This window comes from Lycium barbarum, chromosome 2 (assembly GCF_019175385.1).
Source record: "Lycium barbarum isolate Lr01 chromosome 2, ASM1917538v2, whole genome shotgun sequence".
NCBI lineage: Eukaryota > Viridiplantae > Streptophyta > Magnoliopsida > Solanales > Solanaceae > Lycium > Lycium barbarum.
The window spans coordinates 37,769,536-37,841,624 of NC_083338.1; positions in this window are offsets into that span (position 1 = coordinate 37,769,536).

Consider the following 72,089-nt stretch of genomic DNA (forward strand, 5'->3'; position numbering starts at 1 on the left):
CTTACAATCGGTATCGGGATAATTCTTCGGCTCAGCCGTATTGGCAACTTAGTCAAATCCTATCCTTACTATAGACACAACCTTTCAAAACATATTACAAACCTATATCTCATTCTCTCTGGGAAATTTGGGCAGAGTTTCCTCTGTACTTCTTACTATCCCAAAACCTGCACGCAGGAAATACCAACAATGCCTCACAGGGCCAACATATATACGCATATATTATATCGTATCATAGCCACACAGGGCTCCCAATTTCCAGAAAAAGTATAAAGGTGTCGGGACTTACCTCACATACCGCACCTCGAGACGTACCTGATCCTTTAACGGTCTGTTCTGTTATGCTTTCCTATCCACCTTCTCTTTCATCCTCCAACTTTACATTTCAATCATATTTCAATATTCTTACCTTATCTGACATGCCTCTTTCGCACCGTTACTTACCTGTGTACTTTTTAAATGCCAATATCATCGGTCGCTTTCTTCTGTCAATGTCGTTCTTCAGCTGAAATCAAAGGTTAGTATAAGAAATTTCATTTCCTATGGATGGGCTCTATCGCACGATCTTAGACATTAAAGAAAGGTAACATCCTAAATGTCCTGTAGCTTCCTGTTTATAGATGTGGTGCGCAACACACCGATAAACAAGACTCTACTAGACACGATCTGTAGACACTCCGAGGATGGACCGCTCTGATACCACTTTTGTCATGACCCAACCCCGTAGGCCATGACTAAGTACCCGAACTGGGCACTCGTATACACACCTGTTAGCTACATGTTCAATCCACAACAAACACCATATGGTACATATAACGACCAAACCATGGTCTCAGAACTGTCGCATAAATTTACATATAAAGGCAAGTCGACAAGGCTACTACCACAACATGATAATATCTGCAAGCCGGCGAGGCTACTACAACGATAGAATACGCATACTGATAATACACACACAACTGATCACGTCTGAATACGACCCACGCACATGTCCACAGACCTCTAAGAGTTTCGACAGTGAACTATGACGGGACAAGGCCCCGTCGTACCCTTAAACAACATATGCATATATTTAGATAAAAAAGGATCTATACCAAAGTCTGGGCTCCAGAACAACAGAACTCTCGAAGATAGCAGAAGGGAAGTCTTAAGCTGGCGGTTCCCCAAAACGTGTATCCGTACTTGCTGGCATGAAACGCAGCCCCCCGAAGAAAGGGGGTCAGTACGGAATATGTACTGAGCATGTAAAGCATGAAATACAGTAAACAGGATCATATCTGAAATGAGGAGTATAGAACACAAGTACAATATCTAGAATACCAAGATGCTTGCCTTTGAAACATAAATCATGCATGTCCGTATCATATATCATATTTAACCCGTTTTGAGACGTAGTAACATAATTAGATAATCACCTTGTACGTATGTATATAGAACATGTCCCGGCCTTATAGTGAGGGACTCGGTAAATAAAATCATATCATCATCATGCATATATATATATATGTATATAACGTGTCCCGGCCCTCTAGTGAGGGGCTCGGTGGATAAAGTCATCATATGCCATCCTGACCGCCATCACCGTATCATCATATCATCATATCATCATTTTATCATATCATCATATACATATACATATAACGTGTCCTGGCCCTCTAGTGAGGGACTCGGTGAACAATGCAGTGAAGCTGTGCACGAAAACATACCCGGCCCGGGACTCGGTGAAAGATATATTGAGGTATGCACGAGCAGAGTAGTGAGAAACTATATGCAATTCAAAACGTTTTTAAGGACTCTATAGAATAGTAAACACGAACCATCGTTCGAAATTTCAAATAATAGTCATATCATTTACCTTTTGAATGTCCCTGTGGATTATATCAAAATGGAACTCTGAAATCATATGTACATATCAAAATGTATATATAAAATGTAAGTTATGAGAATCAAGATCATTAGCCATCCTAGTGGCTCTAGGAATAGGAATTCCTTTGGAATCATATATATATATATCGTATATTCATTTCACAACGATCATGCCAAAAAGAAAGAAGGTTTATATTCACATACCTTTAGCGCTTATTTGTCACACAATATGTATACGCTGCCCAATAATACTTCAACCTATATTAAGACGCCAACAACTACGGTTAAGCTACGGGGAGAGTCAAAACGTATTCTAACATTAGTAACTTCTTTCTAGATGTTTAGACGACGTTTTCTCTTGTAGTCAAACCAACTACATACAGCCAATCCCACATCAATAATTATACATTCAATACCAATCCGGACAGCCCACTCAACATTCAAAACAACCCACATTCACAACATTCCATAACGATTCACATACGGCTACTACATTCTCAAGTTATTCCTAATAGTTCGTAGCCTTAATGTTTGCATGTAACAATTTTATAACAGCCCATCCAACATACAACACAATGCATAATCTTAATTATCATTAATCTTCCAAGCTCAATAAGAACAACAACAATGTGTCAAAACAGTCCGTATGCGATTTCAAATCAATCCATACCTTACAACATTCGATTATAGTTTACATGCAGTTATGACACCTCTATTTTATTCTCATTAGTCTATAGTCATAATACTTCATCAAAATGATTCTATAACAGCCCAATTACTATGACAACATGATGTATACTCTTAATTATAATTAGTTTTTCCAACTTAACAAAAACAACAACACGTCCAAAACAATCCTTTACAAACAACATAAAGATGCTAGGAATTCTTGCAAACGTTTACGAACATATTAAGAGAACTACATACGAGTCTTCCACCTTATTTCATGTCTTCTTTTCATATAATTTCAGTAAGTTACGACCAGCAACAGCATGACATGTACATCATCACTTCATACGCAACTAAGCTACCTTGTCATCACTATAATCCTTACAACAACCCACAAACGATTTTAGTTCCAACTCCAACCATTAGACTCCTTCATTTCCATCATAAAATTCATGACAACAACAATCAAAATATCAATTAAAATCAGTTCATTATCTTCCACACAAAACAGTCCCTACACGGTTTCAACATGCTTCAACATCTCACACAAGATTTCATGTATTCAATTATATTCATACTAACACAACTTCACCTTTAACCTTCCAATTATTTTCATTCTTTTTACGATGCAATCTATGATAGCATCATCCATAATTACTAAGGAAAATCAGTCCACCATGGCCACTAAAACAGTCCCTACAGCCACATTAACATTCCAACACCAACATTCATGATCTTATGCATGCAATTCATGTTCATCAAGTTAAAACCATACTTCAACATCAACATATATAAGTTCATGTCTACTATCATGTTCCAACATCAACTCAATTCATTTCATGCATGAAACTTATATTCACACATCTACATCACCCTTAACACATGTAAAAGAAAGTTAGATCTTACCTTGACAATCCGACTTCTAAACTTGGCTAGAGTTTGTGAATTGAAATGATAATGGTTCTTGTTGCTCCAATGACTATCTTCACGTTTATATTGACCTTCTAAAGGGTTGAAATACTTGAATAAATATTATTTTGATCAACACATAAAGAGCTCCAAATTCAGCCACTTGGCCGAGAGTTTTTCTTTCCTTCTCTAGTCTTTCTATTTTTGTGTTGTGAATTTGAAATGAGAAGATGAGCTCTATTAGTCATCCATTTGATTAAACTAAGATGACTACAAGTTGGACACAACACATGATCCACTCATGACATTGAGCACTCAATTAACTTTACACTAAAATTCAATTATTTTCTCTAAATTTTCGGCTGAACCTCCCTCTTTGTTTCCTTTCTTCTTCTTTCCATGTAATTGTTTACAAGACAATTGCATGTGTAGTGGATGATTCATACACTAACCTTGTCCATTGGAATCATACAAAGATGAATGGTCAATATTTAAATGTGCAATGACTCATCCAACTTGTATACCTGTCACGACCCAGCCCCGTGGGCCGCGACTGGCACCCTACCTGGGTACCCAGACCAAATCGCATATTCATTTCCGAATCCAAACTTACTTCATAATTTTCAAGAAGTTATATCAAACAGAATTTATATCGAAAATAGGTCTTAAGCGGTCATATCAAATCAAACTCAAACAAAGCGGCGGAATAGACATCGCCGGTCAAAATACAAATGTATACAAAAGGGCCATTTGGGCCATCATATCAAACAGACCGCTTTAAGGCCCGAAAGCAAAATCAGACAATAAACACATAGGACCCTCGCCCCACAAAGATGACTACAGGCCTCTATGAACTCAAAACATAACATAAGGCAAGACAGGGCCCCGCCATACCCAAACTGTCAAATATACAAAGTATATACAAAGCAAAAAGAGTCTGTACCAAAAGTGGACTCCGGATCAAATAGGAGAACTCCGGAATAGCAAGAAGTGAAGCCTACTGCGGAGGATCACCGATATCTGCACCTGCGGGCATAAAACGCAGCCCCCGAAGGAAGGGGGTCAGTACGGAATATGTACCGAGTATGTAAAGCACGGAGTACAGAATTATGGATCCAAAACCGAAAGCAAGTCAAATGTCAAAGTGGGGTACAAACTGGTATGTCAAAATCTGTATCGGAATCATATACATATATTTTATGCAAATAAAATCATGCAAACGCTTAAGAACGTGGTCGCCACTCCGACGCTGGCACCACACACAGCATAACACCAGAAGGTTTCAAATCTCCGTACATCCCCGAACATAATCATAATCATCGGTGAGCGTATCGCATCCCGAGCCATATCACAGCATAACTCCAAACGGAACCCGGCCCTATGGCGAAACCTTGGGAACCGTAACACAGCATACGGCCGAATTATCATAAAACGCACGAATCAAAATCGGCCCGGGAACCGGTGAACGAAGTCATAATAAGGCACGAGCGGAGTCGTGAGCAACCAAATGCAAATCGTATTTCAAAATAGTGTTTCAAAACAAAGTAAACTCATAAATCATATCCTATTACAAAATAGTCGAATACTTAGTCCACATAAGGTTTCATTTTGCAAAACGATTCCAAAATGGTCCATATAGTTCAAAACCTGGATTAGTGCATTGAATAGTCCAAACATACCCCGTGGAAGGATGTTCCAAAGATCAGAAGTGGTACGTTCAACTCTATTCTCAAAGATGGCCCGAAGGGCAAATCGGGCATTTTGGGGTAGCGGACCCACCTCGAGTCGAAGTGAGGTGGCGAACATATTCTTTTTCGAGCAGTAATATGCCAAAGGTCATACATAATCATTTCTAGGTTACCCGACCACATTTCGATAGGTTTCGGACGAATAATGACATTCTAGCCAAAAGGGAGCCTTTAGGCTTCAATCGAATTGAATGAATAGTAACTTTCCTGTGGATCGGGTTTCGAGGAGCAGAAATGCTCCGGAAGGTCTCATATTCAACTAACACACTAAAATATGCCAAATAAAGAATTGGGAAGCTTTACCTACCTCACAGACGTCGTAAGCCCTTCCAAAAGTCCCGCCCCGTTTCTTCAAAAATCTGCAAATGGTCAAAGTTACCAATTGAGATTCTTAGGCTCAAAAATGCCTTTAACTCCATATTTGCCTACCGAAATTTCGGCAGCATTTCCCCTATAAATCTAACATCCCCGAGGCGTAGCTCGGCTCAAAATACAACAACAACAACAGCCCACACATCAACAAACAACACAAACAACAATCAAGCCATTCTAGCTTCAAAATTCCACTTTGTTATCTAAGTTGGCAACTTCCATTCAAACTTTCAAAACTCCAATTCTACATCTACATAATTGTATTCATTTCCACATTCAAACTTATATAATCACAACCTAACTACAATACAAGCCATACCCGAAATTACACCAAAATCCATTATGTTCCATAATTCTTCAAAACAATCAAAAGTTCACGACGAACATTCTAACTCACGTCGTTTCATTCCGAATTCATTAACATCATTATAAGTTCATATCTAAAGTCTCTAGCACCCTAAATATACAATGATATACATAATGATACCAAGGGTATACACTTTCCGATAATATCCAAAATCACTTTTCAACGCCAATTCCATTTATCAATTAATCTTTTACGACATAAAGGTCACAACAACACATTATACCAACTTAACCAAGATCAATTCACATCAATTTCCTCTCTATGGCTCACGGCCAATACACACTATACACACACACCCACGGCTTTCTATTTATATCAAAATCACGGGATTCTCGTCTATTTCCAATCCTTAACACATTCATATCAATTCTATAACATTAGAGGGGAAAAATGCTTACCTTTTCTTGATTTTCCGACTTGTCGCAAACGTAGTTCTTGTGCCAAACTAATTATACCCCGTTGAAGAGGGTCTTGAGCACTTCACAACTATGAGAAGAACAAGATTTTTGGATCACAAGAAGCTTGGAATTTTTTTCTTTCTTTTCCTTTGCACTTCGGCCGAAACCCCCTTTTTGTGAGTTCTTTGATTTTTTTGTTCTTGAATTGCTAAGGCTCCCTAGTATATATCCATTTGGGGTCATGTGCATAGCACATGACCCTTTTAAAAATGGGCTTGGCCGGCCCCTTCTATTGCTTGGGCTTCAATTGTAATCTTTTTATTTCTTGGGCCCACTTCTTGAAAAATCCCGATTTGTAATTCCCGAAACTAATTTCCGAAATTCCAATTTATATCCTCGGCCTTCCCCGAGGTCTTAGCATTAAAGATTTCACAACCACATAGCCATATTCACAAAAATTAAATTTATGTCCTTATAACACACAAGTCGTAATTGTTTTTCTCGGTTTCCAATTATACGAAAACACGGGACATAACATTCTTCCCCCCTTAAGAACATTCGTCCCCGAATGTTAAATTAATCTTATAAGGTCTTATGATCAAGGCAGGAGTGTCCCTTTTTAATAATGACATACATAATTTATTTTATCAATCAACACAACAAACTGAAAAAAGAAAATTAGATTACCTGTGGATGTCGGGAACAAGTGGGGATATTTCTTCTTCATCTCGTCCTCCGCCTCCCAAGTCATCTCCTCCCGATTATTGTTGCGCCACAGGACTTTGACGGAGGGCACTTCTTTAGTGCGTAGTCTCCGCACCTGTCGATCCAGAATAGATACAGGCTGCTCGTCATAAGATAACTGCTCCGTCACCTGAATGTCGTCAACTGGGAATATCCTGGCAGGATCACCAATGCATTTCCGCAACATGGACACATGAAACACCGGGTGTACGTCCTCCAAGTCGGATGGTAAGTCTAGCTCATAGGCGACCTCGCCTATCTTTCGCACGATCTGATACGGTCCAATGTACCGGGGGCTCAACTTACCCTTTTTACCGAATCTCATGACACCCTTCATGGGCGACACCTTCAGGAATACCCAGTCGCCAATCCGGAACTCTAACGGTCGACATCGTCTATCTGCATAAGCTTTCTGTCGACTCTGAGCAGCTAATAATCGCTCTCGAATAAGCTTTACCTTATCTACAGCTTCCTGGATCACATCTGGCCCAATCAGCTTAGTTTCGCCCACGTCAAACCAACCAATAGGATATCTGCATTTCCTGCCATACAGGGCTTCATACGGTGCCATCTGGATGATAGAGTGATAACTGTTATTATAGGCAAACTCAATAAGCGGCAAATGATCATCCCAGCTGCCCCTGAAATCAATAACGCAGGCCCGCAACATATCTTCGAGCGTCTGAATAGTGCGCTCGGCCTGCCCGTCGGGCTGGGGGTGAAAAGCTGTACTGAGACTCACCTGAGTCCCTAATCCCTCCTGAAATGACTGTCACGACCCAGCCCCGTGGGCCGCGACTGGCACCCTACCTGGGTACCCAGACCAAATCGCATTTTCGTTTCCAAATCCAAACTGATTTCATAGTTTTACAAAAGTTATATCAAACATAATTTATATCGAAAATATGTCTTGAGCGGTCATATCAAATCAAACCCAAACAAAGCGGCGGAATAGGCATCGCCGGTCAATATACAACTATATACAGAAGGGCCATTTGGGGCCATCATATCAAACAGACCGCTTTAAGACCCGAAAGCAAAATCATACAGTATACACATAGGACCCTCGCCCCACACAGATGACTACAGGCCTCTACGAATTCAAAACATAACATATGGCGAGACAGGGCCCCGCCGTACCCAAACCGTCAAATGTACAAAGTATATACAAAGTGGAGGAGTCTGTACCAAGAGTGGACTCCGGATCTAGCAAGAGTACTCCGAGAAAGAAATAGGTGAAGCCTACTGCGGAAGATCACCGGAATCTGCACCTGCGGGCATAAAACGCAGCCCCCGGAGAGAGGGGGTCAGTACGGAATATGTACTGAGTATGTAAAGCACGGAGTACAGAAATATGAATCAAAATCGAAAGCAAATCAGATGTCAAAGTCTGTATCGAAATCATATACATATATATTATGCTAGTAAAATCATGCAAACGCTTAAGAACGTGGTCGCCACTCCGACGCTGGCGCCACACACAGCATAACACCAGAAGGTTTCAAATCTCCGTACATCCCCGAACATAATCATAATCATAGGTGAGCGTATCGCATCCCGAGCCATATCACAGCATAACTCCAAACGGAACCCGGCCCTATGGCGAAGCCTTGGGAACCGTAACACAGCATACGGCCGAATTATCATAAGGCGCACGAATCAAAACCGGCCCGGGAACCGGCGAACGAAGTCATAATAAGGCACGAACGGAGTCGTGAGCAAACAAATGCAAATCGTCTTTCAAAATAGTGTTTCAAAACAAAGTAAATTCATAAATCATATCATATTACAAAATAGTCGAATACTTAGTCGACATAAAGTTTCATTTCGCAACACGTTTCCAAAATGGTCCATATAATTCAAAACATAGGTTAGCGTATCGAATTGTCCAAACCTACCCCGTAGGAGGATGTTCCAAAGATCCGAAGTAGTATGTACAAATTTATTATCAAAGGTGGCCCGAAGGGCAAATCGGGCATTTTGGGGTAGCGGGCCCACCTCGAGTCGAAGTGAGGTGGCGAACGTGTTTCTACGAGCGTTTATATGCCAAAGGTCATACATTATCATTTCTAGGTTACCCGACCACATTTCGATAGGTTTCGGACGAATAGTGGCATTCTAGCCAAATTGGAGCCTTTAGGCTTCAATAGAATTGAATGAATAGTAACTTTTCTGTGGATCGGGTTTCGAGGAGCAGAAATGCTCCGAAAGGTCTCATATTCGACTGACACACTAAGATATGCCAAATGAAAGAGTGGGAGGCTTTACATACCTCACAGGCGTCGTAAGCTCTTCCAAATGTCTCGTCCCGTTTCGTCAAAAATCTGCAATTGGTCAAAGTTACCAAATGAGATTCTTAGGCTCAAAGAATGCCTTAAACTCCATAATTGCCTACCGAAATTTCGGCAGCATTTCCCCTATAAATCTAACGTCCCCGAGGCATAGCTCGGCTCAAATTAACCAATTACAACAGCCCACACGTCAACAACCAAACCAAACAACAATCAAACCATTCAAGCATTAAAATTCTACACGACTTCCAAAGTTGGCAACTTTCCGTTCAAACGTTCAAAATCCCGATTCTATATTCACATAATTTGTATTCATTTAACCATTCAACACTTAGTCAAACACATTCCAAATTCAATCTAAGCCATACTCGAAATTGCACCAAAATCAATTTATTTCCATAATTCTTCAAAACGCTAGAATTCACAACGAACATTCTACTAACGTCGTTTCATTCCAAATTCACCCATATCGTTAAAAAGTCATATCTAAAGTCTCTAGCACCAAAAATATACATTGATATACATAAAGATACCAAGGGTATACACTTTCCGATAACACCCGAATTCGTTTTCCACCGCCAATTTAATTCAACAATCAATCAATTACGATCTAAGGGTCACAACAACACATTATGCCAATTTAAACAAGATCAATTCACACCAATTTCCTTATCTATGGCTCACGGCCAAACACACTACAAACACACACCCACGACTTTCTATTTACGTCTAAATTACGGGATTCTCGTCTACTTCCAATCCTTAACGCATTCATAGCAATTCTATAACATTAGAGGGGCAAGATTCTTACCTTTTACTAACTTTCCGACTTGTCGAAAACGTCGTCCCCGTGCCAAACTATTTATACCACGTCGGAGAGCGTCTTGAGCACTTCTCAAATATGTAGAAACTAGGATTATTGAACCACCACACAAGCTTGGGATTTTGTTTTTTTCCTTTCTCCTTAGTCACGGCCGAAGCCCTTCTCTTGTGTGTTCTTGATTTTTTTTTTTGATTTAATGAAAATTCCAAGTGTAGAAGAGTTGTATATATCCAATACTAGTCATGTGCATAGCACATGACTTTAAATTGGTGGGTTTGGGCTTGGCAAGGGGCCGGCCACCCTCCAAATCTTGGGCTTCAATTTTTGTTTCAACTTTCTTGGCCCAATTCATAAAAGTCCCGGTTTGTAATTCCCGAAACTAATTTCCGAAATTCCAAATTTATCCTCGGCCCTCCCCGAGGTCTTAGCATTAAAGATTACACAACCAACATAGTCATATTCTCAAAAATTAATTTATGTCCTTCTAACACCCGAGTCATAGTTATTTCTAGATTTCCAATTGTACGAAAACACGGGGCCTAACATTCTCCCCCCCTTAGGAACATTCGTCCCCGAATGTTAAACAAATCTTATGAAGACCCACAAGCATAACGGGAAAACCATTTTATATATAAATAGCACACATGGTCCATCCGTTCATTGGTACAACAAATACAAAAATCTAGATTACAGGAGGCGTAGGGAATAAATGGGGGAATCTCTTCTTCATCTCATCCTCCGCCTCCCAAGTCATCTCTTCCCGGTTGTTATTGCGCCACAGAACCTTGACAGAAGGCACTTCCTTAGTGCGCAATCTCCTCACCTGACGATCCAGAATAGATACCGGCTGCTCGTCATAAGATAGCTGCTCCGTCACCTGAAGATCATCTACTGGGAATATCCTGGAAGGGTCACCAATGCATTTCCGCAACATAGACACATGAAACACTGGGTGTACGGCCTCCAAGTCGGATGGTAAGTCTAGCTCATAGGCGACCTCGCCTATCTTTCGCACGATCTGATACGGTCCAATGTACCGGGGGCTCAACTTACCCTTTTTACCGAATCTCATGACACCCTTCATGGGCGACACCTTCAGGAATACCCAGTCGCCAATCCGGAACTCTAACGGTCGACGTCGTCTATCTGCATAAGCTTTCTGTCGACTCTGAGCAGCCAATAATCGTTCTCGAATAAGCTTTACCTTATCTACAGCCTCCTGGATTACATCTGGCCCAATCAACTTAGTCTTGCCCACGTCAAACCAGCCAATAGGAGACCTGCATCTCCTGCCATAAAGGGCCTCGTACGGAGCCATCTGAATGCTGGAGTGATAACTGTTGTTATAGGCAAACTCAATAAGCGGCAAATGATCATCCCAGCTGCCCCTAAAATCAATAACGCAGGCCCGCAACATATCTTCGAGCGTCTGAATAGTGCGCTCGGCCTGCCCGTCGGACTGAGGGTGAAAAGCTGTACTGAGACTCACCTGAGTCCCTAATCCCTCCTGAAATGACCTCCAGAAATTTGCTGTAAACTGGGTACCTCGGTCAGTAATAATAGATATCGGGACTCCGTGAAGTCTGACTATCTCTCTGATATACAATCTGGCATAGTCCTCAGCCGAATAAGTAGTCCGGACCGGAAGGAAATGGGCTGATTTCGTCAGCCTGTCCACAATAACCCAAATGGAGTCATACCTGCGTAGAGTACGCGGCAACCCAACAATGAAGTCCATATTAATCATCTCCCATTTCCAGGCTGGAATCTCCATCTCCTGTAGCAACCCACCGGGCTTCTGATGTTCAACCTTGACTTGCTGACAGTTCGGGCATTGACTAACAAATTCAGCAATGTCTTTCTTCATGCCGTCCCACCAATACAAACACCGAAGATCCCGATACATCTTAGTGGAACCAGGATGAACAGAATACCGGGCACAATGTGCCTCGCCCATAATCTGCCGTCGTAAGCCCGCAACGTCCGGTACACAGAATCTGCCGTCGTACAATAGTACCCCTTCAGGCGAGATCTCAAACTGGGTCTTTGTCCTATTAAGGGCCGCATCCCGGTACTGAATCAAAAGAGGATCCTCAAACTGGCGCTGCTTTACCTCCTGAATAATAGATGACTCAGCAACTGGACGAATAGAAATCCCAGAATCTCTAGAATCCACCAAACGAACTCCGAGGCTGGCCAGCTGATGAATATCACGAACCAAATCTCTCTTATCAGGTGGAACATCAGCCAGACTGCCCACGGACTTGCGGCTAAGCGCATCAGCTACCACGTTGGCTTTCCCCGGATGGTACAAAATATCAACGTCGTAGTCCTTTAGTAACTCAAGCCATCTCCGCTGCCGCAAATTTAGTTCCTTCTGTCTGAAAATATACTGGAGACTTTTATGGTCCGTATAGATATCAACATGGACCCCATATAAATAATGCCGCCAAATCTTCAGAGCATGAATCACCGCGGCCAACTCAAGATCATGAGTGGGATAGTTTTTCTCGTGCGGTCTGAGCTGCCGGGAAGCATAGGCTATGACTCGACCGTGCTGCATCAATACACATCCTATCCCAATACCAGAGGCGTCACAATAGACAACATACCCGTCAGCTCCCTCTGGAAGAGCCAAAACTGGCGCTGTAATCAATCTCTCCTTCAGCATCTGAAAGCTGCGCTCGCACGCATCTGACCACTGGAATTTTACTGCTTTCTGGGTAAGCCTCGTCAGTGGTGCTGCAATAGAAGAGAAATCCTCCACAAACCTGCGATAATACCCAGCCAATCCCAGAAAACTGCGCACCTCCGTCGGAGTAGTAGGCCTGGGCCAATTCTGCACAGCCTCAATCTTCTGCGTGTCGACCCGAATACCGTCTGCGCCGACAATATGACCCAAGAATGCCACAGAAGTCAACCAGAACTCGCATTTAGAAAATTTAGCATATAACTTCTGCTGACGGAGAATGCCAAGTACCGTCCGCAAATGATCTGAATGCTCCTCGGCTGAGCGCGAGTAAATCAGGATATCATCAATAAATACAATAACAAACATGTCCAGAAAAGGCCGAAATACCCGGTTCATCAGATCCATAAACACCGCTGGAGCATTAGTCAGCCCGAAAGACATAACTCTGAACTCATAATGCCCGTACCGGGTCCTGAAAGCAGTCTTCGGGATATCAGACTCCCGTACTCGCACCTGGTGATAGCCTGAGCGCAGATCTATCTTGGAGAAGTGTCTAGCACCCTGCAGCTGATCAAACAAGTCATCAATCCGGGGAAGGGGATATTTATTCTTAATAGTCACCTTATTCAGTTGCCGGTAGTCAATACACATCCGCAACGACCCATCCTTCTTTCTGACAAATAATACCGGCGCTCCCCAGGGTGACGTGCTGGGCCTGATAAAACCCTTATCCAGCAAATCTTTCAGCTGCTCCTTCAACTCCTTCAACTCAGCTGGTGCCATCCTGTAGGGAGGAATAGATATAGGCTGCGTATCCGGCATCAACTCAATAGAAAAATCAATCTCCCGCTCCGGCGGAAGGCCAGGAAGCTCGTCAGGAAAAACATCTGGAAACTCACTGACGACCGGGACTGACTGAAGGGTAGGTACCTCCGCTGCAGTATCGTGCACACGGACCAAATGATAGATATAACCCTTCTGGATCATCTTCTTAGCCTTGAGGTATGAAATAAACTTACCCCTCGGCGATGCAGTAGATCCGAACCACTCTATAACTGGTTCCCCTGGAAACTGGAAACAGACTACCTTTTTCTGGCAGTCGACATTAGCATAACAGGAAGACAACCAGTCCATACCCATAATGACGTCAAACTCAAACATGTCTAGCTCTACCAAATCAGCCTTAGTGGTACGATCATAAATGGTCACAGAACAATCCCTATAGATCTGTCTCGCTACAATATAATCCCCAACTGGCGTAGCTACCTCGAATGGCTCTATAGGCTCAGACACGATCCCAATCTTACTAGCAACGAGCGGGGAAATATATGATAAAGTAGAGCCAGGGTCAATCAATGCATATACAGATCTGGAGAAAACCAGTAATGTACCTGTGACAACGTTTGGCGAAGCCTCCTGATCCTGGCGGCTGGCCAAAGCATATATGCGGTTCGAGGGACCGCTAGATCCTGAAGCGCCACCACGGCCTCGACCGCGTCCTGTCGGTGCTGGAATACCCCGCCCTCCAGGGCGTGCAACAGATGGAACAGAGGAAGAACCGGCGGCTGACCCTGTCTGCTGAGCCGCATTACCCGAACCACTGGCCAATGGGCAGTCTCTCATAAAGTGGCCCTGACCACCACAAGTAAAACAAGCTCCCGTCGCTCGGTAACACTCCCCGGGATGAGACTTCCCGCAATGTGGACAACGGGGTCTAGGTGGTCTGGCCTGACTGGGACCCCTGGATACCTGCGAACCTGCCACTCTGGAGCTCTGACCGGCCCCAGACGGTCCCGTACTGTCGAATCTCCGGCTGCCTGACTGAGTACCCCGGCCGGAAGAAGGAAGATATCTGTCAGACGGCTGCTGCTGCTGAGGCTGTCCGCCTCGAGAATCCCCTGAATAACCCGCGGATCTAGCCCTCTTGGGCGGCCTCCTGTCTCTATCTCTGCCAGCAGGATCAGATCTGCGACGGTCCTCCATACCCATCGCATAGGCCTGAAGCCGGGAAATATCCATGTCTGTCTGCAGTGACACGGCCATACAGCTGTCTACCAAATACCGGTCCAATCCCATAACATAGCGGTGCATCCGATCGGACATATCTGCTACCACGGCCGGTACATATCGGGCCAGAGAATCAAACTCAAGGCTATACTCGCGAACACTCCGACCCCGCTGCTGCAGACGTAAAAACCGATCAGCTCGTGCCCGCCGTAACTCTGGCGGCAAAAAGTGGCGGGTGAATGCTGTCACAAACAGATCCCAAGTGGCTGGAGGGGCACCCTCTCCCCTAGACAGCTCCCAAGTCTCATACCAATGAGTAGCCACATCTCGGAGCCTGTGTGAAGCCAGCTCAACTGACTCGGTCTCAGAAGCCCTGACCAAATCCAGCGAGCGTCGCATCCCCCGAATAAAGTCATGGGGGTCCTCATCGGGCTTAGACCCGAAGAACTCTGGAGGGCCACATAGCAGAAACTCCCGAACTCTCAGGCTGTCCCGCCTGTCATCGTCATCATCGTCCCTCCGCCCGCGTCTGCGAGCCTGCCCTGCTACCAACGTAGTCAGCAACTGTACAGCCTCCCTCAAGGTCCGATCCTCCGCCCCTGGCTGAGGAGCTGGAGTCTCAGGTGCGGGTACACGGACCTCTGGAGCTGCTGAAGGTCCTACTCCAGGCTGTACTGGTGGGGGTGTAGCAGACCCCTCAGACTGTGGCACATCCTCAGGCAAATCATAAACACGAGCCCGGGTAGCTCGCTGTGCCTGGCTAGTCTCTCCAATCCTCGCCTTACCCTTCTGGGCCGCCGTAGCCTTCTTCGGAGGCATCACTGCAAACACAAGGGCGAGTCAGACCAAAATAATCCTAATAGCTCAGCTCTATCGCACGATCTAAGATTACAAAGAAAGTAACGTCCTAAATGCCCTGTAGCTTCCCATTTATAGATGTGGTGCACAACACATCGATAAACAAGACTCTACGAGACACGGCCTGTAGACATTCCGAGGACAAACTGCTCTGATACCACTTTTGTCACGACCCAGCCCCGTGGGCCGCGACTGGCACCCTACCTGGGTACCCAGACCAAATCGCATTTTCGTTTCCAAATCCAAACTGATTTCATAGTTTTACAAAAGTTATATCAAACATAATTTATATCGAAAATATGTCTTGAGCGGTCATATCAAATCAAACCCAAACAAAGCGGCGGAATAGGCATCGCCGGTCAATATACAACTATATACAGAAGGGCCATTTGGGGCCATCATATCAAACAGACCGCTTTAAGACCCGAAAGCAAAATCATACAGTATACACATAGGACCCTCGCCCCACACAGATGACTACAGGCCTCTACGAATTCAAAACATAACATATGGCGAGACAGGGCCCCGCCGTACCCAAACCGTCAAATGTACAAAGTATATACAAAGTGGAGGAGTCTGTACCAAGAGTGGACTCCGGATCTAGCAAGAGTACTCCGAGAAAGAAATAGGTGAAGCCTACTGCGGAAGATCACCGGAATCTGCACCTGCGGGCATAAAACGCAGCCCCCGGAGAGAGGGGGTCAGTACGGAATATGTACTGAGTATGTAAAGCACGGAGTACAGAAATATGAATCAAAATCGAAAGCAAATCAGATGTCAAAGTCTGTATCGAAATCATATACATATATATTATGCTAGTAAAATCATGCAAACGCTTAAGAACGTGGTCGCCACTCCGACGCTGGCGCCACACACAGCATAACACCAGAAGGTTTCAAATCTCCGTACATCCCCGAACATAATCATAATCATCGGTGAGCGTATCGCATCCCGAGCCATATCACAGCATAACTCCAAACGGAACCCGGCCCTATGGCGAAGCCTTGGGAACCGTAACACAGCATACGACCGAATTATCATAAGGCGCACGAATCAAAACCGGCCCGGGAACCGGCGAACGAAGTCATAATAAGGCACGAACGGAGTCGTGAGCAAACAAATGCAAATCGTCTTTCAAAATAGTGTTTCAAAACAAAGTAAATTCATAAATCATATCATATTACAAAATAGTCGAATACTTAGTCGACATAAAGTTTCATTTCGCAACACGTTTCCAAAATGGTCCATATAATTCAAAACATAGGTTAGCGTATCGAATTGTCCAAACCTACCCCGTAGGAGGATGTTCCAAAGATCCGAAGTAGTATGTACAAATTTATTATCAAAGGTGGCCCGAAGGGCAAATCGGGCATTTTGGGGTAGCGGGCCCACCTCGAGTCGAAGTGAGGTGGCGAACGTGTTTCTACGAGCGTTTATATGCCAAAGGTCATACATTATCATTTCTAGGTTACCCGACCACATTTCGATAGGTTTCGGACGAATAGTGGCATTCTAGCCAAATTGGAGCCTTTAGGCTTCAATAGAATTGAATGAATAGTAACTTTTCTGTGGATCGGGTTTCGAGGAGCAGAAATGCTCCGAAAGGTCTCATATTCGACTGACACACTAAGATATGCCAAATGAAAGAGTGGGAGGCTTTACATACCTCACAGGCGTCGTAAGCTCTTCCAAATGTCTCGTCCCGTTTCGTCAAAAATCTGCAATTGGTCAAAGTTACCAAATGAGATTCTTAGGCTCAAAGAATGCCTTAAACTCCATAATTGCCTACCGAAATTTCGGCAGCATTTCCCCTATAAATCTAACGTCCCCGAGGCATAGCTCGGCTCAAATTAACCAATTACAACAGCCCACACGTCAACAACCAAACCAAACAACAATCAAACCATTCAAGCATTAAAATTCTACACGACTTCCAAAGTTGGCAACTTTCCGTTCAAACGTTCAAAATCCCGATTCTATATTCACATAATTTGTATTCATTTAACCATTCAACACTTAGTCAAACACATTCCAAATTCAATCTAAGCCATACTCGAAATTGCACCAAAATCAATTTATTTCCATAATTCTTCAAAACGCTAGAATTCACAACGAACATTCTACTAACGTCGTTTCATTCCAAATTCACCCATATCGTTAAAAAGTCATATCTAAAGTCTCTAGCACCAAAAATATACATTGATATACATAAAGATACCAAGGGTATACACTTTCCGATAACACCCGAATTCGTTTTCCACCGCCAATTTAATTCAACAATCAATCAATTACGATCTAAGGGTCACAACAACACATTATGCCAATTTAAACAAGATCAATTCACACCAATTTCCTTATCTATGGCTCACGGCCAAACACACTACAAACACACACCCACGACTTTCTATTTACGTCTAAATTACGGGATTCTCGTCTACTTCCAATCCTTAACGCATTCATAGCAATTCTATAACATTAGAGGGGCAAGATTCTTACCTTTTACTAACTTTCCGACTTGTCGAAAACGTCGTCCCCGTGCCAAACTATTTATACCACGTCGGAGAGCGTCTTGAGCACTTCTCAAATATGTAGAAACTAGGATTATTGAACCACCACACAAGCTTGGGATTTTTTTTTTCCTTTCTCCTTAGTCACGGCCGAAGCCCTTCTCTTGTGTGTTCTTGATTTTTTTTTTTGATTTAATGAAAATTCCAAGTGTAGAAGAGTTGTATATATCCAATACTAGTCATGTGCATAGCACATGACTTTAAATTGGTGGGTTTGGGCTTGGCAAGGGGCCGGCCACCCTCCAAATCTTGGGCTTCAATTTTTGTTTCAACTTTCTTGGCCCAATTCATAAAAGTCCCGGTTTGTAATTCCCGAAACTAATTTCCGAAATTCCAAATTTATCCTCGGCCCTCCCCGAGGTCTTAGCATTAAAGATTACACAACCAACATAGTCATATTCTCAAAAATTAATTTATGTCCTTCTAACACCCGAGTCATAGTTATTTCTAGATTTCCAATTGTACGAAAACACGGGGCCTAACAATGACCTCCAGAAATTTGCTGTAAACTGGGTACCTCGGTCAGTAATAATTGATATCGGGACTCCGTGAAGTCTGACTATCTCTCTGATATACAATCTGGCGTAGTCCTCAGCCGAATATGTAGTCCGAACCGGAAGGAAATGGGTTGATTTCGTCAGCCTATCAACAACAACCCAGATAGAGTCGTACCTGCGTGGAGTGCGCGGTAGTCCAACAACGAAGTCCATATTAATCATCTCCCATTTCCAGGCTGGAATTTCCATCTCCTGTAATAATCCACCGGGCTTCTGATGCTCGATCTTAACTTGCTGGCAGTTCGGGCACTGACTAACAAACTCAGCAATATCTTTCTTCATGCCGTCCCACCAATACAAACACCTGAGGTCCCGATACATTTTAGTGGAACCAGGATGGACAGAATATCGTGCATTATGGGCCTCGCCCATAATCTGCCGCCGTAAGCCTGCAACGTCCGGTACACAGAATCTGCCGTCATATAATAATACTCCGTCAGGCGAGATCTCAAACTGAGTCTTTGATTTACTAAGGGCCACATCTCTGTACTGAATCAAAAGGGGATCCTCAAACTGGCGCTGCTTTACCTCCTGAATAATAGATGACTCAGCAACTGGACGAACAGAAATCCCAGAATCTCCAGAATCCACCAAACGAACTCTGAGGCTGGCCAGCTGATGAATATCACGAACCAAATCTCTCTTATCAGATGGAACATCAGCCAGACTGCCCACGGACTTGCGGCTAAGCGCATCAGCTACCACATTGGCTTTCCCCGGATGGTACAAAATATCAACGTCGTAATCCTTTAGTAACTCAAGCCATCTCCGCTGCCGCAAATTTAGTTCCTTCTGCCTAAAAATATACTGGAGACTCTTATGGTCCGTATAGATATCAACATGGACCCCATATAAATAATGCCGCCAAATCTTCAGAGCATGAATCACCGCGGCCAACTCAAGATCATGAGTGGGATAGTTTTTCTCGTGCGGTCTGAGCTGCCGGGAAGCATAGGCTATGACTCGACCGTGCTGCATCAATACACATCCTATCCCAATACCAGAGGCATCACAATAAACAACATACCCGTCAGATCCCTCTGGAAGAGCCAAAACTGGTGCTGTAATCAATCTCTCCTTCAGCATCTGAAAGCTGCGCTCGCAAGCATCTGTCCACTGGAATTTTGCTGCTTTCTGGGTAAGCCTCGTCAGTGGTGCTGAAATAGAAGAGAAATCCTCCACGAACCTGCGGTAATACCTAGCCAATTCAAGAAAACTACGCACCTCTGTCGGTGTAGTAGGCCTGGGCCAATTCTGCACAGCCTCAATCTTCTGCGTGTCGACCCGAATACCATCTGCGCCGAAGAATGCCACAGAAGTCAACCAGAACTCACACTTAGAGAATTTAGCATATAACTTCTGCTGACGGAGGATGCCAAGTACCGTCCTCAAATGATCTGAATGCTCCTCGACTGATCGCGAGTAAATCAGGATATCATCAATAAACACAATAACAAACATATCCAGGAAAGGCCGAAATACCCGGTTCATCAGATCGATCCATAAATACTGCTGGAGCATTAGTCAGCCCGAAAGACATAACTCTGAACTCATAATGCCCGTACCGAGTCCTGAAAGCAGTCTTCGGGATATCTGACTCCCGTACTCGCACCTGATGATAACCAGAACGCAGATCTATCTTTGAAAAGTGTCTAGCACCCTGCAGCTGGTCAAACAAGTCATCAATCCGGGGGAGGGGATATTTATTCTTAACAGTCACCTTATTCAGCTGCCGGTAGTCGATACACATCCGCAACGACCCGTCTTTCTTTCTGACAAACAGCACCGGCGCTCCCCAAGGTGATGTGCTGGGTCTAATAAAGCCCTTATCCAGCAAATCTTTCAGCTGCTCCTTCAACTCCTTCAACTCAGCTGGTGCCATCCTGTACGGAGGAATAGATATAGGCTGCGTATCCGGCATCAACTCAATAGAAAAATCAATCTCCCGCTCAGGCGGAAGGCCAGGAAGCTCGTCAGGAAAAACATCTGGAAACTCGCTGACGACCGGAACAGACTGAAGGGTAGGTACCTCCGCGGCAGTATCGTGCACACGAACCAAATGATAGATATAACCCTTCTGGATCATCTTCTTAGCCTTGAGGTATGAAATAAACTTACCCCTCGGCGATGCTGTAGATCCGAACCACTCTATGACTGGTTCTCCTGGAAACTGAAAACGGACTACCTTTTTCTGGCAGTCGACATTAGCATAACAGGAAGACAACCAGTCCATGCCCATAATGACGTCAAACTCCAGCATGTCTAACTCTATCAAGTCAGCCTTAGTGCTACGATCATAAATGGTCACAGAACAATCCTTATAAATCTGTCTCGCTACAATAAAATCCCCAACTGGCGTAGCTACCTCAAATGGCTCTATAGGCTTAGACACTATCCCAATCTTACTAGCAACGAGCGGGGAAATATATGATAAAGTAGAGCCAGGGTCAATCAAAGCATATACAGATCTGGAGAAAACCAGCAATGTACCTGTGACGACGTTTGGCGAAGCCTCCTGATCCTGGCGGCTGGCCAAAGCATATATGCGGTTCGAGGGACCTCTAGAACCTGAAGTGCCACCGCGGCCTCGACCGCGTCCTGCCGGCGCTGAAATACCTCGCCCTCCAGGGCGTGCAACTGATGGAGCAGAAGAAGAACCGGCGGCTGACCCTGTCTGCTGAGCAGCACTACCCGAACCGCTAGCCAAAGGGCAGTCTCTCATAAAGTGGCCCTGACCGCCACAAGAAAAACAAGCTCCCGTCGCTCGGTAACACTCCCCGGGGTGAGACTTCCCGCAATGTGGACAACGGGGTCTAGGTGGTCTGGCCTGACTGGGACCCCTGGATACCTGTGAACCTGCCACTCTGGAGCTCTGACCGGCCCCAGACGGTCCTGTACTATCGAATCTCCGGCTACCTGACTGAGTACCCCGGCCGGAAGGAGGAAAATATCTGTCAGACTGCTGCTGCTGCTGAGGCTGTCCGCCTCGAGAATCCCCTGAATAACCCACGGATCTAGCCCTCTTGGGCGGCCTCCTGTCTCGATCTCTGCCAGCAGGATCAGATCTGCGACGGTCCTCCATACCCATCGCATAGGCCTGAAGCCGGGAAATGTCCATGTCTGCCTGCAATGACACTGCCATACAACTATCAACCAAATACCGGTCCAATCCCATAACATATCTGTGCATCCGATCGGACATATCTGCTACCACGGCCGGTGCATATCGGGCCAGAGAATCAAACTCAAGGTTATACTCGCGAACACTCCGACCCCTCTGCTGCAGACGTAAGAATCGATCAGCCCGTGCCCGCCGTAACTCTGGGGGAAAAAAGTGGCGGGTGAATGCTGTCACAAACTGATCCCAAGTGGCTGGAGGGGCACCCTCTCCTCTAGACAGCTCCCAAGTCTCGTACCAGTGGGTAGCCACATCTCGAAGCCGGTGCGAAGCCAGCTCAACTGACTCGGTCTCTGAAGCCCTGACCAAGTCCAGTGAGCGTCGCATCCCCCGAATAAAGTCGTGGGGGTCCTCGTCGGGCTTAGACCCGAAGAACTCTGGAGGGCCACATAGCAGAAACTCCCGAACTCTCAGGCTGTCCCGCCTGTCATCATCATCGTCGTCCCTCCGCCCGCGCCTGCGAGCCTGTCCTGCTACCAGTGTAGTCAACAGCTGTACAGCCTCCCTCAGGGTCCTATCCTCCGCCCCTGGCTGAGGAGCTGGAGTCTCAGGTGCGGGTACACGGACCTCTGGAACTGCTGAAGGTCCTGCTCCAGGCTGTACTAGTGGGGGTGTAGCAGACCCCTCAGAATGAGGCACATCCTCAGGCAAATCATAGACACGAGCCCGGGTAGCTCGCTGTGCCTGGCTAGTCTCTCCAATCCTTGCCTTGCCCTTCTGGGCCGCCGTTGCCTTCGTCGGAGGCATCACTGCAAACACAAAGGCGAGTCAGGTCAAAATCACCCTAATAGCACAGCTCTATCGCACGATCTAAGATTCCAAAGAAAGTGACATCCTAAATGCCCTGTAGCTTCCCGTTTATAGATGTGGTGCACAACACATCGATAAACAAGACTCTACGAGACACGGCCTGTAGACAATCCGAGGACAAACCGCTCTGATACCACTTTTGTCACGACCCAGCCCCGTGGGCCGCGACTGGCACCCTACCTGGGTACCCAGACCAAATCGCATATTCATTTCCGAATCCAAACTTACTTCATAATTTTCAAGAAGTTATATCAAACAGAATTTATATCGAAAATAGGTCTTAAGCGGTCATATCAAATCAAACTCAAACAAAGCGGCGGAATAGACATCGCCGGTCAAAATACAAATGTATACAAAAGGGCCATTTGGGCCATCATATCAAACAGATCGCTTTAAGGCCCGAAAGCAAAATCAGACAATAAACACATAGGACCCTCGCCCCACAAAGATGACTACAGGCCTCTACGAACTCAAAACATAACATAAGGCGAGACAGGGCCCCGCCATACCCAAACTGTCAAATATACAAAGTATATACAAAGCAAAAAGAGTCTGTACCAAAAGTGGACTCCGGATCAAATAGGAGAACTCCGGAATAGCAAGAAGTGAAGCCTACTGCGGAGGATCACCGATATCTGCACCTGCGGGCGTAAATCGCAGCCCCCGAAGGAAGGGGGTCAGTACGGAATATGTACCGAGTATGTAAAGCACGGAGTACAGAATTATGGATCCAAAATCGAAAGCAAGTCAAATGTCAAAGTGGGGTACAAACTGGTATGTCAAAATCTGTATCGGAATCATATACATATATTTTATGCAAATAAAATCATGCAAACGCTTAAGAACGTAGTCGCCACTCCGACGCTGGCACCACACACAGCATAACACCAGAAGGTTTCAAATCTCCGTACATCCCCGAACATAATCATAATCATCGGAGAGCGTATCGCATCCCGAGCCATATCACAGCATAACTCCAAACGGAACCCGGCCCTATGGCGAAGCCTTGGGAACCGTAACACAGCATACGGCCGAATTATCATAAAACGCACGAATCAAAACCGGCCCGGGAACCGGTGAACGAAGTCATAATAAGGCACGAGCGGAGTCGTGAGCAACCAAATGCAAATCGTATTTCAAAATAGTGTTTCAAAACAAAGTAAACTCATAAATCATATCCTATTACAAAATAGTCGAATACTTAGTCGACATAAGGTTTCATTTTGCAAAACGATTCCAAAATGGTCCATATAGTTCAAAACCTGGATTAGTGCATCGAATAGTCCAAACATACCCCGTGGAAGGATGTTCCAAAGATCAGAAGTGGTACGTTCAACTCTATTCTCAAAGATGGCCCGAAGGGCAAATCGGGCATTTTGGGGTAGCGGACCCACCTCGAGTCGAAGTGAGGTGGCGAACATATTCTTTTTCGAGCAGTAATATGCCAAAGGTCATACATAATCATTTCTAGGTTACCCGACCACATTTCGATAGGTTTCGGACGAATAATGGCATTCTAGCCAAAAGGGAGCCTTTAGGCTTCAATCGAATTGAATGAATAGTAACTTTCCTGTGGATCGGGTTTCGAGGAGCAGAAATGCTCCGGAAGGTCTCATATTCAACTAACACACTAAAATATGCCAAATAAAGAATTGGGAAGCTTTACCTACCTCACAGACGTCGTAAGCCCTTCCAAAAGTCCCGCCCCGTTTCTTCAAAAATCTGCAAATGGTCAAAGTTACCAATTGAGATTCTTAGGCTCAAAAATGCCTTTAACTCCATATTTGCCTACCGAAATTTCGGCAGCATTTCCCCTATAAATCTAACATCCCCGAGGCGTAGCTCGGCTCAAAATACAACAACAACAACAGCCCACACATCAACAAACAACACAAACAACAATCAAGCCATTCTAGCTTCAAAATTCCACTTTGTTATCTAAGTTGGCAACTTCCATTCAAACTTTCAAAACTCCAATTCTACATCTACATAATTGTATTCATTTCCACATTCAAACTTATATAATCACAACCTAACTACAATACAAGCCATACCCGAAATTACACCAAAATCCATTATGTTCCATAATTCTTCAAAACAATCAAAAGTTCACGACGAACATTCTAACTCACGTCGTTTCATTCTGAATTCATTAACATCATTATAAGTTCATATCTAAAGTCTCTAGCACCCTAAATATACAATGATATACATAATGATACCAAGGGTATACACTTTCCGATAATATCCAAAATCACTTTTCAACGTCAATTCCATTTATCAATTAATCTTTTACGACATAAAGGTCACAACAACACATTATACCAACTTAACCAAGATCAATTCACATCAATTTCCTCTCTATGGCTCACGACCAATACACACTATACACACACACCCACGGCTTTCTATTTATATCAAAATCACGGGATTCTCGTCTATTTCCAATCCTTAACACATTCATATCAATTCTATAACATTAGAGGGGCAAAATTCTTACCTTTTCTTGATTTTCCGACTTGTCGCAAACGTAGTTCTTGTGCCAAACTAATTATACCTCGTTGAAGAGGGTCTTGAGCACTTCACAACTATGAGAAGAACAAGATTTTTGGATCACAAGAAGCTTGGAATTGTTTTCTTTCTTTTCCTTTGCACTTCGGCCGAAACCCCCTTTTTGTGAGTTCTTTGATTTTTTTGTTCTTGAATTGCTAAGGCTCCCTAGTATATATCCATTTGGGGTCATGTGCATAGCACATGACCCTTTTAAAAATGGGCTTGGCCGGCCCCTTCTATTGCTTGGGCTTCAATTGTAATCTTTTTATTTCTTGGGCCCACTTCTTGAAAAATCCCGATTTGTAATTCCCGAAACTAATTTCCGAAATTCCAATTTTTATCCTCGGCCTTCCCCGAGGTCTTAGCATTAAAGATTTCACAACCACATAGCCATATTCACAAAAATTAAATTTATGTCCTTATAAGACACAAGTCGTAATTGTTTTTCTCGGTTTCCAATTATACGAAAACACGGGACATAACAATACCTTCATAAAATAATGCATGCCTTTATAAAATAATGGATACTTTCAATATTCAAATGCATGCCTCAACTTTTTCTCCTCTTATTTTCAGCCATCATGGCCGAATTTTACATCCCTTTTTCTTTCCATTTGGTTGTCAATAATATAATCAAAGTGTAGTGGAGGAATCAACATTTAAATGCATATTTGTATGTCTTCCATAATAGCCTTATTTTTGATGACTTTGAGTCATCTTTTGGACATGGCACGATAATGTTCATATTGGCTCCTTGTTGCCACTAATTTTTACTTAACACCACAATTAAGTAGTTCCTAATCTCCAACAACATTCTTATACTAAGTAAAATTTATAAACGATTACTTCTAGTTTAGAAATTAAAAATCCGAGGATTCTATGTCACGTCGATTCCTTCGCGAATAACTCGACGTATAAAATACGGGGTCTAACATTCTCCCCCCTCCCCCCCTTTAGAACATTCGTCCTCGAATGTTGAATTGGTCCCGTAAGGTCCTACAAATATTTTTGGAGAAGTTTCCCTTATCTTCACCGCCTCAAAAGACATCACCCTAAACTCATAGTGTCCGTATCGGCTCCTGAATGCAGTCTTCGGAATATCTGCCTCTCTTACCGGCACTGACTGAAAAGTCGGCGCCTCTGCCTTCAGGTCGTGTACCCGTACAAGATGATAAATATAACCCTTTCTTCCTTGGTGCAACGACTATATATGATCACCGAACAATCTCTATATACTTTTCTTGCTATAACAGAATCTCCAACTGGTGTAGCTACCTCAAATGGTTCTATCGATTCAGGTTTTATCCCAATTCTACTAGCAACAAGTGGGGAAATATACGATAATGTGGAGCCTGGGTCTATCAATGCATACACATGTCGAGAGAAAATCGATAGCATACCTATAACCACATTAGGTGACGCCTCCTGATCCTGTCTAGTAGCAAAAGCAGATATGCGGTTCGAAGGACCGCTAGAACTAGAAGCTCCGCCACGACCTTTAAGTAACCATTCCCTTAATCAAACTTATAGCACTTTAGGCGTATTATCTCGTCTCGTTTCTCTATCTTTAATTAAAACTCTTCTATTACCTCTTTACCCAGATTTTGCTGTAAATTTTCCTATCACGCATCTGAATATGCGATGCGTAAGTGCTTAAATGAGTCCAAGAGATATCTTAGTGTCGTCTCAGTAGTTCTCATGTTTTACCTTGCCTTCTCCTTTCTTATCTTACAATCGGTATCGGGATAATTCTTCGGCTTAGCCGTATTGGCAACTTAGTCAAATCCTATCCTTACTATTGACACAACCTTTCAAAACATATTACAAACCTATATCTCATTCTCTCTGGGAAAATTTGGGCAGAGTTTCGTCTGTACTTCTTACTATCCCAAAACCTGCACGCAGGAAATACCAACAATGCCTCACAGGGCCAACATATATACACATATATTATATCGTATCATAGCCACACAGGGCTCCCAATTTCCAGAAAAAGTATAAAGGTGTCTGGACTTACCTCACATACTGCACCTCGAGACGTACCTGATCCTTTAACGGTCTGTTCTGTTATGTTTTCCTATCCACCTTCTCTTTCATCCTCCAACATTACATTTCAATCATATTTCAATATTCTTACCGTATCTAACATGCCTCTTTCGCACCATTACTTACCTGTGTACTTTGTAACTGCCAATATCATCGGTCGCTTTCTTCTGTCAATGTATTTCTTCAGCTGAAATCAAAGGTTAGTATAAGAAATTTCATTTCCTATGGGTGGGATCTATCGCACGATCTTAGATATGAAAGAAAGGTAACATCCTAAATGTCCTGTAGCTTCCTGTTTATAGATGTGGTGCGCAACACACCGATAAACAAGACTCTACTAGACATGATCTGTAGACACTCCGAGGATGGACCGCTCTGATACCACTTTTGTCATGACCCAACCCCGTAGGCCGTGACTAAGTACCCGAACTGGGCACTCGTATACACACCTGTTAGCTACATGTTCAATCCACAATAAACACCATATGGTACTTATAACGACCAAACCATGGTCTCAGAACTGTCGCATAAATTTACATATAAAGGCAAGTGGACAAGGCTGCTGCCACAACATGATAATATCTGCAAGCCGGCGAGGCTGCTACAATGATAGAATACACATACTGATAATACACACACAACTGATCACGTCTGAATACGACCCACACACATGTCCACAGACCTCTAAGAGTTTCGACAGTGAACTATGACGGGACAGGGCCCCGTCGTACCCTTAAACAACATATGCATATATTTAGATCAAAAAGGATCTATACCAAATTCTGGGCTCCGGAACAACGGAACTCTCCAAGATAGCAGAAGGGAAGTCTTAAGCTGGCGGTTCACCAAAACGCGTATCCGTACCTGCGGGCATGAAACGCAGCCCCCCGAAGAAAGGGGGTCAGTACGGAATATGTACTGAGCATGTAAAGCATGAACTACAGTAAACAGGATCATATCTGAAATGAGGAGTACAGAACACAAGTACAATATCTAGAATACAAAGATGCTTGCCTTTGAAACATAAATCATGCATGTCCGTATCATATATCATATTCAACCCGTTTTGAGACGTAGTAACATAATTAGATAATCATCTTATACGTATGTATATAGAACATGTCCCGGCCCTATAGTGAGGGACTCGGTAAATAAAATCATATCATCATCATGCATATATATATATATATATGTATATAACGTGTCCCGGCCCTCTAGTGAGGGGCTCGGTGGATAAAGTCATCATATGCCATCCTGGCCGCCATCACCGTATCACCATATCATCATATCAACATTTCATCATTTCATCATATCATCATATACATATACATATAACGTGTCCTGGCCCTCTAGTGAGGGACTCGGTGAACAATGCAGTGAAGCTGTGCACGAAAACATACCCGGCCCGGGACTCGGTGAAAGATATATTGAGGTATGCACGAGTAGAGTAGTGAGAAACTATATGCAATTCAAAACGTTTTTAAGGACTCCATAGAATAGTCAACACGAACCATCGTTCGCAATTTCAAATAATAGTCATATCATTTACCTTTCGAATGTCCCTGTGGATTATATCAAAATGGAACTTTGAAATCATATGTACATATCAAAATGTATATATAAAATGTAAGTTACGAGAATCAAGATCATTAGCCCTCCTAGTGGCTCTAGGAATAGGAATTCCTTTGGAATCATATATATATATCGTATATTCATTTCACAACGATCATGCCAAAAAGAAAGAAGGTTTAGCTTCACATACCTTTAGCGCTTATTTGTCACACAATATGTATACGCTGCCCAATAATACTTCAACCTATATTAAGACGCCAACAACTACGGTTAAGCTACAGGGAGATTTAAAACGTATTCTAACGTTAGTAACTCCTTTCTAGATGTTTAGACGACGTTTTCTCTTGTAGTCAAACCAACGACATACAGCCAATCACACATCAATAATTATACATTCAATACCAATCCGGACAACCCACACAACATTCCAAACAACCCACATTTACAACATTCAATAACGATTCACATACGGCTACTATATTCTCAAGTTATTCCTAATAGTTCGTAGCCTTAATGTTTGCATGTAACAACTTTATAACATCCCATCCAACATACAACACAATGCATAATCTTAATTATCATTAATCTTCAAAGCTCAATAAGAACAACAACAACGTGTCAAAACAGCCCGTATGCGATTTCAAATCAATCAATACCTTACAACATTCGATAATAGTTTACATGCGGTTATGACACCTCTATTTTATTCTCATTAGTCTATAGTCGTAATACTTCATCAAAATGATTCTATAACAGCCCAATTACTATGACAACATGTTGTATACTCTTAATTATAATTAGTTTTTCCATCTTAACAAAAACAACAACACGTCCAAAACAATCCTTTACCAACAACATAAAGATGCTCGGAATTCTCGCAAACGTTTACGAACATATTAAGCGAACTACATACGATTCTTACACCTTATTTCATGTCTTCTTTTCATATAATTTCAGCAAGTTACGACCAGCAACCACACGACATGTACATCATCACTTCATACGCAACTAAGCTACCTTGTCATCACTGTAATCCTTACAACAACCCACAAACGATTTTAGTTCCAACTCAAACCATTAAACACCTTCATTTCCATCATAAAATTCATGAAAACGACAATCAAAATATCAAGTAAAATCAGTTTACTATCTTCCACACAAAACAGTCCCTACACGGTTTCAACATACTTCAACATCTCACACAAAATTTCATGGATTCAATTTATATTCATACTAACACACCTTCCCCTTTAACCTTCCAATTCTTTTCATTCATTTTACCATGCAATATATGATAGCATCATCCATAATTACTAAGGAAAATCAGTCCACCATGGCCACTAAAACAGTCCCTACGGCCACATTAACATTCCAACACCAACATTCATGATCTTATGCATGCAATTCATGTTCATCAAGTTACAACCATACTTCAACATCAACATATATAAGTTCATGTCTACTATCATGTTCCAACATCAACACACATCATTTCATGCATGAAACTTATATTCACACATCTACATCATCCTAACACATGTAAAAGAAAGTTAGATCTTACCTTGACAATCCGACTTCTCAACATGGCTAGAGTTTGTGAATTGAAATGATAATGGTCCTTGTTGCTCCAATGACTATCTTAACGTTTATAGGGACCTTCTAAAGGGTTGAAATACTTGAATAAATATTTTTTTGATCAACACATAAAGAGCTCCAAATTCAGCCACTTGGCCGAGAGTTTTTCTCTCCTTCTCTAGTCTTTCTATTTTTGTGTTGTGAAGTTGAAACGAGAAGATGAGCTCTCTTAGTCATCCATTTGATTAAACTAAGATGACTACAATTTGGACACAACACATGCTCCACTCATGACATTGAGCACTCAATTAACTTTACACTAAAATTCAATTCTTTTCTCTAAACTTTTGGCTGAACCTCCCTCTTTGTTTCCTTTCTTCTTCTTTCCATGTAACTGTTTACAAGACAATTGCATGTGTAATGGATGATTCATACACTAACCTTGTCCATTGGAATCATACAAAGATGAATGGTCAATATTTAAATGTGCAATGACTCATCCAACTTGTATACCTTCATAAAATAATGCATGCCTTCATAAAATAATGGATACTTTCAACATTCAAATGCATGCCTCAACTTTTTCTCCTCTAATTGTCAACCATCTTGGCCTAATTTTACATCCCTTTTTCTTTCCATTTGGTTGTCTATAATATAATGAAACTGTAGTGGACGAATCAATATTTAAATGCATATTTGTATGTCTTCCATAATAGCCTTATTTTTGATGACTTTGAGTCATCTTTTGGACATGGCACATTAATGTTCATATTGGCTCCTTGTTGCCACTAATTTTTACTTAACACCGCAATTAAGTAGTTCCTAATCTCCAACAACATTCTTATACTAAGTAAAATTTATAACCGATTAGTTCTAGTTTAGAAATTAAAAAATCCGAGGTTTCTATCTCATGTCGATTCCTTTGCGAATAACTCGACGTATAAAATACGGGGTTTAACATGATTAAAAGTATGATTTATGTTCATATGTTGTTGTTCGTGTTGTTGTCGTGTTGTTATTGATGTGGATTCTAAATTTGGAAGGAAGAAGTGTATAATGTATCGTATACAAAGCGAATGTTGGTTTGTTTATAATCATAAATGTTAATGATTTGGTTGGAAAAGGGGTAAGAAAGGTTATTGGGTTGTTCGAGTTGTTTGTGGGCTAGATTGTAAGGATTCTATATGAATATTTCTATTACCGTCATTGTTTGTATTGCTATGATAACAGGAGATTAATTGGAAGTTCGGGTTAGGCGAGTTATATAGGGGAAATGCTGCCCGATTTCCGTTAAGCTCTTAACTAATAAAAATCCTAATCAAGAAAGTATGAACTGAAGGATGATTCCTATAGGTAATTGGTTGTAGATTTATAAGATAGAAAGTATAGTTTACTAACGGTAGCGTTACTTCCATATCGAATAGGCTAAAGGGGAGGCAAAGCAAACTTGACTACGGTTAACCTATAACAGGTATGTAAAGCTAACCCTTCTTTCTTTTTGGTATGATCTTTATGAAACAAGCAGACGACGTGTATATGATTCCAAAGAAGTTCCTATTCTTAGAGCCACTAGGATGGCCAATGTTCTTGATTTCCAGAAGCTATTTCATTATGTCTTGATACGTGTATATGATTCCATAAGTTCTATTTTGATATAATCCATAGTGATATTCGAAAGGTACTTTATATGACTATTGTCTTGATTTTCGAGTGATAGCTCATTTTGATTAGTCTCAGATATGATTTAATTTGCATATGGTTGCTCACTACTCTGCTCGTGCATGCCTCAATATGTCTTTCACCGAGTCCCGGGCCAGGTATGTTTTCGTGCACAGTTTCACTGCATTGTTCACCGAGTCCCTCACTAGAGGGCCGGGTACGGTATATGTATATGATGATATGACGATATGATTATGGCACCGAGTCCCATAATGGGCTGGGTACGGTATACGTGTACACGACTGTATTCACCGAGTCCCATAATCGGCCGGGTATGGTATATGATAATGATATGCATGATTTTATTTCGTAAGGCACAGGTACAGTGTTTTCCTGATTATCATACTTGTCTCCTGGAATCTCTACTTCAGTTATAATCTTCCTTGATGTATTTCATGCTTTATATACTCAGTACATATCTCGTACTGACCCCCTTTCTTCGGGGGGCTGCGTTTCATGCCCGCAGGTACAGATAGTCGGTTTGGTGACCTTTCAGCATAGGACTTGTACTCAGCTATCTTGGAGAGCTCCATTGTTCCGGAGCCTAGACTTTTGGTACAGATCTTATGATGTATATATATATATATATATATATATATATATGTTTATCCAGGGGTACGGCGGGGCCCTGTCCCGTCATATTTCACTATCGATACTCTTAGAGGTCTGTAGAGATATGTGTGGTTTGTGTATAAGTTTGTTCAGCTGTGTCTATACGATGTGCTATGGATATACTTTTCTGTAATGGCAGCCTTGTCAGCTTGCGTATGGTGACGATATGTATTGGCAGCCTTGTCGGCTTGCGTATCGTGTTGATATATTGCGGCAGCCTTGTCGGCTTGCGTATCATATTTTGTTCTGATCAGTTGTGACTCCCCAAGAGACCTGTTATTTGGATATATGTATATATGATGATGTTATGAACCTTTGGAGTTCGTTTGCAAGTTTCCATATTGATTTTAGCTTCAGTTGACTATATCTAACAAGTATGTTTACGAGTGTCCAGGTCGGGTACTAGTCATGGCCCACGGGGTTGGGTCGTGACACTTATTTCATTCCCTAACTTCGAATCATTATTCCCGTTCACCAATAACCAAATCCAAGGGAGTGTTGTGGACAATTTCTAAAGAAGTGTTAGTGTTATGATCTTGGGGTAACTTCTTATGCCTTATTCTAGTATTTATCTTGCTTAATTAGTATTCTTGAAGGTTAATGAACTATGGGGAAGATTGGTTTATGGAAACCTAGAATATTGTTTTAAAACCTTTTTGATCTAATTTAGCATTGATTGGCTTGAACTCTATTTTCTACTATCTAATCATGGGGTAATTAGATTCTAGGCTTAAATCTTCCTTTGCTTCAAGAAGTCAAAGTATGAAATTATGGCTTCTCTGTAAATTGGGGATTTTGGTGTAATTGGTCAAATTAAAGGACTAATTGTTATTAGAATTCCATGAAATTATGGTTAATGACTATCTAGACTTTGAATAATGCAATTTCGCCCTTAATTCAATTTTGCACTTCGGGTTTGTAAGGGTATTTTGGGTAACTTTCGTACCCAATTCTTTTTTAAAGAGTTGCATATTCTATGGTCAGTTACTTACTTAGAATTGGTACTTGTTAGACTTTGATCGTTCGGATGAGCTTCGAAAAAAGGGAAGGTTCAGATGGAGTACATCATGGAACCAGTTCGTCATTTGAGGTAGCTTAAGGCTTACTTTACTTAGACTTTGAATAGTGAATCGTATGTATGCGTAGAATTGACGGAAGAAAGCATGTTAGGGCTCTGGACATGATGTTGGGATGGATATATTATTAGGCTTGTCATCGTTATTTTACACATTATTGACATGTGATGTATTTGTTTATGCGATTGAAGTGGTGTGATGTGATAGAATCATTATATTGATTGATACTCGGTGTTGGTTTCATTTCCATGCTTGTTGTGATTTATGTAAGTCTTGATGTGGCTTATGGTGTTTGTGAACTCCATATATTTTTCTTGGCATTAATTGCATTTGATTTAGTATTCTTGCATTCATACACTCATACATGGAAATGGCGTGGAAGTGATTTGATGGAAGAAATGTGGTACAAATGATGAAAGATTTATGGAAGCAATGAAAGAAAATGTGACACTTTGATGAAAACATTATGTGAATCCGTGGTCCGAGGTTGTTACCGGAGCGGAAGGTATGTGTGCTCGTGATCCGATGGGACATTCTAAAGCAAGCGGTACATGGATACCATAGGTTCCTTGTGGGTCATGACTGCCAAGACGTCAATATTCCATCCGGAGCATGTGCGTACAGAGTGGGTATTGACCATTGCATTGCATGACGTCTATTTAATTGAATTATATATATCATCATCACATTATACATCGGTTGACTGGATTATTGGTTTTATTCTTGTTATGGTTACTTTGAGAAAATATTGGAAACTTGACAGACTTATGTTTAGGAGCTTCACCTTAGGCGACAATTCAGTTGCGTGATATTCTATGACTTGCGTGGTTATTATGTGCCTTCTGTTTAACTTGTTGATTTTGTGCATATATGCGTAAACTAATCTTAGTCACCCTATGATGCTTACCGATATGTATGTGTACTGATACTACTCTGTTGCACTTTTCCTGAGTGCAAATTGAGGTTGGACCTTCATCGAGAACCCGTTTCTAGCCTTGAGGCTACACTGCCAAGATTCCAAGGGTGAGCCTCCTTCCAACCTGCAGTCCTAGATTCTCATCTCTATTGTCTACTATTCTATCCATTAGATAGTTTTTTATTATGTTCAGACTTGGGTTTGATTAGTTGTTCATGTACTAGTCACATTACGTCCTTAGGTTGCATTTGACTTAGTATTTCTGCACTTGCTATTTATATTATCACGTAGACTCTTAGGTTTATCTTGCTGATTCTTTTATTTTTGAAATTTGTTAAGTGATTGAAATGAGGGGATAGTACATCCACCGGGGGGTAGAGTGGGTGCCATCACAACTATGTTAGTTGGGTCGTGATAAGTTGGTATCAGAGCCCTATGCTTACCGAGCTCACCCGTACAAGAACATGTCTAGTAATGTTTTGCTGATCGGTACAGAGATGTCTGTACATATCTTCGAAAGACTATGGGACACTAGGAAAACTCCATTTTTTTCTTTCCCTTCGTGCTACTTGATTCTAATTGGTATCGTGTTAGTTCAAATTGGTATTTGATTTCTCCTTCTATTCTCTCACAGACAGTGAGGACTCGTGCTAAAGTAGTAGTTGATGAGGCACCAGTGCTGGCCGCTGGGGCAGTGGCACGTGGTACGGGCCAGGCTAGAGGTCGTGGATGTGGCAGAGGAGGGGCAGCACTGGCTAGGGGCAGGGCACCTGTGGCTGGTCAGGCCCGTGATAGATCCGTCTCTCCCTAGCCACCAGCGGGTCATCATAATAAGGAGGCGAAGTTGAAACTAGCACCAGCTCATCCTGACAATATAGTTCTAAAGTGTTTTTCAATGCAGGGGTTCGTGTGTAAAACCTGCTTGAGGGATTGAGAGAGGCGGGTGTGTTACCAACTACATTAGATGGTCAGGGTGTGAGATTAGCTGAGCAGATTCCATAGAGGTCTTGTGCTCTAGGGGTACAACCTACTGCGGGTGTGGCTCCACATATGGACGAGATTCTAGGACAAAACTTTTTTCCTAGGCTCGTGGAAAGTCCGGTGATGACCGGTAAGGAGCATGATTTTAGTTTGGAGGTTCACCAAGATGAAGCCTCCCATCTTCTGTGATGCCCAGTAGAAGAATGCCTATGAGTTTATCATCGACGGTCATGAAAGGCTCTATAAGATGGTGGGGCTAGAGAGCCACAGGGTTGAGTTTATGACCTTTAAGTTATTGGGTGATGCTAAGCTTTGGTGGAAAGCGTATGTTGAGTGCAGACCAGCTGGGTTGCCTCCGTTGACATGGACTCAGTTTTATCAGATATTTTTGGAGACGTACGTCCCGCAAACTTTAAGACATAATGATTTTAGTCACATTGAGCAGAGAAGTTCATCGGTTGCCGAGTATGAGGCTTATTTTCACTCCTTGTCCAGATATGCGCTTCAGTTGCTACCGACAGATGCAGAAAGACTGAGGATATTCTTCAAGGGGTTGAACACTGGTTCGAAGTTGTCTGCTCTTCAGTTAGTATCTATAGGGGTTTCGTTCTAGGATATAGTGGATCATCTCACTACAATTGAGTAAGTGAGAAAACACGATAGTGATCTATATCCACAATTATTTAATTGAGTCATGATTCTTGATATGGTGGTGCTATAAATGACATTTAGAACATGGGGTAAGTATTATATGTGAGAAAACACGATAGTGATCTATAACCAAAATTATGGAGGAATTGAAGTGAAATTGTAAACTACAGATAATGTAGATGAATGATGATTTTTGGGTATAATATTGTGAATGTTGTGATGGATGTTCGGAGTTGATAAGTAAAATGAGGAAAGTTGTATAAACAAAGGAAATGCTGTCCAATTTGCTCTAGCATTAGTAAGCACGTTTATACAATCAAGTAGCTAATGTTGAAACGAACTCCGTTGAAGATAAGGACGTGAGCATTGAAGGAGTACGATCAAGCGGTAGAATAGCTAAAGGAAAAGGTATGTAAGGCTGGTCCCTTCTTTCTATGGCATGAATCCTATGATATGATATTCCCTCCTTCTTCATGATTTTCCTATGTATCAAAAACTATGAGTCTACGATTATAAAGAGCATCACACAAGATAAAGAAAAGAGATACGTTACGAGCATGACTATACCAATGATGAATATAAGTCTAGAAGTCCTAAAGCTCAGGATACGACATTCTTACAAAACTAATGATCCTTATGTAACTTCTATGATATTATGTTGCCTACCTCTCCATGACTTTCTTATATTCCGGAACTAAGAGTCTATGTTCATAAATAGCCACGTGAGATAAAGATAAGAGGCACGTTATGAGCACGATAATGAAGATGATGAGCTTAAGTCTAAAGATTCTAGAGTTCATAGTATAATGTTTCTACAAAGCTAACGATATTAACTATGATCTATTGATGTTGCTTGTTGTATACACTCACCTTATATGCTAATTCCTTCAATGTGAGGCAAAATACTTATGAATGCTCCATAATGTAATCGGGGGTTCTCGACCTTTTGTCACCTTGATATTGTTATAGATTGTCTATAAGCTCTACTACATGTCTTATGACCAATGTTTCGAAAAATTACGAGTCTATCTTCATAGAGGATTTCATATGAGATAAAAGGTAAGAGATGCCATAGATGCGAGGATGATAGTGAAGAGCCTAAGTCTAGAGATTATAAAGTCTATCATACGATATTTATACGAAGTTCATGCTACGAATATGATATGATTTTCATAGATTTTCTTTAAATTCAAATGTATGCTTTAATGAAAGGTTACGATAAGCTTATAAGATATATGTGATGGCAATGATGATGATGAGATATACCGAGCCTTGTTATCGCACGGTACGGAAGACATATATGTGATATTGTCGAGTCACTACGTGGCCGAATAGGAATGTCATCGAGCCACTACATGGTCGAATAAGGATAACGTTGAGCCACTACGTGGCCGAATACCGATAATGCTTTATGGGTATGAGCAGATATGGTACTACGATGATGAATTATATGACACAATGATGCCTGCGCTATGATGATTCGTGTACTACAATTATGTATATATGATATATGTATGAAATGTATTCATCCTTAAAGGTCACGCAGGTCTTGCCTTCACCTTATGACTTATGATTTCTCTATCATGTTTATTTCATTCATGCCTTACATACTCAGTACAATATTCGTACAGACGTCTGTTTTCTTTGGATGGTGTGTTCATGCCCACAGGTAGACAGGGAGACGGCGCAGACCTATAGGAGCTATCAGCAGATTTACAGGAGCAATCCATTATTTCGGAGGTGCTAATTGGGTTTATCCTTTTGTGTGTATATATATATATATATGTATATGCATTTTAGGCATGACGGGGTCTTGTCCCGTCTATATGTCTAGTACTCTAGTAGAGGCTCGTAGATACGTATGTGTGGGTAGTATGGTCTCACGATGCTACTATGGTGTGTGTATTATTATTTTGATAGCCGAAGGGCTTATGTATATATATATATATATATATATATATATATATATATATATATATATATATAAAGTAATGATGTTTCCAATGAAAAATGATTTTTCTATGTTTTCAGTATGAATTTAAATAAAAGAACGCTTAATGAGTATGATGAGTAGGGGAATAAGCGGTTCTCGGTGGTTAGCCCCGGTTACCCGTCACGGCCCCTAGTTGGGTCGTGACACCTGTGCTTTTTGTATAGAAGAAAGATGGGTTGATGCGAATGTATATTGATTACCGCCAGTTGAACAAGGTCACTATTTAAAATAAGCATCCTATTCCCTGCATTGATGATTTATTTGACCAGCTTCAGGGAGCTTCCATGTTTTCCAAGATTGATTTGTGGTCGGGCTATCAACAGTTAAAGATCAGGGCTGTGGATATTCTCAAAACAGGCTTTAGGACTCGTCATCGTCATTACGAGTTCCTTGTTATTTATTTTTGGCTTACTAATGCCCTGGCAGCTTTTATGGACACGATGAATGACATTTTAAAGCCATACTTAGATTCCTTCGTCATAGTCTTCATTGATAACATTTTGGTGTATTCGTGAAACAAGGAAGATCATGAGAAGCACCTGAGGATTGTACTTGGATTGTTGAAGGAAAAGAAGCTTTATGCTAAGTTTTCTAAGTGTGAGTTTTTTCTCGATTCAGCAGCATTCCTGGGAAATGTTATGCCTAAGGAAGGGATTATGGTAGATTCCAAGAAGATTGAGGCAGTCCGAGATTGGGCTAGGCCCACTTCAATGACTGAGATCCGGCATTTTATGGGTCTCGCCAGTTATTACCGTAAGTTTTTAGGGATTTTCTTTGGTCCCATCCTACTTGACTCGTCTGACTTAGAAAAATCTGCCCTTTCAGTGGTCCGATGAGTGAGAAGAGAGCTTTCAAAAGCTCCAGACTTTGTTGACTTCGACTCCTATTCTACTCTACTAGTTGAGGGGAAATATTTCACAGTGTATTGTGATGCTTTGCGTATAGGTTTCGATTGTGTTCTGATGCAGGATGGTAAGGATATTGCCTAAGCTTTGAGGAAATTGAATGTTCATGAGAAAAATTACCCCACCCATTACTTGGAGTTGGGTGGTGAGATTTGATATTTCATATCTATGCAGAGTTTTGGCTTGTGTTGAGGCGAGGTCATCGCTTTTGGATCAGATTAAGGAATAATAGAGTAGTTCGAGAATACTAAGTTGTGTAAGATTCCTGATACATGTTGAATGGAAAGGCCAAGGAAGCAATTCTGGATAGTGAGGGGGTTTTAAGGATTAAGAGGCGTGTTTACGTTCCTCGGGTGAATGGCTTGATCAAGTTGATTTTTGAGGAGGCCCACAGTTCTAGATATCCTATTCACTCAGGTGCTAACAAGATGTTTCGTGATTTGAGACAACACTATTAGTGGGGAAGGATGAAGCGTGGTATAGTTGAGTTTATTTCTTAGTGTTTGAATTGCGAGCAGGTTAGGTATAAGCACCAATGACCGGGGGGACGCTTTAGAGGATGCCCATCCAGAGTGAAAGTGGGAGAGGATAGCCATGAATTTTGTGGTAGGTCTTCCGAACACCTTGGGCAAGATCGATTCGATTTGAGTTATTGTTGATAGGTTGACTGAGTCTGCGGACTTCATTCCAGTTCAGATGACCTACAATGCAGAGAAGTTTTCCAAGATCTATATCCACGAGATTATTCCATTGCATGGAGTGCCTATCTCTTTAATCTTTGACAGAGGCACTCAGTTCACGTCCCATTTTTGGAGGATTTTGCCGGCCGAGATGGGGACTTAGTTGAACCTTAGTATTTCTATTCACCCTCAGATGGATGGTAAATCTAAACCGACGATTCAAGTTTTAGAGTATATGCTTTGAGGGTGTGTTATCGACTTTGGTGGTCATTGGGACTAGTTCTTAAAATTAGCAGAGTTTGCGTACAACAATAGCTATCATTCGAGTATCAGAATGTCTCTATTCGAGACTTTATATGAGAGGAGATGACGATCTCTAATTAGCTGGTTTAATGCTTTTGAGGTGAGACCTTGTGGTATCGATCTTTTGATGGAGTCGTTGGATAAGATGAAGTTGATTCAAGAAAAACTTATAGTGGCTCAGAGTAGGCAGAAAGAGTATACAGACCGAAGAGTCCGAGATCTAAAGTTTATGGTTGGGGAGCAAGTTCTATTGAAGGTTTTTCCCACAAAAGGTATGATGAGATTTGGGACCGGTTCTTACCCTTGGCAGATTTTGCGTACAACAATAGCCATCATTCGAGTATTGACATGGCTCCATTCGAGGTTTTATATGGGCGGAGATGTCGATCTCTGATTAGTTGGTTTGATATTTTTGAGGTAAGACCTTAGGGTACCGATCTTTTAAAAGAGTCGTAAGATAAAGCAAAGTTGATTTAAGAAAAGCTTGTAGCGGCTCAGAGCAGGCAGAAGGAGTATGCGGACCGGAAGGTCCGAGATCTAGAGTTCACAGTTGGGAGAAGGTTCTGTTGAAGGTTTCTCCCATGAAGGGCGTGATGAGATTTGGGAAAAAAGGCATGCTTAGCCCTTGGTTTGTTGGCCTATTTGAACTCCTTTGTTATGTGGTAGAGGTAGCTTATGAGTTGGAATTACCTCCCGGTGTGTCGGGTGTTCACCTGGTGTTTCATTTTTCTATGCTGAAGAAATACCATTCAGACGGGTCTTATATCATTCAGTTCTATTTGATCAGAATTTATTTTTTGAGGTGGAGCCAATAGCCATCTTGCATAGGGAGGTTTGAAAGTTGAGGTCAAAGGAAATAGCTTTGGTGAAGGTTCACTGGAAGGCACGGTCCAGTTGAGGAGGCTACTTGGGAGACCGAGGCTGATATGTGTGGTAGATATCCCCAGCTTTTCACCCAGTCAAGTACCTTTCCTTCGTTTCATTACTTGTCCGCTCGAGGACGAACGGTTGTTTAATTGGCATCTGATATAATGATTTGTTCGGTTGTTATACATGTTTTGACCATATTACCCTCGTCAGCCCAGTTTCCGATGTATTCGGGCATTTCTAGTGAAAGTTGGAAGAATTGAACCTTCAGGTGAAAATGTTTGACCAATAGTTGACTTTTGGGTAACCGGGCTGTTTTTGAAATTTCGACGATTTCGTTGTTTCGGAGGGTCATTTATGACTTAGTAGGATGGCTGGTTCAGTTCTCAAGGCTTCTAAGGGTGTTTTAGGTACTTGGTTGGATACTTGATTTTAGTCATTTGGGGGTTGACAGATTCAAGAGGACCTTCGTTGGGAATTTTGAGGTCACGGATGGGTTCGTAGCATGTTTTTACTTGGGCCTGCATATTTCATTTGTATTCGGGAGTTCTCGGATGGATGTCGGGATTTAGATTGAAACTTGGAGAAACTAGAATTTTCTAGTTTCTGATGTCTCGCCCCGGCGGGAGAAGTTCATCCCTGCGAATCCGCCGAAGCGGGACTTGGCCCGCAGGAGTGGAACGTTGAGTTATTTAATGAAGTCCATCCCAGCGGACGAGTATCCGCTGAGGAGGGATCGAGAAAGTGACATCTTCGTTCACCCCAACGAAGGTCCCATAATCAGAAAGCTTATTTAATTCCCCAAGTTCGAATCATTATTCCCATTTAGCAAAAACCTAATCCGAGGGAGTGTTGTGGGCGATTTCTGAAAAAGTGTTGGTGCTATCATCTTGGGGTAAGTCCTTATGCCTTTTTCTAGTATTTATTGTGCTTAATTAGTATCCTTGAAAGTTAATGAACTGTGGGCAAGATGGGTTTATGGAAACCTAGAATATTGTTTTATAACGTATTTGATCTAATTGAGTATTGATTGGCTTGAACTCTGTTTTCTACTATCTAATCATTGGGTAATTAGATTGCAGGCTTAAATCTTCCTTTGCTTCAAGAACTCAAATTTTGAAATTAGGGCTTCTCTGTAAATTGGGGATTTTGATGTAATTGATGAAATTGAAGGACCAAATGTGAATAGAATTCCATGAAATTAAGGTTAATGACTTTTTAGACTTTTTAATAATGCAATTTCGCCCTTAACTTTCGCTTTTTCCCTTAGGGTTCATACGGGTATTTTGGGGATTTTGGGTAACTTTCGCACCCAATTCTTTTCCGTATAGTTTCATATTTTGTGGTCAATTACTTACTTAGAATTGGTAATTGTTAGACTTTGATTATTCTGAGGTGCTTCGGAAAGGGAAGGCTAAGATGGAGTAGTTCGTGGTACCTGTTAGACATTGGAGGTATGTTATGACTTACTTTAGTTAGACTTTGACTAGTGAATCGTATGTATGCATAGAATTGACAGGAGAAAGCATGTTAGGTCTTCGGAGATCATGTTAGGATGGATATACAATTAGGTTGGTATGAATTCTGATAATGTGGGCTTGTCGCCTTTATTTTACTCATTGTTGACATGTGGTATATTTGTTTATGCGGTCAGAGTGGTGTGATATGATAGATTCATTATGGTGATTGAAACTCGATATTGGTTCCATATCCATGGTTATTGTGATTTATGCAAGTCTTGATGTGGCTTATGGTGTCTGTGATCTCAATAGCATTTTCATTGGCGTTGATTGCAATTGATTGAGCATTCTTGCATTCATACACTCATACATGATGGAACTGGTGTGGGAGTGATTTGACAAAAGAAAGGTGGTACTGATGATGAATAATTTATGGCAACTATGAAAGAAAATGTAACACTATGATTAAAGCATTATGTGAATGAGTAATCCGAGGTTGTTACCGGAGTGGAAGGTATGTGTTTGCATGATCTGACGGGACATTTTGGAGCGAGCGGTACATGTACGCCATGGGTCACTTGTGGACCATGACTGCCGAGAGGTCGATAATCCGTCCGGAGCATGTGAATACAAAGTGGGTATTGACCATTGCATTGTATGATGTCTATTTCATTATATTGCATATATCATCATCACATTATACATCGATTGACTAGATTGTTGGTTGTATTCGTGTTGTGTTTACTTCAAGGAAATATTAGGAACATGACAGACTTTTGTTTAGGTGCTTCACCTTAGGCGACGATTCGGTTGCATGATATTTTGTGACTTGAGTCATTATTATATGCCAATCCATTTAACATGTTTATTTTGTGCTTATATGCGAAGACTAAACTTAGTCGTCCTATGATGCTTACCGGTACGTGTGTGTACTGATACTACTCTTGTTGAACTTTTCCTGAGTGCACATTTTGAGGCAGGACTTTCATTGAGACCCCATTCTAGCCTTGAGGTTGCACTTCCGAGATTCCGAGGGTGAGCCACTTTCTAGCTTGCAGCCCTGGATTCTCATCTCAATTGTCTACTATTCTATCCATTAGACAGTATTTTATTATGTTCAGACTGATGTACTATTCCTAGACTTGGTTTTGATTAGCTATTCTGTACTAGTGACTTTACGTCCTAGGGTTGTATTTGACTTAGTATTTCCGCACTTGCTATTTATATTATGACTTAGACTTTTATGATTTATCTTGTTGATTCTTTAATTTTATAAATTTATTAAGTGATTTAAATGAGGGGATGATACGCCCACCAGGGGGTAGAGTAGGTGCCATCACGACTATGTTAGTTGGGTCGTGATAAGTTGGTATCAGAGCCCTAGGCTCACCGACCTCACTAATAAAAAACATGTCTAGCCGAGTCTTGCAGATCGGTACGGAGGTGTCTGTACTTATCTTCGAAAGTCTATGGGACATTAGGAGAACTCCATTATTTCTTTCCTGTTAGACCCCGTATTTTATACGTCGAGTTATTCGCGAATGAATCGACGTGAGATAGCGACCTCGGATTTTTAATTTCTAAACTAGAACTAATCGGTTATAAATTTTACTTAGTATAAAAATGTTATTGGAGATTAGGAACTACTTAATTGTGGTGTTAAGTAAAAATTAGTGGCAACAATGAGCCAAGAATGCACATTAACGTGCAATGACCAAAAGATGACTCAAGTCATCTAAAATAAGGCTATTATGGAAGACATACAAATATGCATTTAAATGTTTATTCATCCACTATACTTTCATTATATTGTGGACAACCAAATTGAAAGAAAATAAGAGGTGAGGTTCGGCCAAGATGGCTGAAATTGGGGGAGAAAACGTTGAGGCATGCATTTGAATATTGAAGGTATCCAATATTTTATGAAGGCATGCATTATTTTATGAAGGCATACAAGTTGGATGAGTCATTGCACATTTAAATATGGACCATTCATCCTTGTATGATTGCAATGGACAAAGGTTAGTGAATTATTCATTCACTACACATGCAATTGTCTTGTAAACAATTAAAAGAAAAGGAAAAAGAAGAGACACTCGGCCAAGGCTAGCCGAAAGTAGTAGAAAGAAATAGAATTTTAGTTCAAAGTTAATTGAGTGCTCAATGTCATGAGTGGAGCATGTGTTGTGTCCAACTTGTAGGCATCTTAGTTTAATCAAATGGATGACAAAGATAGATCATCTTCTCATTTAAACTTCAAAACACAAAAATAGAAAACCTAGAGAGGGAGAGAAGAGGCTCTCGGCCAAGAGGGCTGATTTTGAGCTCTTTGAGTGTTGATCAAAAAATAATTTCTTCAAGCATTTCAACTCTTTATAAGGTCCCTAGAGACGTGAAGATAGTCATTGGAGCAACAAGAACCATTATCATTCCAATTCACAAACTCTAGCCAAGTTGAGAAGTCGAATTGTCAAGGTAAGATCTAACTTTATTTTACATGTGTTAAGGGTGATGTAGATGTGTAAATATAAGTTGTATGCATGAAATGATGTGAGTTGATGTTGGAACATGATAGTAGCCATGGAGTTATATATGTTGATGTTGAAGTATGGTTGTAACTTGATGAACATGAATTGCATGCATAAAGTCATGAATGTTGGTGTTGGAATGTTAATGTGGCCGTAGGGACTGTTTTAGTGGAAATGGTTGACTGATTTTCTTTATTAATTATGGTTGATGCTATCATAGATTTCATGGTAAAAAGAATGAAAAGAATTGGAAGGTTAAAGGTGAAGTTGTGTTAGTATGAATATAAATTGAATCCATGAGATTTCGTGTGTGATGTTGAAGCATGTTGAAACCGTGTAGGGACTGTTTTGTGTGGAAGATAATGAACTGATTTTACTTGATATTTTGATTGTTGTTGTCATGAATTTTATGATGGAAATGAAGGTGTTTGATGGTTGGAGTTGGAACAAAAATCGTTTGTGGGTTGTTGTAAGGATTATAGTGATGACGATGTAGCTTAGTTGCGTATGAATTGATGATGTACATGTCGTGTGGTTGCTGGTCATAATTCACTGAAATTATATGAAAAGAAGACATGAAATAATGTGTAAGAATCGTATGTGGTTTGCTTGATATGTTCGTAAACGTTTGCAAGAATTCTGAGCATCTTTATGTCGTTGGTTAGGGATTGTTTCGACACGTTGTTGTTGTTCTTATTGAGCTTGGAAGATTAATAATAATTAAGATTATGCATTGTGTTGTATGTTGGATGGGCTGTTATAAAGTTGTTACATGCAAACATTAAGGCTACAAACTATTAGGAATAACTTGAGAATGTAGTAGCCGTATGTGAATCGTTATTGAATGTTGTGAATGTGGGTTGTTTGGAATGCTGTGTGGGCTGTCCGGATTGGTATTGAATGTATAATTATTGATGTGGGATTGGTTGTATGTATTTGGTTTGGATACAAGAGAAAACGTCGTTTAAACATCTAGAAAGGAGTTACTAATGTTAGAATACGTTTTGAATCTCCCCGTAGCTTAACCGTAGTTGTTGGCGTCTTAATATAGGTTGAAGTATTATTGGGCAGCATATACATATTGTGTGACAAATAAGCGCTAAAGGTATGTGAAGCTAACCCTTCTTTCTTTTTGACATGATCCTTATGAAACGAATAGATGGTATGTATATGATTCCAAAGAAGTTCCTATTCTTAGAGCCACTAGGATGGCTAATGTTCTTGATTCTCAGAATTTGAATTATTATTGTTTTGATATGTACATATTGTCACGACCCAACCCCGTGGGCCGTGACTAGTGCCCAAGCTGGACACCCATACACTCACTTACCAAATCAGCATATCAACGACTTATCCATATCCAACATATATTAATCATTACAGATATTGAGAACAGACGTCGTCTAAAGCGGTCACCTATAACATACATATCATACAGGAGCCACCAAGGCTGTCGTGGAACATATCGTCCAAAACATATACATAAGTGTATATACATACAAGCCGTTTAGGCTATCATCGCAAATGGGACCGCTTAGACGCAAGCCACACAGACATATCTGAACCACAACGACCCATGACCCACATACATGTCTACAAGCCTCTAACAAAGATAACAAAATCATATGACGGGATAGGTGTTATATCCCGCATTTCGTGCATTCGCATAATTCAAGATGATTGCTATAAATTAAAGTCAAGACTATTTTTCCAAAATTATTTTAGTAAATGAGTTGTTTATGAAAATGTTTGATGTGGAAATATCAAGAAAGGCTAGGGGTAAAAAGGAAAATTCACAAGAGGATTCATGGTAATATTGTGGAAAGGCTAGGGGCAAAATGGGATTTTCAAAAAAATTGTTTTGAAGATTCTAGACCAAGCCAAGGCTTGGCTGTGTGATGTGTGTGTGTGTGGGTCCCACTCTTTTATGGCCATGTGATTTTATATATAAATGTGGGTCAAAGCTTGCATGGCAAGACTTAATTATTCATCTTATTTTAAGAAGTTTCAAGAAAAAGGGAGAAGACCCATGTGTCCATAACTTTTATTTGGGGGACTTAAATATAAATAAGGATAAATGGTGGAAAAAGAAGGATAAATAAGACATATTTCTCATCTTCCACCCCTTAGAAAATTCAAGAACTTTGGAGAGGAGACAAGAGAGGCCATTCGGCCATGGCCTTGGCCGAGCACCTCCATGGAGAAATTAACCAAGAAAAATTATTTTCTTTTAGCTTTTCTACTAATTGGAAGGTCCTTAACAACATGGAATTGTTGTTGGAGAAAGCCAAGCATCCATTTGGGTGATTTGCAAACCTTAGTCAAGTGAGAAGACAAGTGGAGGAAGGTAAGATTTAATCTCCTTTCATATGTGTTGGAGATGATTTGTGAATGTTGTGGTACGTAGAAATGGATGAAATTCATGAAATATGTATGTGTAGGGAGGTGGCCGTGTGAGTAGTCATTTGTGTAGCAATGATGAATTAATTTTACTTAGTATATTGATTGTTATAGTTGTGGATTCCATGATGTAAAATGAGAATTTAATGGCTTGAAATGAAGTTGTAATTGTTTGTGGATTATGGAAGAAATTAATGTGATATTAGTATGGTTCCTTATGATTAAAAGAGTGAATGATATTGCTAAAGTATAGATTGTTGATGTAGTCTATGAATTTGGAAGAAAGGAAATGTGTTGTAATTGTTCTTATTGAATTTGGAGGAATTCGGGTAGTGTATGTGTTGTTTGGGCCGTTTGAAATGTTGTGCGGGTTGTTGAAGTGCTCTCGCATATTGTTGAATGGTTTCGGATTAGTTTTTGAATATGTGAACAAGTATGAATTAAATGTAAAGGAAATGTTATTGAATTATGTAAAGGAGCTACTAATGTTGGAGTGTATTTTGAATTAATTGTTGAAGTTGGAAGATATGATTGTTGGTATTGTTATTGATAATTTGGCTGAGTTGTATTCTCAGGTTTGTTGTTGTTAAATTGGCCGAGTTAGATTCTCGGGGATGTTGTATTTACAGGGGAAATGCTGCTGAAATTTCGGTAGAATATAAGTGAATTCATTTGAAAGACTAAGGCAAGTGAATGACAATGCATCTAATGATTATGTGAATTCTTTTGTATGTAGACTAACAAGTTTGGACGAATACGCGTAGCTAATAAAGCGTGGCACAGGTATGTAAGGCTTACCCTTTCTTTCTTTGGCATGCCCTAGAGCCAAATAAGGTATGATATGCATTTTGGGGATTATTCTGTTCTGTGATTCTGAGTTTGTTTATGATTCGCATTCACCTTTTGATATGTTTCCGAGGTTGTCTACGATTCTGATTCACTTCTGATATAAGTAAGTATGATATGATCGAGCTTATTATATGATAGAACAGCGAGATAAGCAAAAAGAATTGTGTTTCTAAAAGAGATCTGTAAGTTTTAATGTCCCTAACTTTCGTAAAAGATCTTGGGTTTGCTTTGAAATGGTCGTAAAAGTTCTGTGGTAAAATTGTCCGTAGCTTTCACGTACATATGATTCCAAGAGTTAAATTTGATTTGATCCATAACGATGTCCGAAAGATACTTGATATGGTTATTTCTTTGATTTCCCAAAAATAACTCCTGAAACGCTTTTAGAAGGTTTTGTACTTCAAAAGCTCGTAACTTTCGTATACTAATTCCGATTGACCCGAAACTTGTATTTGAGCCTTCAGATGTCGATAAGTATACTTGTCTATCGGGTCTTGATTTACGTGTATATGGTTTCGCACTACTCTGTTCGTGCAAGCCTCAGTATGTCCTTCACTGAGCCCGGGCCAGGATATGTTATCGTGCGTATTCCTCTGCATTGTTCACTGAGTCCCTCGTTAGAGGGCTGGGTATGGTATATGTATATGATGATATGATTATGGCACCGAGTCCCATGATGGGTCGGGTACAATATATGTGCACATGATTTCATTTACAGAGACCCTTAATGGGCCGGGTACGATATGATTCTATTTACCGAGTCCCTTAATGGGCCGGGTACGGTATGATTTCATTCACCGAGTCCCTCACTAGAGGGCCGGGTACGGTATGTATATGTGTATGTATATGCATGCATGATGATATGAGCGCAGAATGATATGATTTTATCACCGAGTCCCTTAACGGGCCGGGTACGATATGTCTGATATATGATGTTCGCACGCATGATTTCATTCACCGAGTCCCATAACGGGCCGAGTACGGTATGTGATAATGGTATGCACGATTTATGTTCCAAAGGCAAGAGCTATGGTATTCTGGGCATTGTATATGTTTCTGTACTCTTTATGTCAGTTATGATTCTTTTACTGTGATTCCTGCCTTACATGCTCAGTTAATTTTCTGTACTGACCCCCTGTTCTTCGGGGGCTGCGTTTCATGCCACGCAGGTACATACAGATGAGTAGAAGATTTGTCAGAAGATGTTTCAGCAGGATTGACGAGCTTCATTCGCTTCTGGAGTGTTGCCGAGTCAGAGTATGTGTATGTTCCGATTTCTGGATTGATGTTAGAGACTTTGCAGACAGAGTCGTGGGTGTTGGTTGTCAGTTCTGTAAGCGGCTCCATCAGCCGATGTGTCATTTTGTATCATGATATAAGTTCTATATGATTACAGATTTGTCTGATTTGAAAGCTACGAGAAATAATATTTCTGAAGGTTTTACTATGTATCTCATCCTTATTTGATTTAAAAGTTTGACAACATTATGTGTGTACTAAGGGTCAGAGGGTTCGCTCGGCCCTAAGTAAGGCTCGGGTGCCCATCACATCCTAGTAAGGTTAGGGTGTGACAAAGTGGTATCAGAGCAGGTTTGTCCTAGGGGTTGTCTGCAAAGTCATTTCCAGTAGAGTCCTGTTTATGGTGTGAAGCGCGCCATATTTATAAACAGGAGGCTATAAGGCATCTAGGAATTGTTGACCTTCTTTCTGTAATAGATCGTGCGATAGAGCCAAGTCATTGGAAAATGAAACTCTTTATGTGAGCCTTACATACGACGGAAGAAGGCAAGTGATGATATGGATAGGTTAAAAGGGTAAGTCTGGATATATTTGTTTTGTTACCAGAAACAGAAAGCTCTGGATGGTTGGAATGTGATATATAGCCGTATGTTCTGTGAGATATTGTCGATATTTGCTATGTACAGATTCTGAATAGTAGGAATGGTAAAGGAGACCCGGTCAGAATGCTTTTCAAAATCAGGATATTTGTTCTGGAACACCTAACAGGAAGAGCGTGGAAAGGAAATAATGTAAATAGACGATAAGTGGGAAGTGATATTTTAGAAAAGCTATGAATTTGGGCATGGCGTGAAAAATGATTGTGAGAAAGATGAGTAGCAGTTTGAAGGATTAAAATGGATGACGTTCGAGGCTCAATAGGACCAAGATCCGTTAGAGGATTCAAGGAAAGTCGACTATTGGTTTTGTTGTAGATTATTATGTAAGGATGGTGAGTGGAAGTCCGAACTGGCTAATAATCGAGTACGCATAAGTAACGGCGACGAAGGTATGTTCGCTGCCATCGCAATTCCAGAAGTCCAGGACAGGAAACAATCATACACATAAGTGAAAAGTGAACATTCAGAATTGAAAAGGGTAAAATAGTAATTGTACAAAGAAGGACGGGCTACGAGAATGTCTCGGAATCTGTAAGACCTCGACTAGACCCATATCATGTAATAAAGTCCATATGAGAAAGCGGACGCGATTATATCAGCATTAAGGCACCGGATTCTATCGAAGTTTCGAGGTCAAGCGTGCTCAGGTGGGAAATTTTTTAGGATGGGTGACCCCCTGGGAAGTATGCAAGAAATCCTAAAGATTTAGCCATAAGAGACAAATGAAAAGCTAGAGTAACCTAAAGGGACATTAGAGTATACGGGATGGTTGGAGATTATTGTCACGCCCCAATTCCATGGGACGTGATGGGCACCCGACCCCACATCCGGAGCCGAGCGAACCCACAGAGTCCTTTCACGCAGATAATTTTTTTTTTTTTTCAAATCTTTAATCCGAATAATCATGAAATACATATTAAAGTTCGTAAGTTAGACAAAATCTGTAATTATACAAAATTTAATACATAACACAAATTAACATATCGGTTGATGGAACCGCTGACAGACTGACATATCATACCCACGACACTGTCTGCAAAGTCTCTAACATAGATCCAGAAAACATATCATACCAACTCTGACTCGGCAACACTCCAGGAGCAAATGGAGCTGCCAATCCAACTGGAGCATCTTCAATCATAGCTGCTAATCATCTGGGAGTACCTGCGCGGCATGAAACGCAGCCCTCGAAGAACAGGGGGTCAGTACGGAATGTGTACTGAGTATGTAAGGCATACAACATAAGTAACAGAGCTATAACTGGAACAGACAGAACTAGCAGATAAATGCCCTACTTCGAATACCAGACACTTACCTTTCAGACTCAGCTCATACCTACCTGTCTCGTATACCAAAAGAGTACAGAAAGTAAGTCAGTCGGCCAGAGTACCCAAAAATACCTGTTTTGTAACCGCAGATCGCGTGTCCGAAGAGGTACAGAGAATACAGAGCGCACCGGTGATGTCACACGTCAGACGGAGTACAGCACATACAGAATATTCAGGTAAGATCATATATCGGACGAAAGGCCGAACGTACAGAGTAATCAGACGTCATCATACATCGAGCGGGATACAGAACGTACAGAATGTTCAGATACTGACATATATCGGACAGAGTACAGAGCGTACAGAAGGTTCAGAAGATGACATGTGTCGGACAGAATACAGAATACATGTCAAAATCATAAACCTCATGTGTGTATGACGTGTCCCGGCCCTCCGATGAGGGACTCAGTGAATAGGATCATGTATAGCAGAATCAGATATCATATATGCAAATAGCGTGTCCTGGCCCTTTATTAAGGGACTCGGTAGATAAAATCATGCATCTCAGAATCATGTATACATAACGTGTCCCGGCCCTTTATTAAGGGACTCGGTAGATGAAATCATGCATCTCAGAATCATGTATACATAACGTGTCCCGGCCCTCTACTGCGGGTCTCGGTGAATAATAATCATGTGCCGTCCTGGCCACCATCCCCATATCATCACATCACAATCACATACAGATAACGTGTCCCGGCCCGCAAGTACGAGGGACTCGGTGAATAATGCAGAGAGGTTGCACGAGAACATGTCTTGGCCCGGGACTCAGTGAATCAGAATCGTATCGTGACGTACGCACGAGATCATAACGTGCCCTGGCCCGGGACTCAGTGAAAGATATATTGAGTCGCGCACGAGCAGAGTAGTGCAGAAACATATGCATGTGAAATCAGACTCGATGGATACATACGCTTACTATCCTCGGAAGATTCAGCACAAGTCTCGGATTCGTCCGAGTTAGTATTAGGAAGTCATGAACATTTAGAAAGCAGAAACCTCTTCGGACTTTTAAGCGATCCGAGATCGTACCGGAAGAACATTACTACTTACAGAACGTACTCATATCGGAATATTCGAATCAGAAAACACATATCCACACACTCATAGCAGAATGCTTATATCGGAATATTCGTATCAAAATACTTATATCAAACATTTATGTCAGAATGTTTATATCAAAATACTTATATTCGGGTACTTATTAGAATGCTTCCATCGAATTATTCAAACCAGATCATCCGTATCGGGTCACTTATATCGGACTAGTCAAATCAGAATACTCATATCGGGGTTACAGGATACTTATAGCAAACTCGAATAATTAGTCCAAAATTTCCATTGTTTAGCGAACGGAATTAATGCAAATAGTACTATACACTTAGGTCTTGAGGGATGCGGGCCCACCTCGGGTCGAGTCGGATAACGGACCTAAAAATGTGGTCATTATGTCCTAGTAGGTCATCCTTGAAGATTTCAAAACATTCTACTTTCGTTTTCAAAGGTTACGGACGCTTAACCATTTCTGGCACTAAAGTGTAACTAATTAGTTCAATTCTATTGAATGAATAGTAACTAAATCCGATCTCGGATTTCTAGATTTAGAGTGGCCCCCGAGGCACGTAATCAAGCCTAGTACATCTAAGACATGCCAAAGAAGGAAAAGGGAAGCCTTACATACCTTTTCTGCCGCTTACGCTACTCCAAATCCCCGTCCGAAGTTCGCCAAAATTTGTGATTTGGTCATGTTTACCAATTACTATTCATGAAGCTTTAAAACTCCAATCTTGAACTTGTTTTTGTCTGCCGAAATTTCGGCAGCACCTCCCCTGTAACTGCACCATCCCGAGAATATGGCTCGGCCCAAATCAACATCAACAACAATCCGGGAATTCAACCCGACCAAACTATCATAAATAATGCCAATAACCAACCCAAATACATTCTAATATTCTCAATCTTTTTCTTACCTTTCAATGACATATCATTTACATTCAATTCTATTCCAATGCTTATATATTCAATTTCTAATCCGCAACCATTCACACGTGATTTAGGAACTTTTCAAGTAACCCATACAATATTCAAAATAATCTATCCAATGTACAACACCACCCGACATCATCCAGTTTTCATAGAAACATAATAGTATATTTCTTTCTTCCAAATTCACATACTACATCAATAATTCCATACGTTGATAACATTATTTTCATCAAAACAAAGAACTATATTCAAATTATGTTGGCTCCCAAAACAGCCCATAACCATTACAACTTCAACACGAATCCTTAAATATTCATTCTCATCATAGAATCTACAACGACAACCAACCAAAATGCTATATAATTTAGTTTACCATATTCTACCAAAACAGTCCCTACACACGGCCAACATCAACCTGTGTAATTTCCTAAATTTCATTCATTTTCTACACATCACAACAACACACAAACATGTTACATTCAATTAATTCTCCATTCCTACACAACCACACACACTCACACGGCCACACATACACACACCATATTTTACGAACTTCATTCACTTACACATTCCACAACATCCACAAAACATGCAAAACACCTATAAAATAAGGTGGAATCATACCTTTTCCTTCCACTTCTCCACACGGCTAGCATTGTTTCTTGCCAAACAATTAGTTTTCTTCTTCCAACAATCACTCCACGTCGACGAGGGCCTTCTAATTAGTAAGAAAACATGAAGCAACCAATTTTTCAAGATCAAATTGGAGGGGCTGGTTTCGGCCAGCCCCCTTGGCCGTCCCTCTCCTCTTTCTTTTCTTCACTTCTTTCTTTCTTTCTTTCCTCCCCTTTCTTAAAAGATGACAAGTATATATATATATATATATGTAGCAAGCATGTGAGGGGCACATGCCCCTCTCTAGAATTTTCCTTTTCTTTTTCTTTATTTTTTTTTCTAGAATTCTCTTGATTTCCTCCTTTCATAACTTTTTCTAGAGTTTTGTAAAATTACCAATTTGCCCCTCATCTTTCCACAAAATTACCATAATGCCATTTTGCAAATTTCCCTTTTTGCCCTCAGTCTTTCTCAATATTTCCACACTACCAATGTCCATAAATATTATTCATAACCTACTTACACATTAAAATAATTGTGAAGATGGTCTCGCCCTTAACTTTCCGCAACGACCTCGAAATATCCGAAGGTATGAAATACGGGATATAACAATTATAAGAAGCCACACAGCACGCGACAGGCTAGACTAGAGAAGAGACAGAAAGTACGCCCCAGCTTTGGAATTAGGATAGGCTTGAATGATGTTTGGAAGTATTTTGTGGGCTAGTTGATAATAATTATATATATATATATATATGAATACGTACGATATCTCATATGTGATTATATCGGTGGACATGTGGGTCCCAGCAACCAGCGCTACGGTAAAGGAGGCATTAATTAGGTAAGGGTACTGAAGTTCGAGTGACAACAAAAATAAATGGTACGAGTGTTATAAGATGAACTGCTATTATTTCTACCACAGGATAAGATTGGAAATTTTCATACAACAATGTTTGGAAAAGAAAAAGTGTGAGTAACTGGAAGGCAAGGAGATCAGATGTCGGGAAAAGATGAAAGTTAAGAAAACCTTAGTGAGTGAAACTCTCGAGAGAAATTACTGGTAAGAGTATGAGATTATTTGAAAAAAAAAAGAAAAAAATTCAAAGGAAGGCACGTGAAAAGGATAAAGTATGGTAACATGAAACAAAAGAGAAGTGTGTGAGGTTCAAAAACCGATTTAAATAAGTGGGGCTAAAGGAATAGTGACCACGACAAGGAACGTGAGGTAAGAGGAAGAATTCTTAGGTCTTGCGACGATGTTAAGAGACTTAGGCCCTTGAAAGGAAAATAAAGGGACAAAATGGGCAACTATATTAATGTGGTTGCCTCGGACATGGGAATGCATTCCTAAAAAGATGACTTAAGAATAAGATGGGTTTGCACGTTTAAGGCAAAAAAAAAAAATTCACGAACTTCAAAGTCGATGCCACAAGTGGCAAAAGGAAAAGAAAAGTGCTCGAGTAGGAAGAAACCCAAGAAGGGTTAAGGATGAAAGTAAAAACGGTATACTAACGGATTAGTCGAAGTAAGAGTAGAACCTTTGGAAATTAAAAGTGTGGAGCGAGAATTCGTGTGAGGCCTGAAGGTTTTGATCTTAGAGGAGATAGAAATGAAATGCAGGGGATGTGCCTGGAAGGCCGCTCGGTCATAGTGCCATAAGTATAGTTAAAGGTCCGATGAGCAAGGATAAAGAGAGCGTAAGCGGTAAGAATTCTATGCTAAGAGCAAAAGCAATTGGGCACTCGAAAAACATGGATGCGCAGCTGTGATACGAGCGCATAGTTAAGAAGAAGTACGAGTAAGTAAGCTAAATAAGTGAAAGGACTAATAGTGGATGAAAAGAATGCAGTACCTATGAGTAAGACGGAAGAGTTCGTCGGATACTAGAAAATGGTTCATGTACCATTAATTATACGGGACATGAGAATATACGCTATGAATTTATATGAATCATCGATGTGAAGCGATGCTCGATCACATTTGTAAGGAATCCCCACCGGAGGGATAACAAGAAATAACAAAGGACGAACTGAGCGCCAATACAAAGAAGTCAAAGGAAAGTATACTTGTGTCGAAATATGTAAGGGAAGGAAATAAAGAAAAAGTTGTAGTAAGAACTCAAAGGTGTTGCGAACTAAGAAGTTAGGCGAATTCAAATCATAAGCTACCATAAGGATTACTGGACTGCGAAGGGATAATAAATAAGGAAACATTTCGTACATACGTTTTTGGATGAATATTTAGAATGAAAAATTAAAAAGGGGATAGCGACAAAGGTATAAAGAAGCAGGGAGCGGGCTCAGGTATAAACATTTCGTACATATCCTGGCCCGGACTCAGTGAAGGACATACTGAGGCTTGCACGAACAGAGTAGTGCGAAACCATATGCACGTAAATCAAGATTTGATAGACAAGTATACTTATCGACCTCTGAAGGCTCAGAAACAAGTTTCGGGTCAATCGGAATTGGTATACGAAAGTTACGAGCTTTTGAAGTACAGAACGTTCCATAAGCGTTTCAGAAGCCAGTTTTGGAAAATCAAAACCATAATCATGTCAAAATCTTTTGGATATCGTTATGGATCAAATCAAATAGAACTTTTGGAATCTTATGTGCATATCAAAACACATCAAAGGCTCGATGGAACAATCGAATGTGTTAACATTGGAAGGTCGAAACTAGAGTCATATCATTTGTTTCTCAAATGTTTTTCGGGACATATTGGCCAAACTTCGGACATCATAGATACACATCATCGAACATCATGGATACATATCAAAACCATACAGAACAGCTTATGGGAAATCAAAAGCGTTAGCCATCCTAGTGGCTCTAAGAATAAGAATCTTTCTGAAGTCATACGTATACGTCATATATTTATTTCATAAGGATCATGCCAAAGAAATAAAGGTAAGACTTACATACGTTGCTCGCTTTCTATGCTAGTCCGAACTTAGGTCTTTCGCTTCGCAAGATCTACAACAATATTCATATATACCAAACATTAGCCATAACACTTAAGAGTCCAATTCTAAACCAACACTTTATCTATAAAAATTTCGGCAGCATTTCCCCTGTAAATGCAACATCCCCAAGAATTTAACTCGGCCAAACATACAACAACAAATCCAAGAATTTAACTCGGCCAAAATATCAACTACAATACCAACAGTTGTTGTAACAATATCCACAATCGTTTCAAAACGCATTCCAACATCAACAACTTCTTTCTACAAACTTCGACGGCGTTCCATTTATGTTCAATTCACAATTGCTCACGTATTCAAGTATTAGTCCAAAACCATTCAAACAATATTCAAGAATGCTTCAAACAATCCGTACAATATTCACAATAATCCAACCCATATGCTATGCCACCCGAAATCTTCCAAATGGAATAAGAACAATAACAACACATTTTCTTCCTTTCAAATTCATGAATTATACTAACAATTCACACATTAACAACACTACCTTCCATAAATACAAAAGTGACATTAAAATCACATTAGCTTCTAAAACAACTCTCCACCACTTACAACTTTACTAGAATCATTAAACTTTCATTTCCATCATGGATTCCATTACAACAACAACCAAAATACTTAAGAAAAATTGATTCATTCTTTTCCATATTATACCACAACCACACGGCCACAACACATAATGCATATTTTCATGAATTTCACTCATTTCTACACACTACAACATACACAACCATCCATAACATATAAAAAGAAGATTAAATCTTACCTTTTTCCTTCAACGTCTCTCTTGGCTAGGGTTGTGAATTTGCAACAAAGACTAGTTTTCTTGCTCCAACAATTATACCACGTTAAAGAGGACCCTTGAATTAGTAGGAATACTAGAAGAAATAATTTTTTCGGATCAAGATTTCCAGTGGTCAATTTTGGCTATGCTTGGCCGAATAGGCCTCTCTTGCCTTTCTCCGAATTTCTTGAATGTTCTTAAGTGTGGAAAAGATGAAAATTGATATGTGGTCATCTTTTTTATTCACTTATACTATACTTCCATGTGGGCTTTTGGCCCACCCAACATTGGATGACCACATGGCCTTTATTTCAAGCCCAACTCTTTTTTTTTTGTCTTAGTTCATGAAAATTTATTTTCCAAATTCCAAATTTGCTCCTAGGCTTCCGCAATATTTCTATGAGCCATCTTGCGAATTTTCCTTTTTACCCCTAGCCATTCTTAGTATTTCCACTTCAAAGATTTTTATAAGCAACTTGTGTGCTAAACAAAATCAAAATATAATCTTGTCCTTAACTTCCCCCGATTATCTTGAATTATCCGAATGTACAAAATGTGGGATATAACACATATGGTTTCAAAGTTACATTTTGATATAATCCACAGGGACATCCGAAAGGTAAATGATATGACTATTATTTAAATTGCGAACGATGGTTCGTGTTGACTATTCTATTGAGTCCTTAAAAACGTTTTGAATTGCATATAGTTTCTCACTACTCTGCTCGTGCATATCTCAATATATCTTTCACCGAGTCCCGGGCCGGGTATGTTATCGTGCACAGTTTCACTGCATTATTCACCGAGTCCCTCACTAGAGGGCCGGGTACGGTATTTATGTATATGATGATATGATGATATGATGATATGGTGACATGATGATATGACGATATGATGATATGATGATATAATGATATGATGACATGTCATGGTGGCCAGGAGGGCATATGATGATCTTATTCACCGAGTCCCTCATTAAAGGGTCGGGTACGATATATACATATACATACGATATATGATATTGACAAGTATGATTATGTTACAAAGGCAAGTGTTTTGGTATTCTAGATATTGTACACACTTAATGTACTCCATATTTCAGTTATAATCCTTTTACTGTATTTCACACTTTACATACTCGGTACATATTCCGTACTAACCCCCTTTCTTCGGGGGGCTGCGTTTCATGCCCGCAGGTGGAGATACTCGCTTTGGTGATCCGCCAGCTTAAGACTTCCCTTCTGCTATCTTGAAGAGTTCCGTTGTTCCGGAGCCAGACTTTGGTATAGATCCTTTTTTATCTAAAAATATACATATGTTGTTTAATGGTACGATGGGGCCCTGTCCCGTCATATTTAACTATTGAAACTCCTAGAGGTCTGTGGACATGTGTGTGGGTCGTATTCAGACGTGATCAGTTGTGTGTGTATTATTAGTATGAGTATTCTATCGTTGTAGCAACATCGCCGGTTTGCTGATATTATCATGTTGTGGTAGCAGCCTTGTTGGCTTGCAGTTGTATGTATATTTATGCGACAGTTCCGAGACCATGGTTTGGTCGTTATAAGTTCCATATTGTGTTTGTTGTGAACTGAACATATAGCCAAAGAGTGTGTATACGAGTGCCCAGTTCGGGTACATAGTCACGGCCTACGGGGTTGGGTCGTGACATTTCCCTTCGTGCTACTTGATTCTAATTGGTATCTATTGGCTCAAATTGGTATATGATTTTGTTGAGGACTCGTGCTAGAGCAGCAATTGATAAGGCACCAGTACAGGCTGCTGGGGCTGCGGCACATGGTAGGCGCTAGGCTAGAGGTCCTAGACGCGGTAGAGGCAGAGGGTCAGCACCGGCTAGCGGTAATGTCACGACCCAGCTAGGGGCCGCGACGGGTACCCGGGGCTAACCACCGAGCACCACTCATTCTATCGCCTATCATGCTCGTTAGACGTTCCTCTATCGAATTCATAAAAAATTTATAAGAAAATCATTATACATTTCAAAACATATAACTTTATATACATAAGCCTTTGGACTATCAAAATAATAATATATGTATATAGATGCATGTACAAAATGGGAACTTCGTAAGATCACATAATCCGCACTGTGTATCTACGAGCCTCTACTAGAGTACGAAACACATGGACGGGACAAGACCCCGTCATTCCCAGAAATATATACATGGCTATATACACAAAAGAATAATCAAGCACCTCCGGGACAAAGGAGTGCTTTCAATCAGCTGACAGCTACTATGAATCTGGACCTAGCTCTCCTCCCTGTCTACCTGTGGGCATGAACACAACGTCCAATGAAAACGGACGTCAGTACGAATATTGCACTGAGTATGTAAGGCAAGAATGAAATAAATATAATAGAAGGATCATGAGTTATGAAAGAAGAATATAACCTGCATAAGTGTCATAGGCAATCACATTTCTTACATATATCACATTTTTACATAATCATAGTATACATATCATCACATCATATAAATTATCTCATCATAATCCTCATCGTTAACCCGCGTCCGGGTAACCATCATGTGCCGCCCACTGGTGGTGATCATGCCCGGCTGTTATGTCCCGTGTTTTCGCATAAGTGGAAATCTTGAAAATAATTGAGACTTGTATGTTATAAGGCCATATCTTTGATTTTAGTTAATATGTCTATGTTGTTTATGAAAATATTGGTGTGGAAATGTGGAGGAAGTCTAAGGACAAAATTGGAATTCCGGAAATTGGTTTCGGGAATTACAAAACGAGATTTCAATGAATTGGGCCAAGAAACATTTGAAGGAAAATTGAAGCCCAAGACCATGGGGTGGCCGGCCATGAGGCCTTGGCCCAAGACCCATTTAATGGTCATGTGCTTTCCATCTGCCTACTAATCAATTATGTATATAGGTATGCTTATCCTTAGAGAAATCTAGAAACAAAATTAAAAACTCATCCTTGAGTTCTTGAACCCCATTCGGGCGAACCCCTTGTTCCAAAAAAAAAATCTCTAGCCTTGGATTGTGGTCTAAAAATCTTGTTCTTCTCATATTTGTAGCAAGTACAAGACGCTCTCCGACGTGATACAATTTGTTTGGCGAAAGAATCACGTTTGCGGCAAGTCGGAATTTCAAGATAAGGTAAGGATTTTGTCACTTTTGTGTTATGGAATTCCTAAGAATATTATAAGGATTGAGAATAGACGAGAATTCCTTAGTTTTGGTGTGTGTGTGAAACCGTGGGTGTGTGTGTGTGTGGTGAAGTGGCCGTGAGCCATGTCATGATGAAGGCAAGGTGAATTTTTATTTTGTTTAGTTTGTTAGTTACGTCGTTGTGGCATTTATGACGTAAATGAATGTTTAACGAGTTGAATTGGCATTGAAAATGGTTGGGGGTCCTTATGGGAAATTATATGATTTTTGTATATTCGTATATAATTGTGAAAGTAAGACTTTAAATGTGAATTATGGTTGTAGTTAATGAATTTGGAATGAAACAATGCAAGTTAGTATGTTCGTCGTAGTTGTGGACGTTTTGAATAGAATATGGAAAGTAGCGGATTGCTTAAATTCATGTATATCGTTTGGAATATTATTGGAATGTGTTTGAATAAATTTGAATGAGTAAATGAATATGATAATGTAGATGTGGTGAAGTTTGGATGAAAGTTGTTGATTTATGTAGAAAGAAAGAATATTGACGGTAGAGTGATTTTGTTATGACTTGTGATGATTGTGATACTGTGGGTTGTTGTTGTTGTTGTATATGGAGCCGAGCTAAGTCTCGGGGTGATATATATATATGGGGGAAATGCTGCCGAAATTTCGGTAGACAAAAATGAGGTTAAGTGAATTCTTAAGCCTTGAAATCCCTAATTGGTAACTTTGACCATTTGCAGATCCTGAGCGAAACGGGACTTGAGTTTCGGGAAAGCGTAAGACGCATATAAGGTATGTAAGGCTACCCATTCCATCTTTTGGCATGTCTTAGGTATACTAGGTCGATATTGGAGCCCCGAGGGCAATTCTGTTCCTAGAAATCCGAATTGGAAATTTAGTATTATTCATTCAATTGAATTGAATTATAAAACTCATATTATATTGAAAAGTGATCTAATGTCCGAAACTTTTGTAAATGTAATCAAGTTGCCTCGAGACTTCCATGTATGATTCCATAGACCCCAAATGTCTGTGATTCATGTCCGCCACCTCGACTTGACCCGCGGTGGGCCCGCTAGCATCGAGACTTCTTTGTTTGCTCTATTATGCCCATCCTTGTCTAATGTCGGCAAAACACTTTTGGTTATGAATTTGGCTATCATAAAATAATGTTTGACTGCCACGATATTCTAAACTATATTTTGAACCATAAATACTATGTTGGAAATACTGTTGTGAAACGAACCCCGTATTGACTAGTTATTCGAACTATTTGATTAATGAGTTAGCATATGATATTATCAAGTTTCAAAAGGTGTTTTGACTTATAAGTTGCATTGTTTTCTCACGACTCCGCTCGTGCCCTTATTATGACTTCGTTCACCGGTTCCCGGGCCGGTTATGATTCGTGCGCGCTATGATAAATTCGGCCGTATGCTGTGTTACGGTTCCCGAGACCTCGCCATAGGGCCGGGTTTCGTTTGGAGTTATGCTGTGATATGGCTGGTGATATGCTATGCTGATATGTGTGCTCGGGGATGTACGGAGATTTGAACCTTCCGGTGTTATGCTGTGTGTGGCACCAGCGTCGGAGTGGTGACCACGTTCCTGAGCTTTGCATGATTTTGTTTGCATTACGTATATATGGTTTTGATACAGATTTTGATATACTGTTCGGTATTTCCCCTTTGTATCCTGTTTGTTTTCAGTTATGGCTCATATTTCTGTACTCTATGCTTTACATACTCAGTACATCTTTCGTACTGACCCCCTTTCTTCGGGGGCTGCGTTTCATGCCCGCAGGTACAGACACAGGTGATCCATCACTGTAGGCTCCACTTTCTACTATTTCGGAGTACTCCCTTTTGATCCGGAGTCCACTTTTGGTACATACATCTTTTATTATGTATATATTTCTGTATATCTGACTATTTGGGTACGGCGGGGCCCTGTCCCGTCATATGATTCTGTCGGTCTGTTTAGAGGTCTGTGGACATGTTTGTGGGTTGGGTCTTTCTGTACGGATGTGTGTATATGATGTGTTTGGGCGATCCCATTCGCCGCGGCGGCCAGTCCGCATATGTTTACATGTTGCCTTGTTGGCCGGTGTGGCGTTTTTTGGTATTTTCTGTGCGCAGGGTTATTTTGGATACTCTGTAAAACAAAGGAAACTCTGCCGAATTTTTTCTGGAAATTATCTAAATTTAGAATATAGCCTTGACGGCTTCTGCTATATACTTGAATGCATTTGATAGATGGGTTTGGGTGCCCAGATCGGGCACTAGTCACGGCCTACGGGGATGGGTCGTGACAAAAGTGGTATCAGAGCGGTTTGTCCTCGGAATGTCTACAGGCCGTGTCTCGTAGAGTCTTGTTTATCGGTGTGTTGTGCACCACGTCTATAAACAGGAGGCTACAGGGCATTTAAGGTGTTACTTTTCTTTGGAATCTTAGATCGTGCGTTAGAGCTGTGCTATTAGGACGGTTTTGATCTGATCTGTTATTGTGTTTGCAGTGATGCCTCCGAAGAAGGCAACAGCGGCCCAGAAGGGCAAGGCAGGGATGGCAGGCACTAGTCAGGCACAGCGAGTTACCCGGGCTCGTGTTTATGATTTGCCCGAGGTTGTGCCCCATTCAGAGGGATCCGCTACACCACCACCGGCGGAGCCTGGAGCAGGTCCATCAGCAGCTCCAAGGGCCCGAGTACCCACACCCGAGCCTCCAGCTCCTCAGCCAGTGGCGGAGGACAAGACACTGAGAGAGGCTGTGAAGTTATTGACCACACTGGTAGCGGGGCAGGCTCGTAGACGCGGGCGGGGAGATGATGACGATGACAACAGGCATGACAGCCTGAGGGTTCGAGAGTTCCTATTATGTGGCCCTCCAGAGTTTTTCGGGTCTAAGCCCGATGAGGACCCCCATGACTTTATTCGGGGGATGCGGCGCTCACTAGATTTGGTCAGGGCTTCAGAGACTGAGTCTGTTGAGTTGGCTTCGCATAGACTACGGGATGTTGCTGCTCACTGGTATGAGTCCTGGGAGCTATCCAGGGGTTAGGGTGCTACCCCAGCTACTTGGGATGAGTTCGTGACTGCTTTCACTCACCACCTTTTGCCCCCAGAGTTACGGCGGGCGCGGGTTGACCGAATTTTGCATCTGCAGCAGAGGGGTCGGAGCGTCCGTGAGTATAATATGGAGTTTGATTCTTTGGCCCGATATGCACCTGCTATAGTAGCAGATATGGCTGATAGGATGCACAGATACGTAATGGGGTTAGACCGCTATTTGATTGATGGCTGTATGGCGGTGGCATTGCAGACAGACATGGAAATTGCCCGACTACAGGCTTATGCCCGGGGTATGGAGGACCGACATAGAGCTGATTATTCCAGCAGAGATCGGGACAGGAGGCCGCCCAAGAGGGCCTGATCCGCAGGTTATTCTGGAGATTCTCGAGGCGGACAGCCTCAGCAGCAGCAGTCAGGCAGACATCCTCCTCCGTCAGGCCGGGGTACACAGCCAGCCGGTAGGAAATTTGACAGTGCAGGATAGTCTGGGGCCGGTCAGAGCTCCAGAGCATCAGGGTCACAGATAGCCAGAGGTCCCAGCCAGCCCAGACCACCCAGGCCCCGTTGTTCCTATTGCGAGAAATCGCTCCCGGGAGAGTGTTATCGACTTACTGGAGCCTGTTTTTCATGCGGCGGTCAGGGCCATATTATGCGAGATTGTCCATTGGCGAGCGGTTCTGGTAGTGTAGCTCAGCCGACGGGATCAGCCGCTGGTTCATCATCTGCTCCATCAGTTTCATGCCCTGCGGGGCGAGTTATGCCTGCACCGGTGGGACACAGTCGAGGTCGTGGCAGTGCTTCAGGTTCTAGCGGTCCCTCGAACCGCATATATGCATTAGCCAGTCGCCAGGACCAGGAGGCTTCACCAAATGTCGTCACAGGTACATTACTGGTTTTCTCCAGATCTGTATATGCACTGATTGATCCTGTTTCTACTTTATCATAAATTTCCCCACTCGTTGCTAGTAAGATTGGGATAGTGTCTTAGCCTATAGAGCCATTTGAGGTAGCTACCCCGGTCGGGGATTGTATTATAGCGAGGCAGGTATACAGGGATTGTTCTGTGACTATATATGATCGCTGCACTAAAGCTGATTTGATAGAATTAGATATGCTGGAATTTGATGTCATTATGGGTATGGACTGGTTGGCTTCTTGTTATGCTAATGTTGACTGCCACAAAAAGGTAGTCCGTTTTCAGTTTCCAGGGGAACCAGTTATAGAGCGGTTCGGGTCTATAGCATCGCCGAGGGGTAAGTTTATTTCGTACCTCAAGGCTAAGAAGATGATTCAGAAAGGTTACATCTATCATTTGGTTCGTGGGCACGATACTACAGCCGAGACACCTACTCTTCAGTCTGTCCCGGTTGTTAGTGAGTTCCCAGATGTGTTTCCAGATGAGCTTCCTGGTCTTCCGTCTGAACGGGAGATAGATTTCACTATAGACTTGTTGCCGACTGAATTGAAGGAATTGAAAGAGCAGCTGAAAGATCTGTTAGATAAAGGCTTTATCAGACCCAGTACATCACCCTGGGGAGCGCCGGTATTATTTGTAAGAAAGAAAGATGGGTCACTGCGAATGTGTATCGATTATCGGCAATTAAATGAGGTGACTATAAAGAATAAATATCCCCTCCCCCGGATTGATGATTTGTTTGATCAGTTGCAGGGTTCTAAACATTTTTCAAAGATAGATTTGCGCTCGGGTTATCATCAGGTGCGAGTGCGAGAATCAGATATCCCGAAGACTGCTTTCAGGACCCGGTACGGGCATTATGAATTCAGAGTGATGTCTTTCGGGCTGACTAATGATCAGCGGTATTCATGGATCTGATGAATCGGGTATTTCGGCCTTTCCTGGATATGTTCGTGATTGTGTTTATCGATGATATTTTGATTTATTCACGATCAGCAGAGGAGCATTCAGATCATTTGAGAACAGTACTTGGTAATCTTCGGCAACAAAAATTATATGCTAAATTTTCCAAATGTGAATTCTGGTTAACTTCTGTGGCATTCTTGGGGCATATTGTCGGAGCAGATGGTATTCGGGTCAATACGCAGAAAATTGAAGGTGTACAGAATTGGCCTAGGCCTACTACACCGACAGAGGTTCGCAGTTTTCTTGTTAGAACCCGTATTTTTGTATAGTGGAATAATCCGGATTTATTTATGATAAGGTAAGGACAAAAAAAATTTTCGGGATAAAAAGTCGGGATTCTTAACCTTCGATTTTATTTTGAGATATAAGTTGTGCATGAATTTATTGGTATGGGACAATTAGGAAAACTTTGGGACCAAAAGGTGATAAATTGGAAGTGGAAAATCATCCACAAATTCCATGTGGGCCGAGCATAGTGGATTGTGGTTCCCACACAATTTGTGTCATCTTTTGAGTGGAACAACTCTTTAATGTGGGCCAAGGGACAATTGTGCAATTCATTAAGTGATAAAAAGATGACCACAATTCATTTACTTCATTCTCCACTTGAACAAAAAAAAAAAAAAAAGAGAAAGAAGCTCCCTCCATTGAAGCTCACGGACAAGAAGGCCAAAAATCATCCCCTCTTTTTAGCTCCTCTAAAATTATTCCATTGATGTAAACCCACTATATTGAGGTCCCTAAGTAGCGTGGAAGCATCGTTGGAGCGATCAACCCATTATTTTCATCTTTTGGAAACCCTAGGCTATTGGAAAGTTGAAGAAGGAAGGTAAGCATTCATTATGTTTTTATGTTATGAAGGTTATATTCATGTTGTAGTATCTTATAGTGGTTGGAAATCATGAAATATAGTATGATTGGAAGTGGGTTGTGTGATGGGTGTGCTAGCCGTGTAAATGGGTATTGTGATTGGGTTGTTGAATAAATTTCTTGTAGCATGTTAAATTGTTGTAGTGTGTAGGATGGCTAAGAATCATCAATATATGTATATGTGTAGTGATAGATGAATATGGGTCATGCTATATTCCAAAGAACACACTAATGTCGCTTAGCGTTTTAATGGTTGTTGTGATGACTTCTAGTTTAGAAATGAAAGTTTAATGTCCCAAAGTGATATGGTGAATTGTTGCGGGCTGTTTTGAGGCTGGTCGTGCATTTGACATGAATTGTACATTTTATGAAAATGACATCGTTATATTGTGGATTGTGACGCAAAAAAAAATGGAAAAAAATTGTGGGTTGTTGGAATTATTATGTGAATTGTTTAGAATGTTCTTGAATGTTGTTAGTATGGGTTTGGGTTAATAATCAAATGTACGAACGATATTGTGGCTTTAAAGTAAGCCATGGAATTGAATAATTGGGAAGTTGTCGAATGGCGTAAAAGAGAGCTACCATTATTATTTTGCTTTTCGGATTGGTTGTCAATGTTACTAGGTTGGTTATTGTGGTTGTTGTTGATTTTGAGCGAGTTAAATTCTCGGGGTAGCCTATTTACAGGGGAAATGCTGCCCGAATTTCTGTAGAATTAAGGGCGAAATTGGAATTTAATGCCCAAAAAGTCTTTAGCTAATGTTTGACATTTTATGGCTTGTTTGTAGACCTTGGGCAGCCCGAATCATAGGTTGGATTTATCTTGAGTTGGATCATATTGGAGAACGTTTGAGGTATGTAAAGCAACTTTCCTTCTTTTGGCATGCCTTAGTTTCACATAGGCTAGATTAGAGCTTTAAGGGAATTCCAAATTTGAGATCCGAGCATGTTATGATCCATATATATTCTTTGGCACTCTTATGTATGTTTTTATGAAATATGAACCACGATGTATTTGAAGTAATCGCTTTCCGAAATTCGCATAGAAAATGTTCACTTTAAGGAATTTTGTAATCTCTGAATGCCATATTTTTCGCATAGAGGCTCGGATCGCTCCAATAATTTTTATAGGAGTTTGCTTGAGGTATAATGGGTATGTTTTTCAAAGGCGGGCTCAGTTCGGGTCTATACTCGTCCGTGGGTCCCGCGACGCCCTTTATGTAAATTCGACAACTTTGAATCAAAAAGTGATAATTATTATTCCGATTTCGAATATGACTATTCTACTTATCCTTCGGATTTATAACAATGATTTTATGCATATGATTCCTCACTACTCCGCTCGTGCCTACTATGATATCGTTCGCCGGTTCCCGGGCCAGTTCTGTTGTCGTGCGCTTTTTGATACATTCTGGTGTTATGCTGTGTTTATGGTTCACCGTGCTCCTCGCTCGAGGGCCGGGTTCCACTTATGTTTGGCGTTATGCTGTGTTTGGCGTTATGCTGTGTTGTGATGTGTGACGGGGATCCGGAGAGTTGAAATTTTCTGGTGTTATGCTGTGTTGTGGCGCCATCGACAGGCGGGCGACCACATTTTCCAGTGCCCTATGCATAATTTATACCTTGGAAATAAACATTTTGATATGTATTATTTTCTATATATCTGATTCGATTATTATTCAGATTTATTTCTGTACCTTCTGCTTTGCATACTCAGAACATATTTCGTACTGACCCCCTTCTCCGGGGGCTGCGTTTCATGCCCGCAGGTACAGACGTACAGCCTGGTGATCCACCTGTTTAGGACACCCTTTCTGCTATTCGGAGTGCTCCTCTCTTTCCGGGGCTTATACTTTTGGTATATATATTTATTAGTGCATTTGTATATATTCGTTCATGGGTACGGTGGGGCCCTGTCCCGTCATATGATTCTGAGAGTCTGTTTAGAGGTCTGTGGACATGTTTATGGGTTAGGGTCTTTCTGTATGGATGTATGTACATGTCGTTTGGGCGATCCCATACGCCGAGGCGGCCGGTCAGCATATGTTGTTTGGGCGATCCTATTCGCCGAGGCGGCCGGTCCGCATATGTTTATATATTGCTTGGTTAGCCCTGTGTGGCTTTTGTTGGTATTTTCTTCGTGTAGGGTATATTGGATAGTCCGTAAAACAAAGGAAACTCTGCCGAAATTTTTTTGCAAATTACCTAAATCTGAAATAAAGCCTTGTCGGCTTCCGCCGTATACTAGAATGAGTTGATAGAATTTGAGATAATATTTGATAGATGGGTTCGGGTGCCCAGATCGGGCACTAGTCACGGCCTACGGGGTTGGGTCGTGACATTTCTGGGGTTAGCCGGATATTATCGGAGGTTCGTGCAAAAATATTTCTTCTATTGCGGCACCACTGACGAAGCTTACTCAGAAAGCAACAAAATTTCAGTGGACTGATGCCTGCGAGCGCAGCTTTCAGATGTTGAAAGAAAAATTAATTACAGCTCCAGTTTTAGCCCTTCCAGAAGGATCAGACGGGTATGTTGTCTATTGTGATGCCTCTGGTATTGGGATAGGTTGTGTGTCGATGCAGCACGGTCGAGTTATAGGCTATGCCTCCCGGCAGCTCAGACCGCACGAGAAGAATTATCCCACTCATGATCTTGAGTTGGCCGCGGTGATTCACGCTTTGAAGATTTGGCGGCACTATTTATATGGGGTCCATGTTGATATTTATATGGACCATAAGAGTCTCCAGTATATTTTTAAACAGAAGGAACTGAATTTGCGGCAGAGATGATGGCTTGAATTATTGAAAGATTATGATGTTGATATTCTGTACCATCCTGGGAAAGCCAATGTGGTAGCGGATGCACTTAGCTGCAAGTCTATGGGCAGCTTGGCTGATGTACCACCTGGTAAGAAAGATTTGGTTCGTGAAATTCATCAGTTGGCCAGCCTTGGAGTTCGTTTGGCAGATTCTGGAGATTCTGTGATTTCTGTTCGTGCAGTTGCTGAATCATCTATTATAGAAGAAGTAAAGCAGCGACAGTTTGAGGATCCTATTCTGGTTCAGTACAGAGATGTGGCTCTTAATAAAGAAAAGACTCCGTTTGAAATTTCGCCTGAAGGGGTATTATTATATGAAGGCAGATTCTGTGTACCGGATGTTGCAGGCTTACGGCGACAAATCATGGGCGAGGCGCATAATGCACGGTATTCTATTCATCCTGGTTCCACTAAAATGTATGATGATCTCAGAAGGTTGTATTGGTGGGACGGTATGAAGAAAGATATTGCAGAGTTCGTTGGTCAGTGCCCAAATTGTCAGCAAGTTAAAATTTAACATCAGAAGCCCGGTGGATTATTACAGGAGATGGAAATTCCAGCCTGGAAATGGGAGATGATTAATATGGATTTCGTTGTTGGGTTACCACGCACTCCACGCAGGTACGATTCTATTTGGGTTATTGTTGACAGATTGACGAAATCAGCCCACTTCCTCCCCGTCCGGACTACTTATTCGGCTGAGGATTATGCTAGATTATATATCAGAGAGATAGTCAGACTTCACGGAGTCCCTGTATCTATTATTACTGACCGAGGTGCCCAGTTTACGGCAAATTTCTGGAGTCATTTCAGGAGGGATTAGGGACTCAGGTGAGCCTCAGTATAACTTTTCATCCTCAGTCCGACGGGCAGGCCGAGCGCACTATTTAGACGCTGGAAGATATGTTGCGGGCCTGCGTTATTGATTTCAGAGGCAGCTGGGATGATCATTTGCCGCTTATTGAATTTGCCTATAATAACAGTTATCACTCCAGCATTCAGATGGCACCGTACGAAGCTCTTTATGGCAGGAAATGCAGATCTCCTATTGGGTGGTTCGATGTGGGCGAAACCAAATTAATTGGGCCAGATGTGATCCAGGAAGCAGTGGATAAAGTAAAACTTATTCGGGAGCGATTATTGGCTGCAGAGTCGACAGAAAGCATATGCAGACAGACGACGTCGACCATTAGAGTTCCATATTGGCGACTGGGTATTTCTGAAGGTGTCGCCTATGAAGGGTGTTATGAGATTCGGTAAAAAGGGTAAGTTAAGCCCGCGGTATATCGGGTCGTATCAGATCATTCGGAAGATAGGCGAGGTCGCCTATGAGCTAGACTTACCATCCGATTTGGAGGCAGTGCACCCCGTATTTCATGTGTCCATGCTGCGAAAATGTATTGGTGATCCTTCCAGAATATTCCCAGTAAATGACATTCAGGTAACGGAGCATTTGTCTTATGAAGAGCAGCCTATAACTATTCTGGATCGGCAGGTCAGGAGACTACGCACTAAGGAAGTGCCTTCTGTTAAAGTCCTATGGCGCAACAACAACCGGGAAGAGATGACCTGGGAGTCGGAGGAGGAGATGAGGAGGAAATATCCCCACTTGTTTCCTACGCCCACAGGTAATCTACACCTTTTTTTAAACTTGTTGTATTAATCGATGGATGAATTATGTGTACTACTTACAAGAGAGGGACTCCCCCGTTATGCTCATAAGACCTTATAAGAGTAATTTAACATTCGGGGACGAATGTTCTAAAGGGGGGGGGGGGGGGGAGAATGTTATGTCCCGTGTTTTCGCATAATTGGAAATCTTGAAAATAATTGAGAGTTGTATGTTATAAGGCCATATCTTTGATTTTAGTTAATATGTCTATGTTGTTTATGAAAATATTGGTGTGGAAATGTGGAGGAAGTCTAAGGACAAAAATTGGAATTCCGGAAATTGGTTTCGGGAATTACAAAAGGAGATTTCAACGAATTGGGCCAAGAAACATTTGAAGGAAAATTGAAGCCCAAGACCATGGGGTGGCCGGCCATGAGGCCTTGGCCCAAGACCCATTTAATGGTCATGTGCTTTCCATGTGCCTACTAATCAATTATGTATATAGGTATGCTTATCCTTAGAGAAATCTA